This window comes from Anomaloglossus baeobatrachus, chromosome 4, assembly GCF_048569485.1.
Source record: "Anomaloglossus baeobatrachus isolate aAnoBae1 chromosome 4, aAnoBae1.hap1, whole genome shotgun sequence".
Lineage (NCBI taxonomy): Eukaryota > Metazoa > Chordata > Amphibia > Anura > Aromobatidae > Anomaloglossus > Anomaloglossus baeobatrachus.
In genome coordinates this window covers 509,070,633-509,142,721 of record NC_134356.1, presented here as the reverse complement: position 1 = coordinate 509,142,721, position 72,089 = coordinate 509,070,633, and the positions used below count along the sequence as shown (strand labels likewise).

At 44.7% G+C, this 72,089-nt stretch overlaps 1 protein-coding gene across 4 annotated transcripts; it reads left to right on the top strand.

The window, feature by feature from the left end:
- Positions 1-45,504: 45,504 nt before the first annotated feature.
- Positions 45,505-70,720, top strand: BNC1 (basonuclin zinc finger protein 1). 4 transcript variants are annotated; one of them, XM_075345849.1, is made up of 8 exons: positions 46,626-47,269; positions 47,356-47,504; positions 51,666-51,732; positions 54,143-54,245; positions 54,382-54,617; positions 63,700-65,588; positions 67,271-67,614; positions 69,032-70,720. In XM_075345849.1, the coding sequence occupies exons 3-8, from the start codon at positions 51,724-51,726 to the stop codon at positions 69,106-69,108; spliced, it is 2,658 nt and encodes an 885-aa protein (XP_075201964.1). In that variant the 5' UTR covers positions 46,626-47,269; positions 47,356-47,504; positions 51,666-51,723; the 3' UTR covers positions 69,109-70,720. The 4 variants fall into 4 exon arrangements, with proteins under 4 accessions (XP_075201962.1, XP_075201965.1, XP_075201964.1 ...); XM_075345847.1 differs by lacking the exons at positions 46,626-47,269; positions 47,356-47,504 and adding an exon at positions 45,505-45,749; XM_075345850.1 differs by lacking the exons at positions 46,626-47,269; positions 47,356-47,504 and adding an exon at positions 46,139-46,194.
- Positions 70,721-72,089: the final 1,369 nt, after the last annotated feature.

Here is a 72,089-nt window from a genome sequence, read left to right as displayed (position 1 = left end):
AAAACACAGGATCTTACAGGTCCAGTAAAGTGGATGGAATTTATAGCAATTGCATGCCTATTGAGCTTCTTCTTTTTCTGCGGGTAGTTTTATTTGCAGAGTTTTATTTGCAGATTTTGCCCATAGAATTGCATTAAATGTGGAGAATAAGCAGGTAAAAAACCGCATAGAATCTGGACATGACTGTATCAATAGTGTTTTGTGAAAGCCAAATACCAGGAAGTATAAAAAACTAAGCAGCTTTAGTTAAAAATGACATACCAAAAGCAGACAAAAAAGCAGAGTCAAAAATGAGATAAAAATGTGAAATATGAAAAATAATTGGGGCCCCAGTCATCCATGCCACATAATGTACTACACACACAGCCCTCAATACAGAATAATGGGCCCCACATAGTCCTCCATACAATATAATGTACTACACACAGCTCTTCAACAGAATAATGGCTGACTCGCCCACCCCAGGGCTATGGGACACCCGGTGCCGGGCCGGACTAGTCCGGTGGTAGTCAGTGGTGGCTGGGCCCGGCTCCGTGGCCCTGGTGGGTGTCAGTAGAATATGTGGCTTGCTTGTTAATGTTTGTGTTCGTGACGCCACCTGTGGTATGCGGCTACTAAGCCGCCGCTGCTGTGTGAGGCCTCCGGGATGATGTTGTGGCAGCAATGATAGTACTGCTCCCCACAGGTGGAGCAATGCCCGGGGCACAGTTGGTGCTCGTGAGTGTCTATGCAGATGAAATAACTGAGGCAACTTCAGAGGTGCAGTTCAAGTTCTTTTACTCACAGTTCTTGTCAGGGCAGGCAGAACCCTTGGACTGCTGGGACCGCTGTCAGGGACCTCCGTCTTCTGGGTGATTCAGAGTGCGAAATCCGGTACCCTCTCTCTCTTAGTGTCTCTTTCTCTGCTGTCTTCACTAGCCTTGCCTTAGTTTGATGGACTTGGCTTGGCCTCCATTACAGCCTCCAGGCTGGGGGGTCACCTGTCGGCTGATTACCCCTTTTCTGAAGGTCTGCTCTGGGTTCTGGCCCTGGGAGCTTGCAATTCCCTGGGCCTCGGTTTTTACTGTCTGGAGATTGTCTTTTCACTCCTCCAGTTTCTAGGGACCGTCCCCTGTCGCAGCTAATCACTCCACCGATGTCACCGTGGAACGGGCCACCGCAGCCTGCAGCTACCCGTAGCGCCTCTGGGCCCTCGGCAGCGGTACCCAACAAGGACTGCTCGTGGTACCTTACAGGACTACCCGCGGCCCTGCGACCCTTTCTTCTCTTCTCGTCCTACATGCTCACTCCTCACTCTCCCACTCCCTGAGCGAACTGACTAAACTTGACCTTTCCCATCTGTGTCGGCTTTCTGTGGCTCCTCCCACCTCCCCAGTTGCTAAGCTACCACCCTATGGGAGCAGGGATGGGTCTTACAGCCCCTCTCAGCATGCAGCATGGGAGGGTTGCCTGCCACTTTCCCTGGTCCTGTGTGTCCCTAGCAATGGGTGTAGTGTGAATTTACCAGGGGACCGGAGTTCACTCTCTTCCTCCCCCAGAATGGGGCATCACACCGCAGATGGGGTGCAATGACCTGTGGCGACGGAAGCCTCAGGGGCGCCACATGGCCACACATAGTCCTCCATGTAGAATAATGGGCCCCACATATACCTCCATATAGAATATTGCATCTAAAGTTTAGCGAGTACCTAACTATTTGTATCTCTATACTCATAACGATTACTGTCTAATACTTGTTTATTTGTTCCGAATGTAATGCAAGTCAATGGAGAAAAACTAGCAGTGTAACGAGTAACCCGAATGCCGTACTTTTTGTGCGACTAGCGAATTGTACGGCATTCTGGTTACTCGTTACATTGTGATTTTTTTTCCCCATTAACTTGCATTCTAAATGCTATTCAGAATGAATACGCGAGTATTAGACAGTATTCATTACGAGTATAGCGAGTATGAATAGTTAGGTATTCGCTCAACTCTAATCACATCGCGTTTCGATGCATTTTGTTTGCAAGAAAATGCAGATTTGGTGCACGAATTTGGTGTTGAAATTCCAGCACCAAATCTGTATCTCCTAGCAGAAAACTGCACAAAAAAAACAGTTTTGATGCAGTTTCTTGCTGTGTTGTTTTTTTTGTGAAGTTTTCTGCTAGAAGATGCAGATTTGGTGCTGGAATTTATACACCAAATTCCTGCACCAAATCAGCATCTCCTGGCAAAAATACAATGCATCAAAACCATATCGCGTTTTGATGCATTTTTTTGGCAGGAGATGAAGTATTAGTGCAGGACTCTGTGAATAATTCCAGCACCAAATCTGCATTCCTTGGGAAAATTTCTGCCAGGAGATGTAGGTCTCATTGAGTTCTATACGTGCACCTGTGGTGAGTTTACCTGCGGTCAAAGGTGGGGTACCGTTGCAACCTCCAGCTGTGACCGTAGGTAAACTCAGTGAAGTGACATCACCGCTGTGGCTCAGTCGGTGTCTGCTTAAAGCCGCAGTGGGCGGTCATGTTCTCTGATGTGCCCGCGTGCTGCGACTTCATTATGTAGCAGAGCCAAGATTGTCGTGGGACGTCGTGGTGTGGATTACATCTCACCTGAGTGTTTTGGGGATGACGTTTTTTCTTTTTTTTTTCTTAAATAAATAAAATTAAAATAAAGGATTTTTTTTGTGTTTTATTACTTACAGGGTTAGTAATGGGGGGTCCTATAGACAGTCCCCATTACTAATCCAGGGCTTAATGCTTAATGGCAGCTGTGAATTTTGACAAATCACAGCTGTCATTAGCTCCTTATATTAGCCCAATTGCCACCGCAACAGGGCAATGTGGATTAGCCGGGTAAAGCACCGGAATTGTCGCATCTAAGGCCCGTTTCACACGTCAGTGAAAAACAGTGACTTTTTTCACTGGCGTGTAAAACACGCACATGTCCCTGCGTGTGCCATGAATCACGGCACACGTGGGTTGTCTAAGTGCAATCCGGGCTCCGTTATCCTTGGCCCGTGATTGCACTTAGAAATCAACTCACCTGCGCCCGCTCCCACTGTCCATGGTGCTGATCGCTCCCGCGACGCAGCATCCGGCCGGCGGTGACCCCTGCAGCAGCTGCTTCCGGGTCGGCTGTGTCGCGCATAATGAATATGTGCGACAGTAATCAGCCGGCTTAGAAGCAGCCGGCAGAACAGGCTGCAGAGGACATCGCTGGACGCCGGGTGAGTTAAAATGTTTATTTTAAATGCACGTTTTTTTTCTGGCACGTGTTTCACGGACCACACCACTGCGTGGTCCGTGGAACATCAGTGATGCCAGAAAAAAATGGACATGTCTCCGTGCAGCAATCACGCACACGTGTGAACGCTGCACGGAGACACGTGCAGTGAAAAATCACTGACGTGTGAGCAGACCCATTCATTATAATGGGTCTGCGTATGTCAGTGATTCTGGTACGTTTGTGCTTTTTTTTAAACGTACCAGAATCACTGACGTGTGAAAGGGGCTTTATGGATGTGAGAATTCTGAGTGGCTGCTGGCTGCTATTTTTAGGCTGGGGATGCGCAATAACCATGGGTCTCCCCAGCTTGAAAAAAACAGCCCCTAGCTGTCCGCCTTTTCTTGGCTAGGTATCAGAATTGGGGGGGACCGTACTTCATTTTTTATTTAGATTAGTTTTAAAAAGCCACATGGGGTCCCTTGTATTTTGATACACAGCCAAATTAATGCACACTGCTGATGACTGCAGCCTCTAGCTGTCTGATTTATCTGCACTGGGTATCAATATATGGGGGACCCTACTTTATTTTAAAATATATTTATTTTTACACCACTATAATACAGGTAAAATATATCTTTTTGTACCGTGTTAGCCAGTAGAGATAAAAAAAATTGTTTAAAAGAATGGAATTCCTCAGTGGTTGATACCTTTTTAATGGCTAACTGAAAAGATGGTAATAATAGCAAGCTTTCGAGACTACTCAGGTCTTTTCATCAGGCTCAGTATAACACAAAATCAGATCACATTTTGTGTTATACTGAGCCTGATGAAGACACCTGCGTAGTCTCGAAAGCTTACTATTATTACCATCTTTTCAGTTAGCCATTAAAAGGTATCAACCACTGAGCACTTCAATTCTTTTAAACAAACAATTTTTTTACACCACTATAGGGACCAGACAGCGTGTGTGATTCAAACCAATCACAAACGATGTCACAGAGGGTAGGAGTGCCGTCTGACTGAAACCAAAAACAGACGGCGGGACTGAGGGTGGGCGGGGAAAGCAGTGAATATGTATGAGAGCTAATGAGCAGACCTGAAAACTGAGGAATTTTTTTTTGCAGATTTGATGCAGTTTACTGTGTAGTTTGTTGCCCAAATCTGAATGTCTATCCTTATGCCAGCAAAGTCAATGAGAATTCTGAAGTGCTGTGTGCAAGTTGCTTCTTTCTTCCTTGCAGTTTTGAGTACATAAAACATCTGCAGCCTGTCAATTTTTGGTACATATTTTTCCTGCGGTTTTTAAGCTCTTCCAGGCATTGATTTAACAAAAAAAACGCACAAAATATGCGTTTTTCTGCCACAAGGTGCATTTTTTTTTTTTGGGTGCAGAAAATTTCTGCACCTAATCTGCAGTGTACGCAAATACCCTTACAGCTGCAGAAAAGGTGGGTAAGTATAACTGGCCTGCTTTATTCCTTATTTTTGTTTTGCAGCTCCCCTAGCCCTTACTAGCACTATTTTATAAAACATAAGTTTGGGTTCCTCCGACTAAGGCCCCTTTCAGATGTCCCATGTTTCAGGTACGTGTGACATCCGTTTTTAACACTGATGCCACACGTACCTATGTCATTCTATGGTGTAACTCACACGGCCATATTTTCACATGGACCGTGTGGCCAGGCACGTACACACGTACACACGAATACATGTCTGTTTTTTTTTTCTCTGGCAGCACAGATGTCACACAGATAGCACACTGATGTGATCTGTGTGACACGTACCAGAGAAAACACGTGTCTTTGATATAAAATTATTTTCTATACTCAACTGTCTCCAGCCTTGCTGTCTTCGGCGCTGCTGTAACTTGCTTCTGACCCCTGCTCATTATGCTTATTTTGCATATGCACTGCACCACGGATCTGGAAGCAGCATCATCACCGGAGACCTGAGCATCAGGGACAGCATCACCGGGGACAGGTGAGTATCCAGCAGTGTGTGTGTAGCGACGTCAAGAGGTCAATGTATCCAATGAACTCTTGCTACAGTGGGTGTTGCGACAGTGACTTCACAGGTTCATCAGAGTTCATTGTGGACTCCGATTAACCCATGACGTTATTGCCGTAACACCTATGGTAGCATGGGTGTTGCCAGGAGGTCATCTCAGTTCAATGGATACTCTGATGAACCTGTGACGTAACTGCTGCGTCTGCACACACACTGCTGTGGGCGCCCCTGCGGTGACCTGGGCAGACCTTATGCCTGCAGGGGCTGCTCTCACAATCAATGGGTAACGTTCAGGTCTCCATTGAATGTGCTAGAGAGTATGGCATCGAGTGCCCCCCCCCCCCCCCCAATTGGATTACGGCGGACTAGGATTAGGATTATTACTCTTTGTCCTACAACCAATGTGTCCCACCTGTGCTGCTGCCTCGCTGACCTGCAAGATGGCGGCCCTGGCTGCACTGCTGGTGGGGCCTCTGAAGTCAGTGAAGTGGACACGCTGCAGGAGCAGCTGGCGGCGGTCTGGTGGCTGGAGCGGTTAGGCCTGCTGCTTCTGCTCCCGGGCCGGCGCTGTGCGCTCGGCGGGCGCGACCGCCGGAGCGCTACTCCCCTGGCGGGGGGAGGAGGAATAGATCTGGGAGCCCCCCCCCTTGGGGACCCTCCGGGGCAGCGGAGCTCTCCTCACCTGTCTGGAGAGTCACCAGCCGCCGGGAGGAATCCTCGCCGGAGATCCCGTAGGCCGGAAGTGGGCGGAGCTTTGCCAAGGCCTACTTCCGGTTTGCGGCCTGCACGGCCCCGGACCGGAGCGACGGCAGCCCCCAGTGAAGAGCTGGCTGGGGGTGGTGCCCAGCGTGGTGGAGCGGGAGCGGAGAGCTCCTGCAGGCGGCAGGGCAGCGATCGTTGCGTGACGGGCGGCGCGGATCAGAGCGGCAGCCGGAGAGGACCGGGAGCAGGGCCCTGCAGTCCACAGGGCCGGATGCTCCGGTCAGTAATAACGGTCCCCCCCAGCAAGGATCCGGCTGGGGGGAGTTCCCTGCGTACGTCGGAGTGACACGGCCTCCCTGCAGTCGGCAGGGAGGGAGACCCATACAAATGACTGAAAGGGGGGATGGCGCAGCAGGCAGGAGTGGAGGCAGCGAAGAAGAACGGCGGCAGGACGCCGCGTAGCATAAAGACAGAGGCCCAGCGGGAGACGCCCGGAGGAGCAGGGTGAGGTGACCGTGGGGGTTGACGGCCGCTGGAGGCAGGCTGTCCCCTCGCTGGTCCCCCCTGTGGAATTCAGCGGCGTTTCTGAAGCCGGCGAGGAAGAAGGATTGGAGGAGGCGGCTGAATGGATGGAGCGGCAGCAGGACGTTTCGTGTTACGGCTGCTCGGTTCAGAGGCAGCTCGGTAAGAGGACGACCACTATTGTTTGATGTTGTGGGTAGCGGGGATGGGGGTTCCTCTGCGGGGGGTAGTATGCTGGGGGCGGTCAGGCGGTCGGTGTTACCCGGGGCGGAATTTTTGGGCTTAGCTGTTGGGGGGTATTGCAGGGGTTGTTGGTGGAACGGTTAGGTCAGAGTGGGCCTGGGTCCGACGGGGGGGCTTTGGGTGTGTTGCCAGTGGTGCCGGTGCGCGAGGTAGAGGCTCAGGAAATTGTGCTGGGTCAGGCGGACGGCGTGGCGGCTGAGGCGGTGGTTAGCAAGGACATGGAACAGACAAAAGGAAAGAAGGACGAGGTTGCGCGTTTGGGCGATAGGGCACGGAGGGCAGTAGCAGTATACGTGGGTGTTGGAAGTCCGTTGGGGGTACAGTAAAAAAAAAAAAAAAAAAAAAAAAAGAGGTAAGGGAGAAGATACGAAAAGGGGAGTATGTGAAAAAATTTTCCCTGCTTCCCTTGGAAAAGTTTAACGTGGACAAAGGAAGTGAGTGATTCCAAGAAGGAAAAGGAGGAGGAGGAGAAAAGGAAGTATAGGTTGCTCATTGTTACTAACGGGCTACAGTCCTTTGTGGCCCTAGCCAGGGTGATTGAGAAAAAGGAGCCGGAGCGTTCCACCCCCCCCCCCCCTTTTTCCGGTTACATGGACTCGATCGGCGAGGCTAACGGAGGGTATGGGGGTTTAGGCTGGCTGTGATATGATGCGCAGTTCCGGCAACGGAAGGCTCTGCGGCCTGGCATCCGGTGGGACCGCAAAGATATTTCTTTGTGGATGCGGTTAATGACGGCCTCGGCCCAGCCCTTTCGAGGGGGTGCCGGGAGCTCGGGGGGCGAGCGGCGAGTCCCCGGCTGGTCAGAAATAGGTCCAGGCTGGCAATTTAATGAGGGGCAAGTGAGTTTGGGGGCGTCGTGTCGGTTACAATACGAGTGTTCCGGGTGTGGAGGCTCCCGCTCTTTGGCCAGGTGTTTCGACCAAGGTTAAGGAGAAGTTGGGGGAGGGGTCTGGAAAGGGAGGCCGCCAGTGAGGGTAGAGGCGATGCGCCCCTATTTAAATAGATATCCGTATGTTCGGGCGGTGGAGCTGTTGGCGACAGGTTTTAGGGAGGGTTTACGGATTCCGTTTGAATCCGAGGCGTCGGTGTTTCGCCCGGGTAATTTGAGGTCCGCTAAAAAACATCTGGAGGTGGTAGGGGGAAAAGCTGCAGAAGGGGGTGGAGTTGTGGATGATGGCGGGCCTGTTCAAGGACCCGCCATTCTACAGCTTGAGGATTTCGTTACTTGGGATGGTGCCCGGGAAGGAGCCGAACACCTTTTGGCTCATTCATCATTATCCTATCCGGCAGAGTTGTCAGTGAACGATGGGTTTTCACCTGAGTTGTCTGTGGTCTGCATGTCTCATTTGACACGGCATGGGAGTCACTGCGGGTAGCCCGGCAGGGGGGCCCTGATGGCCAAGGCGGATGTGGAAGCAGTTTTGGTTAATTCCGGCATCTGGAGAATTTTCAGCTTTCAGGGTGCATGTGGGATGGTGAATACTATGTGGATCGGTGCCTGCCCATGGGGTTGTTCCAGTTCATGTGTTTATTTTGCAGCGTTAGTTCTTTTGTGGAATTGGTATTCAGGGATGTGGCAGTAGTCCATGCAGTGATTCACTATTTGGTTGATTTCTTTACGTTGGCCCGGTGGGCTCCTTAGTTTGTTCCTTGTTGATATTTACGTTAGAGCGGATAGCGGGAAGCCTAGGTATTCCGTTTGCAAAGAAAAAGCGGGAGGGCCAGTGATGGCTCAGGGTTTTCGGGCAACGGAATGGATACGGTGGCTATGGAACGCCGATTGCCGGTGGGGCAAGCTGCGTGATTTGAAGGCGTCAGTGCAGTTTTGTCTTAGGCTGGGAAGGTGCGGTTGCGGGATTTGCAGTCAGTGCGTAATAAATTGAATTTTGCTTGTCGCATTATGCCGATGGGGCAAATAGTTAATAGGCGATTGGCAAGCGCAGCTACAAGGGTGACTGCTTCGGATCATTTTTGTCAGAGTGACGAAGGGATGAAAGGAGATCTGCTGGTGTGGGATGCATTTCTTGACCAATACAATGGAAAGATGTTATGGATGGGCAATGGCATTGTCAAATAAACAGCTGGAATTCTTTACGGACGCGGGGGGGCGTCGGGTTTGGGGCAATTTTTCAAACACATTGGTGCGTTGAAAATGGCCACGGCTTTGAGTAAAAAAAAAAGGGGGCTTGTAAAGAATCTTGCGCTGCTGGAATTGTTTCCCATCTTAGTGGCTTTGGAGTGGGGCCCCGAATTTGGAGGCAAGAAGCTTGGCATGTATGGTGATAACATGGCGGTGGTGCATTCTAGCAATTCACTGTCGGCTAAATCACCTCCAGTAGTGGGGTACTTGAGGCAGCTATTGTTGCGTTGCTAGGCGCTTAACATTGGGGTGGTGGCGCGGTATGTGCCGGGGTTCAAAATGAAGTGGGTGATGCGCTATCTCGTTTGCAGTAGCACAGGTTCCGGTGACTGTGACGGGAGCAGACGAGGATGGAGTGCTATGCCCGTAATGGCTGTGGTACCTGGTGTCGGTGTAGCATTTGAGGGAATTAGGAGATCGGTGTCCGAGGCTACTGGTTGCCGGTATCAGTCGGTGTGGCAGAAATGGGTAGAGTTGGTGAAGGCGGATGGGATGGAGCCTGGTTACACGGGAGGAACGTTGGGGTTTTTTTTGTCGTTGATTAGTGGGGAATTTTCTGCAGGTCGGTATGTTCGGCCATAGGTTACAAGTTGGAGGCGTGGGCTTTCTTGTTTGAAATGCAAGGGGTCGGGACGCGACAAAGGTTTTTCTGGGACGGCAGGCGATGAAGGGGTGTTCGAAAGGGGGCGCGGTCGCGGGTCACAAGGCGGCCTATAGCGTTCCCATTGTTGGTTCGTTTGGTGGGGTGTTTGTGGGGATATATGCTCGTTTCCTTATTAATGAGCCTTGTTCACGGTGGCCTTCGTATTGGCGTTCTTTGGGCCTTTCGCATCGGAGAATTGGTTAGCCCGGCTGGGCAAGCAGGAGGCGGACTGTTGGTGAAGGGTGTGATGCTTGGGATGGATAGAGCGGAATGCTGGCTACGGTTTTCAATGACAGATCAAGTGGGCCGGGGATGCCTGGTGGTGTGTTTGAATTTCCAGGGCACCGGCTATGCCCGGTGGTACAAGTGAAGGAGTTTTTTGAAGGTGGGGTGGTTACCCTGTTGTTTTCCTTAGGCATGGGGATGGATCCGCTTTATAGCGATTCCAGTTTATCGCAGTGCTGCAGACGGCTTTAGTACGGGTGTGGGAGGAGACAAGGGATTGAGGGTCCCACTCCTTCTGGATTGGGGCAGCGACTGAAGCCGTTAGGTGAGGTCTGAGTGAAGAATGGTTTCGGCAGATTGGGAGATGGTGGGAAGCTTTGCGGGCGGATGGTCACCGGGACGGTCGGCAGCTTGGAGTGGCGAAGACGGAAGCCCGTCTGAAATGGCTCGGAAATTGGTCATGACCTGGGGGAGAGTTCGCCTTGAGGTGGTGTTTTATAGCTGTATTGATCAGGAACCGGATGCGTTAATTCAGCATGTGGGAGGGAATGACCTTGGAGTGAGGGTGGCGACAGAGTTGAAGAGGGATATCAAGTTTGACTTGTTTTATTTGTGGAAGGCGTTCCCTGGTATTTTGATTGTAGGGTCCGGTATCATAGCCGGAAGCAGTGGCGTTTCGCGAGGTCGGTGGATCATATTAACAGGGCCCGGGTACAAAAATTGAGCCGGGCATTGGCAGGGTCGGAGCGCGAAATTGAGGATTGGTGGTCCGACAGGGAGAGCTGGAGGAGTCCACCGAGCATTATTTGAGGCGAGATGGGGTTCATCTCACGGGCAGAGGTTTGGATTTGTGGATGTTGGTTTTGAAGGATGGCTTAAAGCAAACAATGGGGGTGTGGAGGGCCCGGGCCAAGTAAGGTGTCACTTGGCCGGTCTGTGGCGGGGTGATAGGTCCGTTCAGAGAGGTTGGAAGTACCGACAGTCGGTTTGTTGGTATGAAGCCACTCAGGGGGAGTGGCTTCGGTTTGGATGGGAACTTGTGGGCGGAGGTCCTGCAGGTTCTGGGGAGGGGTAATTAACGATGGAACGTTATTACCCCACATCTCGGGTCGGTTGGTCACGGCCGAGGTGGTCCTCTGGGCCGGTTGGAGGTTACGGCCGGGGGATAGGAATGATGGTTTGGCCTCTCAGACGGATCTATCAGGTGTGTTTTGTGGAGAATAAGTATATATGTACAGGTTATGTGTTATTAATGGGTGGCATGTGGAGCCACGAGTTTGGGTACATATATACTGTTAAATAAAGCTGTGGCCATTCGTGCAATAAAGTCGTAGTCTGTGTCATTATTTTAGGTACGGTTGGTAAGGGTTGGTAAGGGCAAGTTTTACATTGGAGACCCGCTTATCCCTATAGATACGTCAAGAAGGGCAGTGAGCCCCATAGGGGTGAATAGGCCCCATGACGATCGGGAGGGTTCAGGGTAGGAAAGGGTTAAGGTATATGGCTAGAAGGTTGTATATGGGGCTTTTGGATTGGTGGGAGAAATGGCAAAGGGGATTGGGGGATAGACTGGAAGGGGTGGGGTGTTGCAGGGGGTATAAAAGGGGACGTGCATAGGTCACTGCCTCTTTGTCCTACAACCAATGTGTCCCACCCGCCCGCCCTGCAATAATGTAAAAAAAAAAAAAAAAAAAAAAGAAGAGAATAAATATTTAGTTAAAAAAAAAAAAAAACCCTCAGTTATACGGGGGTGGAAGTATCATAAAAAAAAAAAAAAAAAAAGAAAATAAAGAGTTTTTGTTGTCACAGCGGGGTGATAGGTCCGTTCAGAGAGGTTGGAAGTACCGACAGTCGGTTTGTTGGTATGAAGCCACTCAGGGGGAGTGGCTTCGGTTTGGATGGGAACTTGTGGGCGGAGGTCCTGCAGGTTCTGGGGAGGGGTAATTAACGATGGAACGTTATTACCCCACATCTCGGGTCGGTTGGTCACAGCCGAGGTGGTCCTCTGGGCCGGTTGGAGGTTACGGCCGGGGGATAGGAATGGTGGTTTGGCCTCTCAGACGGATCTATCAGGTGTGTTTTGTGGAGAATAAGTATATATGTACAGGTTATGTGTTATTAATGGGTGGCATGTGGAGCCACGAGTTTGGGTACATATATACTGTTAAATAAAGCTGTGGCCATTCGTGCAATAAAGTCGTAGTCTGTGTCATTATTTTAGGTACGGTTGGTAAGGGTTGGTAAGGGCAAGTTTTACATTGGAGACCCGCTTATCCCTATAGATACGTCAAGAAGGGCAGTGAGCCCCATAGGGGTGAATAGGCCCCATGACGATCGGGAGGGTTCAGGGTAGGAAAGGGTTAAGGTATATGGCTAGAAGGTTGTATATGGGGCTTTTGGATTGGTGGGAGAAATGGCAAAGGGGATTGGGGGATAGACTGGAAGGGGTGGGGTGTTGCAGGGGGTATAAAAGGGGACGTGCATAGGTCACTGCCTCTTTGTCCTACAACCAATGTGTCCCACCCGCCCGCCCTGCAATAATGTAAAAAAAAAAAAAAAAAAAAAAGAAGAGAATAAATATTTAGTTAAAAAAAAAACCCTCAGTTATACGGGGGTGGAAGTATCATAAAAAAAAAAAAAAAAAAAAGAAAATAAAGAGTTTTTGTTGTCACAGCGGGGTGATAGGTCCGTTCAGAGAGGTTGGAAGTACCGACAGTCGGTTTGTTGGTATGAAGCCACTCAGGGGGAGTGGCTTCGGTTTGGATGGGAACTTGTGGGCGGAGGTCCTGCAGGTTCTGGGGAGGGGTAATTAACGATGGAACGTTATTACCCCACATCTCGGGTCGGTTGGTCACAGCCGAGGTGGTCCTCTGGGCCGGTTGGAGGTTACGGCCGGGGGATAGGAATGGTGGTTTGGCCTCTCGGACGGATCTATCAGGTGTGTTTTGTGGAGAATAAGTATATATGTACAGGTTATGTGTTATTAATGGGTGGCATGTGGAGCCACGAGTTTGGGTACATATATACTGTTAAATAAAGCTGTGGCCATTCGTGCAATAAAGTCGTAGTCTGTGTCATTATTTTAGGTACGGTTGGTAAGGGTTGGTAAGGGCAAGTTTTACATTGGAGACCCGCTTATCCCTATAGATACGTCATGCTTATTTTGCATATGCACTGCACCACGGATCTGGAAGCAGCATCATCACCGGAGACCTGAGCATCAGGGACAGCATCACCGGGGACAGGTGAGTATCCAGCAGTGTGTGTGTAGTGACGTCAAGAGGTCAATGTATCCAATGAACTCTTGCTACAGTGGGTGTTGCGACAGTGACTTCACAGGTTCATCAGAGTTCATTGTGGACTCCGATTAACCCATGACGTTATTGCCGTAACACCTATGGTAGCATGGGTGTTGCCAGGAGGTCATCTCGGTTCAATGGATACTCTGATGAACCTGTGACGTAACTGCTGCGTCTGCACACACACTGCTGTGGGCGCCCCTGCGGTGACCTGGGCAGACCTTATGCCTGCAGGGGCTGCTCTCACAATCAATGGGTAACGTTCAGGTCTCCATTGAATGTGCTAGAGAGTATGGCATCGAGTGCCCCCCCCCCCCCAATTGGATTACGGCGGACTAGGATTAGGGCTTTGACAGGGAAATAAATTGGAAACGAGGGTGTCTTGTCCTTATTTATTGAATAATTTTCTTTTTATGTCTTTTCAGGTTTTTTTGGGGGGAATGTCGTGGGACCTCACAATGGATTACGGCAGACCTTTTTTTTTTTTAAAAAAAAAAAAAAAACAAATTGGTGAACAAGACTGGAGTCGTGGGGGGGGTTCTGTTCAAATAAACTTTTTTTTTTTTTTTTAATTCTCCTTTCAAATACTGGATTAGTAATGGTGGTGTTAGACGCCACCCATTAATAATACCAGGGCTTGATGCCAGCTGGACCTGGCATCAACCCCACAAATATTACCCCATTTGTCAACGCACTAGGGCAATGGGAAGAGCCGGGTCCAGCACCAGAATTGGCGCATATAATGGATACACCACTTCTGGGTCGGCTGCGGGCTGCTATTGTTATGCTGGAAAGGGCCAAATAATCATGGCCCTTACCACCCTAATAATATCAGACCCCCATTGTCTGCTGTACCTTGGCTGGTTGTAGTAAAATAGATTGGACCCCATGTCATTTTTATTATTTATTTATTTAGGTTTTTTTCAAATCAAAAAAAGTTTAAAAATAAGCATGGGATCCCCTCTATTTTTTACAACCAGCCAAGGTTCAGCAGAGAGCTGAGGGTTTCAGCTGCTGCTGTTCCTGTGCTGGTTTTAAAAATTGGGGGGGACCCCACATAATTTTTTAATTAAAAAATAAAAATGCTGTAAACAGCTGGTCAAGCTAACTATCTCCATATCTATTGAGCTATTCTATCTGTTCTTTTTTTTCTGTTTATTTTATATGTTCTTTCCTATTTTCTTTCTTTATATCGCTCGATCTTATCTGTTCTATTATCTATCGATCTATCCATCTTATCTATTCTATCTTTCTATTTTATCTATTTGATCTATCTTTCTATATCTATAATTGTCCAGGCTTTTTACATCTTTTACACATTAAATAAACATTCATTTTCAGTACCATGCATTTTTTACCGGTACCAGTCACACGTATGCAAACATGGACGTCACACGGCTGACCATACTGGTACGTGTAGCTTGTATCTGTTTAAACACGGACGTCTGAAAGGGACCTTTTATAGGGTTTGGCCTCCGGTGTCAAGTTCGGCTGCCGAACGCGATTTTATTTATTTTTTTAGTCGGTGCTGGCTCAGGGAACCTGAATGTCCACTGGTTCAGTCATCACTAGTGATCAGTATATGGATTTCATTTCTTAAATTGCAATTTTAAAAATAGATTGCTATCATTATACTGCCCCTGAAAAGGTTAATGATGTAGGGGGTTCAGGGGAGAAGTGAGCCTTGCTTTCTTTGTGACAATTCGGAATGCTGCAGCTACAGTAGTTTATTTTCTGTTCCTCTGAAGACGGCGCTGGCATGGTTAGTGCATCTTCCTGTTTTCTACCTATTCCACGCTGCTATCTGCACTTCTGAAAACATCACTGAAGTTGAAACATGACTTCAGGAATGTTCTGTTTATGTGTACTCTTGGCCTATAGGCTTCTTTTAATTGGATGCAACAGAAGAGGGATCACCAAGTAGATGGATATCTTTGCAAAGCAGAGTGGCGCTTTTGCTCACATACATCTCTCATAAACCATTAGGAAAAAAGAGACTTTTTTGTTAATTACTAAACTCCTGGTGACAGACCAGACTTGCCTGTTATAACTTGTGTGGCAATTTATGGATTAAAAGCCACACCTCTAGGGAACATCCGTACCAGAACTGTTTTTTTGTTGTTGGAGACGGTGCTTGTTTAAAATCGGTGATCTTCTGTTCCAGTATTATACACTGAATGTGACACAAAATGAACCCTGCAATGTGTCATCAGGGAAATTTCTACAAGCTAGGCTCACACATGGGGAGGGGGAAGATAGTGGAGCATCGGAGACCTGCACCACGGTAGCAGATGTCTGAAAGAGAGAGGTGTCAGAAATTATACACTTCTCCAAGAGCTTAACCTGCAATCGCGCAGGAAATTTTTGTGGAGGTTCTTGATGCAGGTTTTTGAGCCAAACACAAGGGTGTATACGGAAAGGATACATATGGATTTGGGTTTAAGTCTGGTGACTAAAACTCCAGTCTTGATCAATTTATAGTGTTTTGTTTGAATCTATTAGAAGATGCATATACAGTAGTAACAGTGGTAGAAACTAGTAGGAAGGCTTTTTAGCTCATTCAGACAATTCTTGGCTAAATAAATGAGTTTAGTACTCTATAATTTGGCTGGTTATTCTAAAATTGTATCATGCCTCCAGGAAAACTGGCAGCATTTGTACAGAACTGCCGACCGATCGGCCCCGGTGTTTGCACTAGACTGGCGACTGATCGGCCCCGGCGTTTGCACTAGACTGGCAACCGGTCAGCCCTGGCATTTGCAATAGACTGGCGACCGATTGACCCCGGCGTTTGCACTAGACTGGTGACCGATCAGCCCCAGCGTTTGCACCGATTGGCAAATTTAGTGTGGACTGGTAGCATGTACCCTTTAGTGGGATCAAGTAAACTTTCCGCAACAGTGTTCCTGAGTCCTGGTTGCAAAGATGGTCTCGTTGCCCAACTTGAGGACTCCCGGTGAGGAGTCCTATCCTGGCTGTCCCACTTACACAAAAAGCATGAGTACTCTGTGTATCCTCCTTGCTACATAGGATAACTTTCAGATCACCACATATTGATCATCCTTGATCCTCATAGTTACGTTTCTTGAAATAGTCTTAATTCTCATAGCTTTCCTTCAAGTGCACAGAATGCCCTACAGGCAATGAAGCATACTTGCTGCCATTGTGCAGTAGCAGCTTTCAGACTTTTGGATGACTCAATAAAGTCTCCACTCACTCACATTGTACTCGATGTTACATTTTTCCATCACCCCAGGAACATTACTGCAATACACAGTTTTGAGAAAAGTATAGAAGAAATTCCTTTTCTCTGCTTCTGTACCATGAAAAACTGGTACCAGGAGCTAGCAGGTTCTTTTCCTTTAGTCTAGTGCGTAAAAATTCTGCAGAATGTTTAGGAAGGTCCAAGTCCCTGACTAATCGTCTCTGCCCTCAGCAGCCAATGACAGCACAGCGTCCATTAATTTCTAAACAATCTAAACACCCCAAAATTATCCACCAAATGTCACACAACAGAGGCAAATCATGGTGCAAGAAAAAGCCTATGGAGTCGGTTTTTATGAAAAACTGTACATGGTGGAATTTTTTCTAATATTTTTACTTAGTTCAGCAATTGAAAATAAAAGGTGATCTTTATGTACTTTCGAACAATTTCACCTTTGCAAACTTGTGTAATAGAAAAAAAAATTTAAAAAATGCTTAGTTTAAAAGTGTAGCCAAAATGTGCATGAAGCCTTAGGGTACGTGCTCATAATGAGGACCCTCTGCTTCCTGGACACGTCGGGGCCTGACCTGCGGGGCTGCGAGTCTCCTCCATAGAAGACCGCAGCTGCTTGTGCCCACAATCGGGGTTCGGGGCGCTGTGGTCTCTCGCTTCTGTTCTCCCTACGGAGGAAGTTTGTGACTCCGCAGCAAAGAATTGACATGCTGCGGCTCAGGAAAGTCGCACTAGAGGTCAGTTTTCGCTGCGGGCCGTACATAAACAGTGGGCATGGCATTTCTACAAATCTCATCCACTGCGCATGAAGTGTACAAGTGTACATCGCAGCGTTTTGGACACAGTGAATACATGCTGCATTCAGAAAGCTGCAAACACTGATCGTGGGCACACACCCTTAGAGCCTCAAAACTGTGATCAGGCTTTTGTGTCTGCCTCAAAAAGGTGGACACTGCAGAATTGGACGCTACACAGAGGACCATGTGTATTCATCTGCCTCATTAAAGTGAATGGCCCCATGAGGCTTTCTGCACAAATTCCATTTTTCAGGACTTTAGAAAGAATCCATGACAGAGTTGAAGAGGGGAGCAACCTTCAGGCTGAAGATCCTCCACACTCCTGCCCCATTAAAGCTATGTGTCTGTGACATGCCCCGACCGGGGTGTGTAGCACTTAATTCAGACTCCATCACCCCGCTGCCGATCCCTGTTGTAAACGTAGCAGGACCACGCACAACACAGTCTTTCTTGTAAAATGGTCAATAGGAACAACTTTATTCTTGGTACAGATTCATCAGTACAGACATGGCCTTTAACGTTCTGCTCCTGCTGCTGCTATTTCCTGGAGGTACTCTTGCTTCTAGCCTTCACTCTGGGTATTGTCCTCCAGCAGCCAAGACTACTCTGTAATTCTTCCCTGTTACTTATCTTTACAGCAATCACATCCCAAACAGCTATTTAGTCTTGACCAGTACAAGGATTTGCTGCTGGCGCTTTACCCCCATGGCCTACTGATCCTGGTACGCGCTCTAGTCCGATCCTCGAGGCGAGCCTTAGGGGTACTTTGCACACTACGACATCACAAGCCGATGGTAGCGATGCCGAGCGCGATAGTCCCCGCACCCCATCACAGCTGTGATATCTTGTGATAGCTGCCATAGGGAACATTATCGTAACGGCAGCTTCACAGGCACTTACCTGCCCTGCGACGTCGCTCTGGCCGGCGAACCGCCTCCTTCCTAAGGGGGCGGGTCGTGCGGCGTCACAGCAACATCACACGGCAGGCGGCCAATAGAACCAGGGGGGCGGAGATGAGCGGGACGTAAACATCCCGCCCACCTCCTTCATTCCTCATTGCAGCCGGGACGCAGGTAAGGTGATGTTCCTCGCTCCTGCAGCTTCATACACAGCGATGTGTGCTGCCGCAGGAACGAGGAACAACATCGTAACATCGGTCCTTCCGAAATTATGGAAATGACCGACGCTACACCGCTCATACGACTTCGACGCTTTTGCGCTCGTTAATCTAGTAAAAACGATTCACACACTACGATGTCGACAGCGACGCCGGATGTGCGTCACTTTCGATTTGACCCCACCGACATCGCACCTGCGATGTCGTAGTGCGCAAAGTACCCCTTAGTCTCTGGACACAAGGGAGGCTTCCTCCCGCTTCCTGGACAGGCTCAAGCTACTAGGCCCGTCCTTACTCCTGGAACCACGCTGGAGAACTTCAGTCACTTCCTGGCCTGTCTGCCTAACCAATCCTCTGCTCCTCCCTCTGTCTCTAGGTCTCCTAGATTTCCAAAGTATCTATCTCTGGGCCTGCTGCACCTAAGGCTGCTTTCACACTACGTTTTTTTAACATGCGTCATGAACGTTTTTTTGCTGCAAAAGCGGATCCTGCTTTTACATCAAAAAAACGCATGCAAACGCATGTTATTTTGCAGGATCCTGTCACTTTAAGTTTATGGGCGGGCATTGGAGTCATGTGATCGGGAGTGAGGGGAACTGAACGTGAAAGACTGGGAGCCGACATCTAACAGCTGTGGAGGCTTGTAACCAAGGTAAACATCGGGTAACTTGCTTGGATACCCGATATTTACATTGGTTACGAGCGTCTGCAGCTGCTAGGAGCAGGGCTGCTGCTCTCTGCACACGTAACCAAGATAAACATCGGGTAACTAAGACCGCGGTCTGCAGCTCTCAGGCGGAGGAGGGGGGAGAGAGGGAGAGAGGGGGAAGGAGAGAGAGGGAGGTGGAGAGAGAGACTGATCATGCGAGGCTGGTTTCTGGGCATGCTCAGTAGAGCAAGCAGGATCCTGTCTATCAGCATACCAGCGTTCACATGCGTTTGCGTGCTGTTTATTCAGGATCCAGTGACTTGTAGCGTTTTTGAGCTGTGTCCAAATACTGCAAGTAGCGTTTTTGAAAAAAGTTAAACTGCAAATCGCTGGATCCTCACTATAACGCACGCAAACGCATGTGAACGCATTTTGACGCGAGTCCATTGCAAATGCATTGAAATGAAAACGCATTTGCACTGGATCCGTTTTTGCGTTAAAAAAACGTTCATGACGGATGTTAAAAAAACGTAGTGTGAAAGCAGCCTTACACTCTTTTTATTGCTAACAAATTATAAAGTGTTTCCCCGAAAATAAGACCTAGTCGCAGTTCAATAATGAAGTTAAATGTGACAATACCATTAAGTTTACATTCCGACTATGAGGTTTTGGTGAGTTTTTGATATGGCAGCATTTCTGCACTTAAGTAAATAGAGTTACTTATGATTTTCATTGCATTTTTAAAGAGGTTATCCGCTACTTTCATACTGATGGACTCTCATCAATGTCTGATCTGCCTTTGTCCGACACCCGGCACCCCCGCCGATTAGCTGGCAACAGTAGGCAGCCGGAAATGCTAAGTGTCTTCTCCAGTCTGTCAATCCGTGAAAATCAAACCATACTCTGGTTTCGTTTTTGTTGTTTTTTTTACGGACCCATTGAGTTGAAATTAAGGAGGCAACTCGGGCATGCAGAGAATTTTTATTTATTTTTGTCCTTGGACAGACTGTCTGAGGAAAATATCAGACTTATGTATGGCCCCATAGACTAAGATTGGTCTGAGTGTGATCTGACAAAACATCGGATCCCACTTGGTCCAATGTTAGTCTTTGTGGTCATGCACAAGTGTGATTTTTATTTTTTCCATGGACACAGTCTGTCCAAGTAAGGCTGCTTTCACACTTGCATTGAACGGCATCCGTTGATATCCGCTGCCTTGAGGAATTACAGTAATTGTTGCAGGAAACAGTTTTCTTTCTCATAGACTTCTGTTAGCTACAGATAGCAACGGATGGCCTTGCGTTGCATCCGTCAGCCGATGCTGCGTTGCATCCGACTTGCGGATGGAACGCTGCATGTAGCGTTTTTCTGCGCTTGGCGGAGCGTCAAAAAAACCTGCAGGACTCAGTCGGCGCCCGCTGTTTTTATAATGGACGCCTATGGTGACAGATTCCGTTAGAATCCGTCCTTTGACGGATTCCGTTAACGCATTTGTCTTTACACAACTGCACATGCCCAGATGTGTAAAGTCAAGGAAAAAAAACTAACGGATTGCGTTATTTTGTACGATCCGTTGCATCCGTTGTGCCACTATATGCAATGTATCCGTTGCATCCGTCATACAATGCAATGCAACGGATGCCGTTCAACGCAGGTGTGAAAGCGCCCTAAAAAAACAGGACCTCAAATACAGTTGTCTGCATGTGGACTTACAGTCAGAAAACCTGTGCTGCAATGTTCTGCTCACAAAAGTAGAGTAGCCGTGTAAACGATATGATCAGGTTTTCCAGTGTCAATTCACTGACAGCAAACACAGGTACTGCACACACTAAGAGAAGTATAAAGAGAAAAGTAAAGTACATTATAATGAAAAAACCCACTATACACATAAGAAGTACATTCACGTTGCTTTCTGAAGTGATGGGTGGAATGTCCTGCTGCCTCGGGATTGAATGCAGTATTTTTTTTCTTGGCGACTTCCTCCATGTGACTGTGCTGACCAAATGATGTCCTTTTTAAATTGAAGGAATGTTTGAAAGCTTTCTGTTCACCTTTTCAAAGGTACAAGTATATGTGTCCTTAGGTTGTAATCTGACTCTCACTTGTACCCTTCAATTTTCATAGCCTTCAGCAACACTAAAGTGCCCCATAAATCCCTCGGATGGCTCACAATACTAGGATGACTGTCTGATGTTAGAGCAGCACTACCAGCGTACAAGACACGCAACCCTGCCATGACCTTATCCTGAAGGGTATTAAGTGGGGCTTTCTGCTGCTCTCCTGGGCTATTATCAGCTCACTCAAAGTAAAGATTTTTGTCTCTGTTTACCTTTCCTAAAAGAGACTGTTTACCACCTTCTGATGCCTGTCCTGAGTTCATGGCTACGTTCGTTTTAGGAGCGATGGGTGACTGTGGGATGTGTAAAGCCAAGGTCAAAGGAGAATTGTTTTGTTCTTTTTTCTTGCATATTTGTGTTTTTTCATTATATCTAAACTAATGGATATATGGGAGACTTTTCATATTTACAGTTATAAGAATCTGATTCCATCGTCAGTTTCATGTTCCTGCTTCTTGGTATGCACAAGACTACCGGCAGGGTGCACGTTGATCTTATGAAATATTGGCCCTGATTTTATCTTTTTTTTCTGAGTTTTCCGTTCACATTTATTGAGCCAAATTAAGCAAAATGGCAGAAAGTAAAAAAAAGTGTTCCCGTCATTAACCTTTTCTGCGACTTTCTGACAAACATTCAGAAAACTACACCTGAAGACAACTAGTGTATCATTGCGCCAAACTTTCCAGTTTTGGAAAAGTCGCAATTGATGAATCAGCCAAAAAAATCTGTAATTAAGCTCCACTCTCGAAGCGGAAAACAACAAAAAAAAAACCAGGTGAGCACATGTAAAATAGACTATATAAAGGTGCAAAGAGAATAATGAATTGGGTGCAAACAAAAAAAGCTGAAAAAGAGACAAAAAAGAACGCAAAGGCAATGATGAATCCAGACCTCAGTGCATATATTTTAATTATTTCTTTTTAAAGGTTTACTCCAGTTGATTTAGGCTGTCTGTCTGGAGGGAGACTGTATCCATTCTTGTGTATGAACTAGAGCACAGAAAATTGATTTGCTTTCAACGTTTCGGCTTTCTAAGCAACAATCTGAAATCGGAGGAAGGTTGGGTTTCCAGAGCGCATTTTCTTGGAATGTTGGACAGTCTACTATGAAATTAATTTGTTCTCACAGGTGCTTTATATTTTTCATGTGGAACCCTTTTACGCTCCCTGTGATGAGGTTTCAGTATATGTACTTTACAAATCTTGCTTCTTTTCAGAATAAATGTGAACATTATGGAAAGAAATTGGCATATACCTTCATCGGAAATCACCTAATTGTTGACTTTTTCTAAACATTTATAGAGCAAAACTGATGATCACCTTGCTAATTATTACTAGTAGACCTACTTCTTACTTTTAGGGCGGCGTCACACGCTACGATATATTGGGCGATATGTCGTCGGGGTCACGTCGTTAGTGACGCACATCCGGCATCGTTTGACATATCGTAGCGTGTGACAGCTAAAAGCGACTGTTAACGAGCAAAAATACTCACCTTATCGTTGCTCGTTGACACGTCGCTCATTTTCATAAAAATCGTTCCTCCTTCTGCGCGGCAGTTGTTCATCGTTCCCGACCAACACACGTCGCTCCGTGTGACACCTCGGGAACGACGAACTGCAGCTTACCTGCGGCCGCCAGCAATGCAGAAGGAAGGAGGAGGGCGGGATGTTACGTCCCGCTCATCTCCGCCACTCCGCTTCTATTAGGCGGCCGCTGTGTGACGTCGCTGTGACACCGAACGTCCCTCCCCCTTCAGGAAGTGGATGTTCGCCGCCCACAGCGAGGTCGTTCGGGAGGTAAGTACGTGTGACTGGGGTTTAACAACTTTGTACGCCACGGGCAATAAATTGCCCGTGACGCACAAACGACGGGGGCGGGTGCGATTGCTCATGCGATCGCACAATATATCGTCCCGTGTGACGCCGCCCTTATTCTTAAGCTGGCTGGCTCGAAGAAGATTATTTATATATATTGAAATAAAGCACATTTCTGTTTTAAAGCCTGTGATCTGCTGCAGCAGTCAGGTGACCAAGGAACTGGATGTCATTGTTCCTGTCCAATTGGAGACCACTGAAACAGGCTGCACAGGAGCAAGGTGGGTTAGAGCAGGTACGTATGTCATTTTATTTATTTATTTTAAATCATGCCTTCTTACTATAAATGAAGCTATTGGGTTACTTTTGCTGTGTGTTTTTCTAGTTATTCATCTGTGCTATGAACACAGTCCTATGTGTTTGGCAGCAGTTGCCTAAGGCCCCCTTTCACACATTCATGTCTCCGGTACGTGTGACATCTGTTTTCACACGTAGTGGAGACACTAACACACGTAGACCCATTAAAATCAATGGGTCTGCGCACATGTGTGTGTTTTTACATAAACAGTGTGTCTGTGTGGTGCATACGTATGTCCATGTGCTTCACACGTAGACATGTCTGTTTTTCTCCAGCAGCACGGGTGTCACATAAACCACACAGATGTGCTCCGTGTGACATCAGTGTGTCACGCAATGGAGAAAACCACGTTTCTGTGAAATAAAATTAATTTCTGCACTCACCTTCTTCAGCACTGCTGTCCTGCTGCTGCTGACACTTACTTTCGACCCCCGCTCATTATGCTCATCGCATATTCACTGCACCAAGTACCAGAAGCAGCAGCAGCGGGGAGTCAGTAGCGCCAGAGACTGCAGAGCGGAAGACATCAGCACCGCGGTCAGCAGCGCCAGAGACAGGTGAGCATAAAGTTTCTGTTCTCCGTGTAGTATCACGGATAGCACACGGAAAAAACTCAAGTGTCAAAATCACGGCACACGGAGGGCCATACGCACCCTTTACACGTCTGTGCAAAACGTGTGGTTTTTCACAGACGTGAGAAAGAGGCCTAAGGCTCTGTGCCAATGATGACTTATTAGTGTGTTTCTGAAGCTGCATATTTTCACTGCCTCAAAACGCAGCAGTTTAACCCCTTAACGACCTTTGACGTACTGGGTACGTCACGGTGACATGGTGCTAAACGACCCATGACGTACCCAGTACGTCATGGCGAAATCGCGGTCCCGGAGCCCCGGGGAGTCCAATTTCTTTAATTAAGCGGTAGATTCGGGAAGGAGGGGACTTCTGCCTGACCTCAGGAGGGGTGATGCCTCCTCCCCGAACCTACAGAGGCTGTGATTGGCTGACAAACGCCGCTCAGCCAATTACAGTCACTGTAATGTTCCAGCCATTGAAAATGGCTGGAACATTGAAATCCAGCCCTGATCAGTGCTGCTGTAGCACTGGCCATTGGCTGGAGCTGGGTGATCGGTGCTTCACCTGCCCCCAGCTCTGATTGGAGAGACCGGTCTTGTGACCGGTCTCTCCAATCCATGTGGATCTGGGGCCTGTGACCGTCCCTGGAAGCCGAAGCTCTGCGGGTGCCCATCGGTAAGTTGCTGCCCCCGCTGCTCGCCCCTGTCCCCGCTCGCCCTGCCAGCCCCGCCGCTTGCCCCTGTCCCCGATCGCCCTGCCAGCCCCGCCGCTCGCCCCTGTCCCCGATCGCCCTGCCAGCCCCGCCGCTCGCCCCTGTCCCCGATTGCCCTGCCAGCCCCGCCGCTCGCCCCTGTCCCCGATCGCCCTGCCCGCCACCGCCGCTGTCTCCGATCGCCCCGCCCGCCACCGCCAGCCCCGCCGCGGGTCCGATCGCCACCGCCAGCCCCGCCGCTGTCTCCGATAGCCCCGCCGCGGGTCCGATCGCCACCGCCAGCCCCGCCGCTGTCTCCGATCGCCCCGCCAGCCCCGCCGCTGCTCCCGATCCACCGCTGTCCCCGCCGCCACGCTCGATTTACCGCTGTCCCCGCCGCCGCTCCCGCCACTGTCCCCGCCGCCGCTCCCGATCCACCGCTGTCCCCGCCGCCACGCTGCCACGCTCGATCCACCGCTGTCCCCGCCGCCACGCTCGCCACTGTCCCCGCCGCCGCTCCCGATCCACCGCTGTCCCCGCCGCCACGCTCGCCACTGTCCCCGCCGCCGCTCCCGATCCACCGCTGTCCCCGCCGCCACGCTCGATCCACCGCTGTCCCCGCCGCCACGCTCGCCGCTGTCCCCGCCGCTGCTCCCGATTCACCGGTGTCCCCGCCGCCACGCTCTCCACTGTCCCCGCCGCCACGCTCGCCACTGTCCCCGCCGCTGCTCCCGATCCACCGCTGTCCCAGACGCCACGCTCACCACTGTCCCCGCCGCCGTCGCACCCACCTTTTTCAGCCGCTGCCGCCCCCGAATCGGCCGCCGCCTCCTTCATCGCCACTACACCTCCTATCCCTCCATGTGCTGCAAGCCACCCTCCCCTCACATGTGGGGGGAGGGTGGCTTGCATCACATGTGGGGGGAGGGTGGCTTGCAGTGCTCCACATGTGGGGGGAGGGTGGCTTGCAGCACATGTGGGGGGAGGGTGGCTTGCAGTGCTCCACATGTGGGGGGAGGGTGGCTTGCAGCACATGTGGGGTTAGGGTGGCTTGCAGTGCTCCACATGTGGGGGGAGGGTGGCTTGCAGCACATGTGGGGGGAGGGTGGCTTGCAGTGCTGCAAGCCACCCTCCCCCCACATGTGCTGCAAGCCACCCTCCCCCCTCCATGTTCTGGGGGCCACCCTCCTCCATGTGCCATCTCTCTCTCCCATCAGACTCTGCCCCCCTCCCCGATCTGCTGCCTGCTCTCTCCCATCCTCTTCATCTACTGCCCCCTCTCACCCTCCTCAATCTGTTGCCTCCTTCATCTGCTGCCTCTTCTGTCTGCTGTGATCCTGCTGCCTAGATCCATCCTGTAAGGTAGGTATCCCCATCTCACCTCCCTCCCCCCCCATCCTCTGCCGCTCCTCCACCCGCTGCGCCCTTTCCCATCCTCTGCCGCTCCTCCATCCGCTGCGCCATTTCCCATCATCCATCCGCTGCGCCCTTTCCCATCCTCTGCCGCTCCTCCATCCGCTGCGCCATTTTCCATCTTCCATCCGCTGCGCCCTTTCTCATCTGCCGCCCCGCCCTCTCGCATCGCATTATCCAGCGCAGTTGCTCACTTCCAGACTGCAGTGGATGATGCGATGCGAGACTCGTGCATCGCTCTCACGTTTGGCACTGGTCTTAGTGGCAGGCGCTCACAATTTTTTTTTTTTTTATTCATTTTTTTTTTTTTTACTGATGTCTGTATTTTTTATTTCGCCAAACTAATTTTTTTGTATGGGGGGGTCTAGTTTCCAAAATGGGATCACATGTGGGGGAGCTCCATTGTTTAGGCACCTCAGGGGGTCTCCAAATGCAACATGGCGTCTGCTAATAATTCCAATCAATTTTACTGTGAAATGGCGCTCCTTCTCTTCTGAGCCCCGCCGTACGCCCAAACAATTGATTTCCACCACATATGAGGTACCTGTGTACTCAGGAGAAATTGCACAATACATTTTATGGTGCATTTTTTCCTGGTACCCTTGTGAAAAAAAAGCTACCTGTTTTAAAAAACAATTTTGTGGTAAAAAAAATAATAAAATATTTTCACGGCTGAACATTACAAACGTTTGTGAAGCCTCCAGGGGTTCAAAGTGCTCACTAAATAGCTAGATAAATTCCATGAGGGGTCTAGTTTCCAAAATGGGATCACATGTGGGGGAGCTCCATTGTTTAGGCACTTCAGGGGGGTCTCCAAACGCAACATGGCGTCCGCTAATAATTCCAACCAATTTTGCTGTGAAATGGCGCTCCTTGCCTTCCGAGTTTTGCTGTGTGCCCAAACATTTGATTTTCCACCACATATGAGGTATCTGCGTACTCAGGAGAAAATGCACAATACATTTTATGGTGCATTTTTTCCTGATACCGTTGTGATAAAAAAAGCTACCTGGTTGAAGTAACAGTTTTGTGGTAAAAAAAATTGTTTTTCTTTTCATGGCTCAACGTTATAAACTTCTGTGAAGCCCCCAGAGGTTCAAAGTGCACATCAAACATCTAGAAAAAATATTTGAGGGCTCTAGTTTCCAAAATGGGGTCACTTGTGGGGGAGCTCCATTGTTTAGGCACCTCAGGGAGTCTTCAAACCCGACATGGCGTCCGCTAATGAGTGCAGCTAATTTTGCACTCAAAAATTCAAATGGCGCTCCTTGCCTTCCGAGTCCTGCTGTGTGCCCAAACATTTGACTTCCACCACATATGAGGTATCTGCGTACTCAGGAGAAAATGCACGATACATTTTATGGTGCGTTTTTCCTGATACCCTTGTGAAAATACTAATTTTTATGGCTAAAGTAACATTTTTGTGTTAAAAAAGTAAAATTTTCATGTTTTCGTCTACATTGCTTTGGTTGCTGTGAAGCTCCTAAAGGGTTAATAAACTTCTTGGATGTGGTTTTGAGCAGAGTGAGGGGTGCAGATTTTAGAATGGGGTCACTTTTGGGTATTTTCTGTCGCCTAGGTTTCTCAAATCACTCCAAATGTGATGTGGTACCTAAAAAAAATTTTTATGTAAATTTTGTTGGAAAAATGAGAAATTGCTGATGAACTTTGAACCCTTCTAACTTCCTAACGGAATTTTTTTTTTTTTTCAAAAATTGCGCTGGTGTAAAGCAGACAAGTGGGAAATGTTATTTAGTAACTATTTTGTGTGACATATCTCTCAGATTTATGAGCATAAAATTTCAAATTTTGAAAATTGCGAAATTTTCAAAATTTTCGCCAAATTTCCGAAATTTTCACAAATTAACGCAAAACATATCGGCCTAAATTTACCACTGACATGAAGTACAATATGTCACGAAAAAACAATCTCAGAATCGCCAGGATCCGTTGAAGTGTTCCAGAGTTATAACCCGTCAAAGTGACACTGGTCAAAATTGCAAAAAATGGCCGGGTCTTTAAGATGAAAACAGGCTGGGGGCTGAAGGGGTTAAAGTTCAAGCAAAGTAGATGGGATTTATAAAAATCTCCTGTTCACTGCGCTTCTTTTTTACTCCGCGTAAATTCACCTGCGGTGTGTGTTGCACAATTGCAACATGTCAGTTTCTCTTGCGGTATGCAGAGTTTTATGTGTGTATTTTTCTCATAGACTTGTGTTTTATGTGGAAAATATGCTGCAACACCAGCAAAGATCAAAAACTAACAGCTTTGTTTAAAACATGAAATATAAATGTGACAAAAAACGCAGTGTCAGAAATTAATGTAAAAAAACCCCACAAAAACGCATGTAGCCTAATTTACATAATGCTGCAAAAGTGCTGCAACATGAAAAATTTAACAAAAGCTCATTGTGGGAACAGAGTCTAAGGGTCCATTTACAGGAGTATCCTGAATAGGCCAGGTTCACACAACAGTATGTTGAAAAAAGGTCGGATTTTCATCCTGAAAAGTGGAATGATTTTTTTTTTTCTAACTTGTCATCTTTCAATCTTTTTTTTTTTTTTTTTACAGTACCAGTTATTAATCATTTATAGGGCCATTTACAGTTTGTTAGAGTTGACATGTACCCTTAAACATCAGATACCATACTATGGCATCCGATTTTATTTTATTTTTTCTTGCACTCTGTCTTCAGAGTGGAGTTGCAGCGTGCTGCGATTTTTTTTTTTTTCTACACCTATTAGATGTGAATAAAAGTATGTAATCGCACTCTTCCAGTTTATACACTCATGTGCACGAGCCTTTAGCATTCCTAATCATCTTGCAGTCTAAACAGCCTGATGATCGCCTATTGATGAAAGCGTAAAGGTCCAGTCACACTAAGCAACTTACCAGCGATCCCAACAACGATAGGGATCGCTGGTAAGTTGCTAGGAGGTTGCTGGTGAGATGTCACACTGCGACGCTCCAGCGATCCCACCAGCAACCTGACCTGGCGGGGATCGCTGGAGCGTCGCTACACGAGTTGCTGGTGAGCTCACCAGCAACCAGTGACCAGCCCCCAGCGCCACGTGGAAGATGCTGCCTTGGTAACTAAGGTAAATATCGGGTAACCAACCCGATATTTACCTTGGTTACCACCGCACGGAGCTAAACGTGCAGAGAGCAGGGAGCAGCGCACACTGAGCGCTGGCTCCCTGCTCTCCTAGTTACAGCACACATCGGGTTAATTACCCGATGTGTGCTGCAGCTAAATGTGCACAGAGCAGGGAGCAGCGCACAATGCTTAGCGCTGGCTCCCTGCTCTCCTAGTTACAGCACACATCGGGTTAATTAACCCGATGTGTGCTGCAGCTAAATGTGCACAGAGCAGGGAGCAGCGCACAATGCTTAGCGCTGGCTCCTTGCTCTCCTAGTTACAGCACACATCGGGTTAATTAACCCGATGTGTGCTGCAGCTAAATGTGCACAGAGCAGGGAGCAGCGCACAATGCTTAGCGCTGGCTCCCTGCTCTCCTAGTTACAGCACACATCGGGTTAATTAACCCGATGTGTGCTGCAGCTACATGTGCACAGAGCAGGAGCCAGCACTGACAGAGCAGAGGAGGCTGATAACAAAGGTAAATATCGGGTAACCAAGGACAGGGCTTCTTGGTTACCCGATGTTTACATTGGTTACCAGCCTCCGCAGAAGCCGGCTCCTGCTGCCTGCACATTTAGTTGTTGCTGTCTCGCTGTCACACACAGCGATCTGTGCTTCACAGCGGGACAGCAACAACTAAAAAATGGCCCAGGACATTCAGCAACAACCAACGACCTCACAGCAGGGGCCAGGTTGTTGCTGGATGTCACACACAGCGACATCGCTAGCAACGTCACAAAAGTTGTTCGTTAACAGCGATGTTGCTAGCGATGTTGCTTAGTGTGACGGGGCCTTAAAACGTTCATTTATTGTATGACATGATCTTTTGTGTTGCACAAAAGATTATTGTGCTCGGCAGCGCATCGTCCACTGTAAACAGGACTCCAGAAACCATTGTTCCCAGCAGCACATCTATCATCTATTATAAATCATTCATTGTTTATCATTAAGTGCAGTCTGTCTAAACGAGCTATTAAATTACTCCGACTGGTAAATGTTTACTGTTTGGTTATCATTTAATACCAGCTTTTCCATGGCCCCCCTGGGCAGATTACCTGGGACCACAGTGCTCGAGTAGCAGCCACATCTTGCTGGCTTCTGGCCCTTTAAAGCCCCATGTGCTCTGCGAGTTTAGTACTGAACGCTGCACGTGCATACACCAAAGGTTTAGGTCCTCACGTTTGCTAGTGCCAGCGTGTTGAGGACGCTCTTTGTGGATGTGGTTAGCGCACAATGCTCTCCCAACCCACAGAACTTAGAACCAGAGCAGCAGCTCCATCCCATTACTGTATATGTCTCCCAGTGCTGTATGTGCCACCCACTGATGTATATACCCCTCAGCTGCCTACTGATGTATGTGCCTAACCAATGCTGTATGTACCCTCCCAGTGATGTATATAACCACGAGTTCTATTTGTGCCTCCCAGTGTTGTCTGTGCCCCCATTGATATATATATATATATATATATATATATATATACCCCCCAAAGCTGTCTTCCCCAAAGTGATGTCTATGTCCCCAGTAATCACAAAACAGACTGTTTGCAGCACCTCAGATGGAATCCTTCATCAAGGATAGGGGACTGTAAGTCCAAGGGATCCTCTTGGTTACCATATCACAGATAAAAAGCATAGTAAATTGATTGACCAAATATTTTAAGGTAATTTACAAGTTGATCATTTTGTGCGGCCCCCGAATGATGGTAGATATTTGCAATGGCCCTGGGCAGAAGAGAGGTTTCCCACCTCTGGTGTAGATGGACCTTAAATGTGGGCAGAATTCATAGCTTGATACAATTTAGAAATGATCCTTCTACTTCTATTTGCAGTCATAACATCAGTAAAAGTAGAAGAAAGCCGTAAGAAAAGGAAATAGAGAAATAAGTGCTAGGGTGAGTATGTCAATGGATATTGGAATAAAATAATGGGAAAAATATATAACATAACAATTTATAGTATATAACAACTATGGACAATAAAGTTGATTTTTTTTCCAATCATATCAGAATCCTCAGACATTGGTAGCCAACCTAGCTGACTTCTAATGGCTTGAAAAAGGTGACCTAGATCCCCAAATCACGTTGTCTATTTGTAAGTTATTATTTAAATTTTTTTATATCCTCCTTTTTTTTTTACCATATTTCCATCATAATTTGGAACTTTTCACTTTTATTTACATTGTAATAAACCTATTTATGTTGCATATGAAGGACCAATGGGTTAATTCGTGCTGTAATATTTTTTTACCTTTTTGGGGGCTTTTCTGATTCCCCTCGGTTTTGCACGTATCTTTTGAATCAACAGTAAAATGAAGTGACCTAGTTCCACTGGTATCCAGTAATTATGGCCGGCTCTCCAGGTCCAAAGTAAGGCCCCTTTCAGACGTCCGTGTTTAAACAGGTGCAAGCCACACGTACCGGTATGGTCATCCGTGTGACATCAGTGTGTCGTCCGTGTGATGTCCGTGTTTGCATATATGTGACATCCATGTGACTGGTGCCAGTAAAAAATCCATGATGCTGAAATTGAAGATTTTAAATGTGTAAAAGATGGGCAAAGCCAGAAAAGATAAATAAATATAGAAAGATAAATAAATAGAGCAGATAAAATAGATGGCTAAAATAGATAAGATAGAACAGATAAGATGGATATAAAAGAAAATAAGAGAGAACATAAAATAGATAGAAAACAACCCATAGAACAACGATAGAGATAGCTAGCTTGGCCAGCTGTTTTGCAGCATTTTTATTTTTTTATTTAAAAAAAAAAATGTGGGGTTCCCCCCAATTTTCATATTCAGCACAGGAACATCAGCAGCTGTGGGCTACAACCCTTAGCTCTCTGCTGTACCTTGGCTAGTTATTAAAAATAGAGGGGACCCCACGCTTATTTTTTAAAATTTTTAGATTAGAATAAAAAAAGAAAAATTGACGTGGGGTCTCCTCCATTTTACTAGAACCAGCCATGGTGCAGCTGACAACTTGAGGCTCATATTATTAGGGTGGGAAGGGCCATGGTTATTTGGCCCTTTCCAGCCTAACAATAGCAGCCCATAGCCGCCCCAGAAATGACGCATCCATTAGATGCGCCAATTCTGGTGTTGGATCCACCCCTTACCGTTGCCCTGGTGCAGTGGCAAACAGTGTAAGGCTATGTGCGCACGTTGCGTACAGTCACTGCAGAAATTTCTGCAGCGATCTGAAGAGCACACGTGCACTTCAAATTGCTGCAGAAAATGTCCGTAGTGAAAAAAAAAAGCCGATTCCATGCGCACTGCCTGCAGCTCCTTCCATAGACAGAGCAGGGGCTGCAGGCAAAGCGCATGGAAGAAGTGACATGTTACTTCTTAGAACGCGCGCTTCAGGCAGCAGCCGAAGCGCTGCGCTCTAAGACGCCACGTGCGCACGGCTCCTGCATAATCTCCATAGATTATGCAGGGGACGCAGGACGCATGCAGTTACGCTGCGCTACAAAGTGCAGCGTAACTGCATGTAATTACGCAACGTGCGCACATAGCCTAATACTTGTGGGGTCGATGCCAGCTCCAGCTGCCATCAAGTCCTGGTACACCGCAATTACTAATTCAGTAGTTGAAAGGAGAAACAAAGTTTATTTGAACAGAAACTCCCGACTCCAGCCCTCGTTCACCAATTTATTTGATTTTTATAATAAAAAAAAAAAAAAAAGACAGGTGAGTATGGAAGATCATTTTATTTCAGACACATGTATTTTCTCTGGTACGTGTCACACTGATGTCACACTGATCACATCAGTGTGTGGTATGTGTGACACCCATTCTGCCGAGAAAAACGGACATGTCTGTGTGTTGTGACGTAGCGACCACCAACGTGGTAAATGGTCGCTATATGTCACAGTGGAGAAGGTATCTACGATATCTAGATGAAAAAGGTTGCTATGGGACTTGTAGTCCACAAAGGCTTCTTGCTACACATAAGGGTCAGGTTCCCTTTAATAATCCCAAGGTGCTCTGCAGGGCTGAGATTCACAGACCTCCACCTGTGGGTGTGGCTCGAGGGGTTAAAGCAATCCAGTCTCAGAACCTGGGTGGAGTGTGTCTAGGGCAGTCTAGATAGAGACTAGCTCTAGACTTCCAGCGTGTGTGCTGGGAGAGAGTGAGAGCAGAGCCGAGAGCTCTGCATGGAGCAACCTGTGTGGAGGCTGAGCACAGGACTCCGTTATTAAGACTGAGGTGAGTGCAGCCAGACGAGGGCTGTAAGGCCGAGCCTCTCCTGGAGGAGACACAGACCCGTGGTCTGCAGAGGGCCCTGGGGCCGCGAGGGAACCTCAGCTAGAGGTGTCTGCTGGCAGGGGCCAGAGAGTGGGGAAGTGGTTAACTTCCACTATGAACTTGTAATAGAGTCTGCTCTGTAAGCTGCAGAGCCGGAAGCCTGGAAAAGCTCCAGGCCGGCGTGGAGCGCTTATAAGTTTGTGGACCCTCCTGGAACAGCCGAACGGGGCATCGTAAGACAGTCTCCTACGGCAAGGGGTGCCTGTGTGACGGGGACCCGCATGGACGGTGCATAACCCGGCTGTGTTCCGGGTGAATTTACATGTACAGCGAGGACAATAAAGCTGTTTGGATCGGACTATTTGAGTCACGGCGTCTTTGTAGTCCTGGGGGACCCCCACCCCGCTACAGTGTGTGCGTGCATGCGGGAAAAAGCGGGGCCACACGGTCCGTGTGAAAACACGGATGTGTGAGGAACACCATAGAGTAACATGGGTACGTGTGGCATTCGTGTAAAAAACTGTTTTCACACATACCTGAAACATGGACATCTGAAACCAGCCTAAAATGGTGCTCATAAAAATGGGAGGAATTCACAACCACTTCCACGGGCAGCTATACATGCCAAATCCTGAACCACATTACACAGATGATGCGGTGTACTTTATATTTTGAGTCCTTTCTTGCTTTTTTTCATACTATATTTATTTATTTATTTATTTTTTTTTCTTTCCTCCATTCTAGTACTATAAATCGGGGTATTGCCTAGATAACTAGCGTCGTGGGTTCTAAATATAAAATAGTTCACTTTTACAGATTTCTTTTTAAAAAAATTATTTTATACTTCTGAAACCTCCCCTTCCAATTAACTTATCTGTATTTACCTTTCGCTGCTACTGGCCCCACCCTATAGTAATTCCTTGCTTAACAGTTTAAGATTTTCTTTTTTTTTTCCTGCTTGGGGCATTTTTACTATACAAGTTGACTGTGCCATGCGCTTTTGTTAAAAACCTCATATTGGACTTCCGGGAGGCGGAGCTACGAGGTAGCTGCTTTTATCATGAGCTCCTGCAGCAGCCTAGGCCAAAAACGTTATCCAGGTCCATCCTAACATCTCAAGGCTGCAGGGATAAGGCCAGGACAAGGGGCGCACATCAGGCCCGGCTCTCCTGATACTCCGGAGGTGAAAGGTGTATGCTGCACCACAAAGAAAGGAGTGCTCTGACACAAAGCACCAGGCTGCAGGCTGTGGGCTGTGCTGCACAGAGGAACGCTGCCCATCCTCCCTGCTCCCCCTGCAGCTGTGCCACTGCAAACGGAAAGCACCCGGGACCTGGTAAGAGAGGGGTTAAATATCGGGCACTAACATCCAGAAGGAGACACGGAAGGGGACTGAAGTGCTTCCAGCGGCAGCCATAGTTTTCAGTGAACTCTCACACACTCCCCTCCCTGCCACAGAAGAAATAGTGAAACACCGAGCAGCAGCAAGCTCAGCAAACAGGACTGCACGCTGTGTTTACCTGTCACACAGAGCTCCGTGGACAGGCCCACCGTCTGAGATACTGTGAGTGAGGGGGGAGCTGAGAGCCCCTGGAGACACTCGGCTGTGAGAGCAGGTCAGGAGATAAACAGGGGGCTGTGAAGGGAGCAGATACATCCCTGCAGGTCTCATCTTAAATGGCTGCTGCACAAGGCCTGTAATCTGCAACAGTAAACAGAGGCAGATAAGCCTGAAGTGCATCACAGCTCAACTTGATTAACCCCTACTTCACCACTTCACCAGCACTGACAGTATAGAAGAGGGTGAAAAACAAAAAGAAGTGGGATCGGTCATCTGGCCTGCCTCCTGCCCTTCTGACTGGTCTTTTTCAAGTAACATCTATACACTCTCATACACAGCGTGGAAATAATTCTGAAACAGCCAAGTTTACCACACAGATGTAATTAAGCTTATGTTATTGTGACGTCACCACAGTCTCTAAAGAAGCTCCATATTTACAGTTCTTACTATGGATAAATTTGTGGGTAAGAGCAATGCCACACAACCAAGTAAAGGAATTAGACCGCAAAGACGAAACCAAAATGCACCCCCATCACCAGGAGCTTCCCCTGAGGCAACTGTCGCGGGCGGGGAGGAGGGTGTCGGCACACCGCGCTCACCCCCTCTGCTCGGGTCCGGCAGCTGCTGCTCAGTGGTGGCTCGAGCGGTGGGCCGGATCCCGGGGGTTCTCTCGAGCGACACTCCTCGCCGGTGAGTGAAAGGGGTTTTTGTGGTTGGGTGTGGGGGATTGTTATAGTTCGTGACGCCACCCACGGTTGTGGTGATTTCACCACCGCTGCTCAATTCGGGGATCCCGGGGATGGTGATGCGGAGCAGCCAGGTGTTGTGTTGCCCCTCCGTGGGTAGGGGTTGGTGATCCCGGTGGTGGAGACGGAGGTGCGGGGCCTGGTGGGCGCAGGGACGCGGGGGCGCAGCGCTGTGCCTTGCGGCACTGTGGTAGTCACTCAGCCTGAGACACGGACACAGTTTGTACGGTAAACCAAACTGCTGGTAGGACGGTCCCACAGACGGCTGCACCTGCACTCCCGGTAGGTGACGGTGATGTCCCTCTTCCTTGCACCTATGTTTGACTGATGGTAGCGGTGGATTCCCTCTGGTTACCCGCTCCCTGAATGCAATCTGGGCCGGAGGAGCTCTACACTTTGCCCGCAGGCGCTGGCCCTGAGAAACGGGTGCCGTGGCGGTGGCGGTGTCTCTCTGCTTCAGGTTGGGCTGTTGCCTTCAATCGGGACTTGGCTGTTGGGAGATCTACGTCCCCTTCACTGACGGATTCGGCAAATTTGGCGACTCCAAGCCTTGCCGGGGTCCGAGAGGCCCCTGCCCTGGTGCTGACTGTCCTTCGGAACACTGCTCCAGACCACCGGGCACACAGCCAACGGGGTCCTTCCAGGAACTTCCAAACGGTCCCCCTCCAGACAGTCACCGCCGTCGCTGACCTTGCTGTTCTGGCCCTACACAAAGCTGGACCCTTCAGGCTTTCCTTCCTTCTTGTCACCTCACTTGCTTTCCTCCTTTACCACTTTTACTTTCCTCACTTTCACTTGGTGTTTACTCTTGCCCTGCCTGGGCTTAACTGCCTGGTTTCTCCCGCCTCCAGAACTGTGATCTCCTTGGTGGGCGGAGCCAACCGCCTGGCCCACCCCCTGGTGTGAATCATCAGCCTCTGGAGGAAGGCAACAAGGATTTCTGGTTAGCTGTGATGTGCCTACCTGGAGTGTGGGGTGTGGTGGTGTTGTGACCTGTGACCCCTGGCTTGCCCAGGGCGACACACAACTACAGACCCACCCCAGGACACTGCTAAGGCCATCACGGATCTCTTGATGCCGGTGATTGATGGGCGGCTGGCAGCCTTCCAGTCTTCATTAGACATTATAGTCACCCAAGTTAATGCCCAGGGTTCAAGGCTAACAGATGTGGAGCAGAGGGTCTCTGACATGGAGGACTCTGTAAAGGAAATTTCAGAGATGCTGGAGAGCAGAAATAAGGACATTGCTGTATTGCTGGACAAGGTAGATGATCTTGAGAACAGGTCCAGACGCAATAATTTAAGGTTGGTGGGCGTCCCTGAATCGGTTCGGCAAGCTGATCTACTGAAACTCACTTCAGAATGGCTACCAGGAGCTTTGAAATTGGATCTAAAGTCGGGGCCAATTGCTATTGAAAGGGCCCACAGAGTGGGCCCACCTCGAAATGATGGAGAGGTCAGACCCAGACAAGTAATTTTTAAGGTCCTGAACTTCCAAGACAAGATCAGATTGCTGACAGCATTTAGAAAAAATCGCTCACTTACCTACAATAACTCTAAACTGCTTTTTTTCCAAGATTACTCAGCAGCCTTGACAACAAGACGCAAAGCCTTCAATCCAGCATGCAAACTATTGGCGGAAAAAAATATTCGCTTCAGTCTACTGTATCCTGCTGTTCTACGCTTCACTACAGGGGGAAAGAATTGGACTTTTGAAGATCCTAAGTTGGCTTTAAATTACCTTCTTCAGGAAAATGGAGCTTCGCCAGCAGTCACACAGACACTTAAATCGGAGACGTCACTGTGCTACAGTTCTGATATTCATTCTGTTTTTCCTTTTTTTTTTTTCAGTGTCAGGACTGCTAGAGAGGCAGGTGACATTGCCATTAGATTAAGGTTTTTGTTTAGATGGGAAGGGGTTAGGGGGCTCTGCGTGCGTACCTTTTAGTTTAGCTCTCATATGGGTTGTCGCGTTTACTCGCTGGGATGGACGAGGGAACCCAAATAGGTTGTTTATAATTTTACAATTAATTCCTCCTTCTGGAATAGGATAAATGACTAACACAGAGAGCACAAATGTGTCCACGATTAAATCGCTGTATTGGTGCTCCTGGAATGTTAACGGGTTAAACTCTCCTATTAAGAGGAAAAAAGTTTTAAATTATCTGCATCGTTTAAATTGCCATATTGTCTTCTTACAGGAAACACACTGGATGAAGGGCAATCACCCATTTCTTCACAGCAGAAAATATGCCGTATGCGCAGAAGCGTCATTTACGAGAAAACAAAGAGGGGTAGCTATATTGATCAATAAGCATATTAGTCATGAAGTTCTGGAGGTTTCAGAGGACCCTATGGGGAGATTATTATCGGTGAAAGTGAAGATAAAGGGCACTATCTATAACTTGGCAAACATATATGCACCAAATATTCCTGATCCACAGTTCAGAGCCAGATTGATCGAAAGTATCACAGGTTGGGATATGACTAATTTAATTGTAGGCGGAGATTTCAATGAGGCTCATGATGGAATTTTAGACAGGTCAAGTCCCCAGCCATCTCCTCTATTGGCGCTCCATAGTGGTTTGCAATATCTCGTCAATCAATTGGGACTAATAGACACATGGCGCATGCAGCACCCAATAGATAAAGATTATACATTTTATTCACACGTCCATGACTTACATACACGGATTGACTATTGGCTACTAAGCCCAGCACTGACGCCACATTTACTTTCCTCCAACATCCTAGACATCTGTATTTCGGATCATGCACCGGTTACTTTTAATTTGTTATTATCTACCACAATACTACGGGAAAGAAGGTGGAGGTTTCCTTCATATTTATATCAATCTGAGGATTTCAAAGCTTCTTTACAAAACTACTGGAGCTTTTATGAGAAGGATAATCACGAGCATAGTGGGGACGCTGGTTTGTATTGGGCTGCCTCCAAGGCAGTAGTAAGAGGTCAGATAATATCATATGTCAGCCATAAGAGAAAAAAAGCTCCTGGAACAAACTATATCAGCACAAAAACTTCTCACGCAGGCATATAAAGATTTTAAAAATAACAACACGGATGCGACAAAACAACATTTCTTAGAGGCCAAGGAGGCGGCGGACACCTTGGCCCATGAGATGGCACTTCGTAATCTGGACTACCAGAAACATAAATACTTTAAATGGGGCAACAAACCTGGGAAATTACTAGCTTCCTTAACCAAACCCTTTAGAACCACCACTAGAATCCACAAAATTAAAAAGAAAGATGGTACCATGGTAACAAAAGATGAGGAAATAGTGGAGGAGTTCAGGGCATTCTTTGGCTCGCTGTATGAGGCGGAACCGAGGGAGGTTGACGGGGAAGCTGATTTTATCCATGGTACCGTAGCGCCCATCTTGACAGAGGAACAAAGAGTAGTACTAAACGCCCCTATAAATATTTCAGAAATAGTAAAAACTATTGCCACTCTTAAACTAGCCAAAAGCCCAGGGCCCGACTGATTTAGTAACGAATATTAGAAGATCTTGGGAGCCTCTATCGGTCCTCATCTATGTGCAGTGTATAATAAGATAGTCACAGAATAATTCCCGACAGGTTCAATGAGGCAAACATTATAGTATTACCTAAGCCAGGAAAAGACCCACTACAGGTGGAGGGATACAGACCTATCTCATTACTCAACTCTGATTTTAAAATCTTTACTAAAATACTAGCTGGTAGATTACAACAAGTGATTCCAGATCTTATTCTGCCCTTCCAACCGGGATTCGTGCACGGGAAATCCATCACCTATAACATCAGGACGGCTATTGGGGCTATCTCTTATAGCAGGAAGCATAGATGTACCAAACATATAGTAGTTAGCCTTGATGCGGACAAGGCCTTTGACAGGGTCTCTTGGGCCTATTTACATAATCTTTTGGCATGTCGCCAGGTGGGATCCTGGTTTTGCGAAGCAGTCAAGATGATATACACAGAACCCAAATCCAGACTATCTATAAATAATACATTCTCTGAGCCATTTGAGGTACAGAGGGGAACGAGGCAGGGGTGTCCCTTGTCACCTTTATTGTTTAATTTGGCTCTGGACCCAATGTTGAGGACCCTACATAATTTAGCAATATTTCAGGGCATGAGAGTCGGTGGGACAACAATTAAACTTTTGGCTTTTGCCGATGATATTTTATTGTTTATTGCCAATCCCTCTCAAGCGATTCCAGAGATAATGAACACATTGAATAATTTTGGAAAGGCCTCAGGCTTCAGGGTAAATTACAAAAAAACTGAGGCATTGGCAATGTACAAATCGGGTAAAATTGATAACAACTTATTTCCCTTCCAGTGGTGTACCAGGTCCATTAAATATTTGGGGATTCAGCTCCCAGCAAACCCCTTGTTACTATATCAAATTAATTATAAGCCTCTTATAACTTCATTAATACATCTACTCCAATCTTGGAAACATCTGAAAATATCCTTTTCGGGCCGATGTCACTTAATTAAAATGGTAGCATTCCCCAAAATAATGTTCTTATTTCAGACTCTCCCGTTGCTTCTACGCAAATGAGATATTAAGCTACTAAATTCATCCTTTGGAAAATTCATTTGGGGGCACAAGGGGCATACTAGGATCAGCATAATCAAGCTTCAATTATCAAAAGGGGCAGGGGGCATTAATCTTCCAGATCTGGGCAGATATAATCTAGCAGCAAATTTTAGATATGTGGTGGACTGGGTGCGAAGAGTATCTCACTTTGCCAATGTACAATTGGAACAACAGCTATGTTCACAAGTCTCGTTAACAGCATTGCTGCATTTAGGGAACGAGGAAATACCGAGTGAGGTTAGGGATCATCCAACACTATGGCATACTATACAAACGTGGAGGAAGGTGAGGAAACTTGGTAAAATTAACACTTCAAGTTCCCCATTTCAACCCTTTGTTGGAAATCCCAGATTCCTCCAGGGTCGCCCTCCGAGGATTTATGAAACATTGTCAATGCAGGGTTGTGCTTATGCTGCAGATCTAATGGAGCCGGATTGGTCGTTGCTTTCTTACGAGAAGGCGGCACACCGATTTCCAGCTTTTGTGGGTCAGCCTTTTCTTTTTCTTCAGGCGCGTAGCTTGGCACAAAAATATCTTGTTGACAAGCCAAAGGGAGATCTTGGAGGAAGTGTGGATAACTTTCTTAGGAGGGCAAGAAGCCAGGCGTCCTCGACTAGTCAGGTTTATTCAATGTTGCGTACAGTTTGGACATGGGAGGGGAAAACAACAGGTCCAGCAAAATGGAAGGTAGACATGCCAGAGTTCGAGGTAAAGGATTTTTTACAAGCCACGCTGTTGCAACGTAAATTTCTGTCGTCCAGTAGCTACACAGATATGGCCTTGATGATTCTACATAGAGCATATATTACTCCAAAAATTCAATCAAAAATGGACACAAATGCCTTATACTCTTGTTCTAAATGTGGCATAAGAGACACAGAGTTTCACCACTTATGGGACTGTTCAGATACAGGGAGTATGGAGAAGGGTTCACTCAGTCTTACAAAATACATACAATATTCAGTTTGCTCTGACACCCCAGTGGGCGATTTTTAACATGTTGGAGGAGGCTCAACAAAGTCTTCCGAGAGGTACCAGGGCAATGTTAACTATTTGGGCCTCGGCCACTAGGAAAAGTATCCTACATCTCTGGGTAAATCCTGAAGCACCCTCTCTAGCGTTTATCCAAACAAAACTAATGTTCATATTCAAAATGGACTGGCTGGATGCACTGTCGAATAAGGAGAAGTTGACTAAGCGTTTCTTTGAAACATGGTCTTTATTTATACCTAACTTGGCTACAGTGCTTAAGGATAGACTTAAATCTCAGTTTGGACAGACCTCTTGGTACCTTCTTGAACTGCTCAATGGACACATACCAATTACATAAGTTACCATTTTAAGTTGCTTCTGGTCGCACGCAGAGCGGGGGGAGGGGTGGGCGGGACTGTTTTGATTATAATGTCATCAATGAAATGCTCTTTGTATAAGAGCAGATTGTAAAAGAAATTCGGTTAAAATTCAATTAAAAGATGTTTAAAAAAAAACGAATTTCATATTGTGTGAGAACCCCTTACCAACATTTGATGTGCATTTGTAATATGCTGTATCCGTAATTTGATGCAGGCTCGCAAGCAAAACACGCATCTTTCCCGGCAGATGATGGCTGTAATATTCAGTTATCATTTGCCTTCTACAGCTGGGCATAGACTGTTGCTACATCCACGACTAATAATCTGTTAAATGCCGCTATCCATCTCTGACAACAGCAAGTACTGCACGTCAGCAGGTGGCACATCATTCCATGGGTCCACCAGCGCCCCTTGACTTAATCATAGAGCGTTAATGAATTGCTATGATGGCCGGGTGGGGCTGCACAGGGGCCCAAGAGGTTGAAGGGCCCATTTCTACCTCCAAAGCAGGTGGAATTGTGCTTTTTGATGAGCTCTTGGGCTGCAAAGGACCCTAATATTGTTCTTGCACAGGGGCCCTTTTTTGTCTGTGTCCGCAAGAGGGTCGGATTATTGCAGGTTCAAGTCCTTTAAAGGTACTAATAAATATAGCAAAAAGTCCTAGATTCTCCCTTTTTGTCGGCGCTGGGTAAAATTAAAATTGGCATAAGAATACCCAGCCTCACGTTGAGCCAAATTTTGCAATATTTTTATTTATTTATTTTTTTAAACAAAGCTTGTTACTCCAGGTTTCTGGCATAAAGTTTTTGGTGAAATTCAATTCATCTGAATGTGACATGAAATAATAAGGTAAAAGCTCACACTGGACCACAAAATGGTTTATCAGCCACTTGTGAATTTACTTTAAATATTATGAAAATGGAGGTACAACTTAATGTGTATTTAATTCCTAAATGGTTAATGCAATTGTTGTAAAAACACCTGTAATTAAAGCCTAGTGTGTATACTTCAATCACATCTTGATGACTTTGATACATTGTCTAAATAATAAATTCTAAAACTGTCAAAAATCCACCTTGACCCCACTGCTTGTGTATACTATATTTTTTGTTTTATAAGATGCACAAGATTATCAGACTCAACACTTATTTAGAGGAAAATAAAGGTAAAAAAAAAAAACCATGGGGTAAGTCTTTTATAATTCGGTGTTGTCTTACCGGAGCGGTGGTGGAGCAGGGTCACAGGAGGCAAGGGCGGTGGTGGAGTAGGGTGATGCTGCAGCAGGTGTCATGAATGCTCACTGCGGGCGCTGAGGCAAAAGGAACATCCAGAAACTGTCAGCATTCGGGCTTCAAAGAAATGGTGCCCGGAGTCGGCGCGTGTGTGGATTGAACTATCAGCTCAATGACAAGCCGAGATCTCATCTGCGCACGTGTCAGTTACGGGTGCGCTATCTCCTTAAGTCCGCTGCAGGGAGATCAGCGGGCCGGAGGCGGCGCATGCGCAGATGAGATCTTGAGGCCAGAGTTCCATCTGCGCACGCGCCAACTTCAGGCCCCATTATTTGAAGCCAGCACCACCAACATTTTCAGAATGGTGGCCCCTGCCACACCACCCACAGCACAGCACACCTCCTGCAGCATCAACCCTGCCTCGTGTGACCCCGATCCACACCCCCCCAGTAAGCTACATTCGGATTATAACATACACCCATGGGCGTACCCAGGATCAAAACTAGGGGGGGGCAAGCCATGGTCGTTCAGGTTGTAAAATATTAAAACGGAAAAGGTGAATGAAATGAAAATTTTAAGAGAATTAAATGTAATAATAGCACGATTAATGACTTCGCGCTCCTCCCCACACACACACACACACACACTAATGCACCCCCATTACACACACACACACAAAATACCATGCACGCTCCATTACTCCCCCCCACACAAAATACAATGCACGCTCCATTACTCCCCCCCACCCCACCCCACACACAATACAATACATCCCCACGCATCACCCACTACACACACACACACACACCATGCACCCCCATTACCATCTCCCCACACACACAATAAATCACCCCCCCAAACGTGCGCACACACACACAATACACCCCCCATCAACCCCTACACACACACACAAAAAAAACAATGCACCCCTACACACACACAATGCACCCCCCCATCACCCCCTACACACAATGCACCCTCCCATCGCCCCCTACACACACACACACACACACACACAATGTACCCCTCATTACCCCTCCCCCCACACACACACACACACACACACACACACACACACAGAAACACAATACAGTGCACCCTCCATTTTCCCTCCCCCCACACACAATACAATGCACCCTCCATTACCTCCTCCACAGACATAATACATTGCACCCCCCATCACCCCCTGCAGACACTCCTGCTCTCCCCTTTCCCTCGGAATACAGTGCTCCTCCTCTGCCTGTCACAAAGCTGTGTTCCTTCACAAGTGTTCCCCGTTAGGTGTCATCAGCCCCTCCCCACACATCTCCATTTATTACACCTGTCTCTTCGGCTCCTCCATGGAGTGCTTACCGCTTCCTGATCCTGATGTCTCCTGTGTCCCGGCGCCCGCAGCACTGTGCTGATCTCCTCACGTTGCTGCACGTCAGGGGCGGGGCCCAGTCCCAGGACGGCTGTTCAAATGTATTTACGTCTGAATTTGAATAGGAAGAAGGAGGAAGCTGCAGTCACCGGCATGCTCCTCTGCACTGTGTGCATGCCGGGCACACAGCAGGGCCGGCACAGCACGCTGCCTCCTGCTGCAGCTAGTGTGCCCTGCATACACACAGTGCTGAGCAGCGCGCCGGTGGCTGCAGATACAGCGGCCCACTACAACGTGCCCCTGCTTCTACCTCGCTGGGTACGCCCATGCATACACCCCTTTGCCTCCCAAATTTTCTTATAATCTGAAAAATACAGTATAATAATTAAATCCTGTATTTAAAATTATTTACTCGCGTATTTTCGTGCTGATTTACTACACATTTATTTAGCATGTTCAGCTCATGAGAACCTTGTGTGGTGCTTTTTTTTCTTTTCTTTATGCCCAGCTGTGCGTGCTTTGCATTTCTTGGGTGCTCTGGTGACAGGTAAGTTAATAGACTATTGAAATGTCATATGGGTAAAGACCCGAGTCACAGGAGGAGAAGAAATCTTAACCAATTGTATGCTGTTGCCTTTATAGAACACCTATATGTTTTTGAGCGTCTTATATGTAAAGTATAGTAATTGGATTTGACAGGTGCAGAAATCTGACTGACATGTACGTTTCAGATGAAGGTTTAACATAAGTAGCATTAGTAGCTTTAAAATAAAGATTACAAATGTATATAACTTATGATAATGTGATATCATGTGGACTTGTTACACCTCCTCCCTTATCCTGTTTTAATTTTCTCTCTGTTCTCCCCCTAATTTTTATATTTCTCCTATATTTCAATAACTAGGTATAGTGACTCTAGAATTATTACAAACGTGATCATCATTTCTAAGCCCCCTGCACAGGGATTGATAATATTTCATGTGTATTGCTTGTTACATATCATTTACAATAAAACTTTGCTGAAACTACAATAAATATTGCAATATTTGCGATTGATCAGAGACTTAATCGTATTCTTCGTAGCATTTATAAATTCGGGTTTCTATTCTTTATCTTCTTTATAAGGTTTTAGGAAACTTCGGAATAAATTTCAGTCTGGGGAGTTAGTTTAGGAGGGGGTTAGGTCACAAGCAATTCCGATCTGAAATAAGCCGGTGGTTTATACACAGATAGTTCTGTTTTCAGGGAAAAAAACTGGTAAGTGGCCTTAGGTCAGCTGCATTGATTTAATGCATTACTTAGGCTGCCAGAACTGAGGTAGAATCTCCTTAGACTGCATCAGGAGTGCCTCAAGCCTCTGTGATTCCTTTTGATCAAATCTCTGTGAAAGATGAGTGTCATGCCCTCTTCAAGCCAGCTGTGCGGGGACTGCCCTGTGACTCTGAGAGCATGCTGGAACAGAGCACAGCAGGGCACTGAGGTGAGAGCATGCTGCAGAGGTGAGCCAGGCAGACACCAACGTGGAGGCCCACAGATCACCAAGTGGGAGGATCTCCCTCCACTCCCCTGTGCACAGCCTTAGTATTCATCAGACCTTGAGGTGCTCATATTCAGACAAGGCTAAGAAGGCGTGTGATGTTCTGGTGTAGTACTTGTACAGACAGGAGTGCGCTTAAAGTACATAGCTGGAGTACGCATTGAGGGAATGAGGAACTGCCTGGGACATGATATCTCTCTAGCAATGGACAAAGTAAGCAAACTTTTTTTTTTATTTGAATCTTACAAAATGGTTTTGGTTTTTTTTTTTTTTGTTTTTTTTTAAAAATAGGTATATACTTGTCATCACTAACTGTCATGCAACTTTATTTTATTTTGCCTGAATTCCTTTCCCCCACGTCCGCTTATGCCGCCATGTAACTTTTAAAGGAGTCCAGGATAAAGTGCTTTAAGCAAGTGCATTAATGTCCTTATTATGATGCAGAAATGCTCTTTGGAGCAGGCAGTAAAACCAATTTTCCTATAGTCGTTCTTAGTGTTATTAGTGGCTGGTGATGTGTTTGTAAATTATGCATACAATCTTATCCTTTTATTGAAGAGTGCTATTGTCCTTCCTCAGAGCACATTAGTCCTGAAGTCCTTTGCAATGAAAGCATTGATGAGGATGAGGATCATCATGATGATGAGGATGATATAAGGTTGGGCGCTCCGTTCGATTTAGTACTAATTCTACGGAATGTTCTCTATAATCTCCAATATCGTAACACTTAATAATCTAAATATATGTGTCTCACAAGTGCACTTTATACATTTTTAAAACATTGCATTTTTTTTTATTAGACTGCTGAAATTCTTCTTTCTCCTCTTCTTCTTTTTTTTTTTTTTTTTTAATGTTTAGCTTTTCCAGTAGTTGTAGATAGGAAACCAATCTTTCCACTGAACTTGGTACAGAACAATCAATACACTGATAGATGGCTTTAACTATGCAGTATCCATTAAGATAGGTGTGCCCAGCCCATATTCTTCATTTGACGTAATGCTGGAGATGGAAAGTGCAATCTAAAGACAAACTGTCCTGTTCGCCTGCATGAAGGTGTCTTGCTGCTCCTATGTTAATCTGTGATTAGCTCCTTTTACAATGCTCTCCTGCACAGCCCGGACTCATGTAGCTGCTTTGGCTTCTTGAACTGGAAAGCTTATTGTTGTTTGTGTCTTTTGGGTGAGCTAACATCTATGTTGCAAGGACCTCCAGGCATCTTGTGCTGCTTTGTGTTTCTGCAGTCTACAAGTGAAGTCAGCTTCATTAGTTTCATGATGGCACATCAGTACAGGACTGGTGTTACCGCTTCCTTCTAGCAAGTCCTGGAGCATGATCTGGGCTGCCTAGGTTTGGATAAGCTTGTAAGGATTTGTCAGCCAGATGTGACACGATTGTCAAGAGGCAAGTAAAGGAGGAGATCTGATATTAATCAGTGCATAGCTGGAAGCCAAACTTTCTCAAAGGCAGTGTAGAAACATGTTCTTCTCTACTGCTCCTCTCTTCTTACCATTTGAGCTGCCACTGTCTCAACTTCTGGGCTTATTACAGGCTAGAATGGATAAGTGTTTTTTCTGTACTGTTAATGTCTGCCCGCTCTGTATCCTATATTTTTATCACCGTTCCTAAACATGCATAATGTATCTCTGCTGTTAGATCCTTCTGATATATTTTTTTTTTTTTCTCGAGAGGCCCTGGCAAGTATGTAATTCTTTGATGTCTGATCCGTTGCACAGGTCAGTTCATCCTAATTAGCGCCTCTGTTCATTAATCCCACAAGTTTGTGTGTCTGATCTTATTTTTTTTTGTGTGGATTTATTAGTTCTGCAACTGTGATGCTAAAGGGATCATTACTTTTTTGGAAAATAAGGGGGTGTCTTGGAAGACACCCATGATTTTCTTCCTTTTTGGGAAACCTGACAGCTAAGTCTGTCTGGACAAGTGCTAAATTCTCTAGAAGATTTTCAACAGGTAATGTTTTATGGCTCCTCTGCAGACATTAAGACATATTGCGTAACTATTTTACCTGTATATTCCACTGTGTTTGCAATTTTTAGATTGTTGATCCTGAAATTATGTAGATAGTTTGATACCTAAGGCATGACTTGTGGATCTTTACTCTACTCTTCGCGCCTTTCTAAATTGGAGCATTAGATCTGTGTGGATATTGACATTCTTAAAGGATTTAACGATGCATGGAGCTAATTGTCTAGTGTTCAGACACCAGGTAACACAATGGTCCAACGAGCCATCGTCATGTGATGGATGAGCAGTTAACTGTACAGGCATCAACAAGAAATGCAGCTTTGCTAATTGACAGCTTCTGTCAATTGTTCTGTATGTGGCCTGAAATCTGTGTGTGACCAAGCATCTTTCCTGGTATTTGAATTGTCCTGTTTTTATATGTAGGGGGTTGAAAAAAAAATCTTTTAAAATTTTACTGTTGAGGTCCAATTAAGTGTTGATTAACCCTTGAAGTTACTTATCTAGAGGTGTCATTTTTGGGAGACGGCTAATTTATTGACTTTTATCATGTCTAATAGCTTCAGTGCCAACTTATTACAAAAAGATTATTTTTGTTCTTTATACACCTCAAACACTCAGATAAAGGAGCTGTTTTACAGAATAATATATGCACAGGTGCAACAATACATGTTCATCATTCTAACACCATTCATGGTGATATCTGAGTGCTTGAAGTTCTTGAAAAACACCATACCTAGAGTGGCGCAACTATGGGTTTTAGGAATCTCCTTTTTATACTGCAATGCCTAAATAAAATGGATGTACTGCTAGTGTGCCAGTTACCTGTATTGTGAGTGGGGTGGCTTGTCATTACTGCAATGTGTGACTATCAGTGATGAGTGAGCACTGCCATGCTTGGGTACTCATTAAGAACAGGTGGATGCTCGGAGGGGGGCGACTTGAGTACCCGAGTATAATGGAGGTCAATCGGGAACTCAATTGCACCCATCCGAGCATCCTCGTTACGAGTACAGAGCATGGTAATGCTCACTTATTAGTTGTGACAACACTTGGGGACATGGTTAGTTTCAAATAAATGATCATGGCTGCTGCTTGATGATTCTGAGATTATGAATTGTTCTGATAACCTGTAAGTAGAATTACTGAAAGTTTTACTGAATGCATGTGTAGCAGTAGCACAGTAAACTTCCTAAGTAGTTGTGTACTGCCATGAAAACACCTCAGTGAAGAAGCAGCTTCCATAACACATTGCATTGGCCTTTTTTCCTATATTTTGGCTTTTCTCAAAGATGATTAAATCCACATCCTTGAATAAGTGTAAGCAGATATGACCTATTTTATCCCATAATGGTTAATAAATGTTGTGTATAATACAGCATTGCTCCAGTGCACTTCACCATACCTCAGTTGTTTGGGGCTCACCTCATACCAAGAATGTCCGTTATACAATTATTAGCAATGGGGACAGGCAGATGTCCATCATGTACAACTTTGTAGACGTATATGGAGCAGTTACATAAGCACCCTCTACTTGGGTCTTAGATACGTGCTGGGCTATGTGGAAGGTGTTCTGATACTTTTGTACTTACATTATCTCCAGCTGAGGACAAACATCACATATGACTGACATCCTTGTCTATTTGTACTGGATATGCCTATGATACATTGGATGTTCCCTATATGGGAAGTACTGGTAGATTAAAAAAAAACACCTTAGTTCTGCAGAGACTGAACTACTTAGGGTTTTGCTAATGTGGCAGATTGGTTGCAGAAATGTCATCAACCATATTATATATTCTAGTAAGGTTTATAAAAATACATGCACGTGCTGAAGAATCAGGAGCAGTCAGATGGATATCAGGCCCAGGAATGTTTGCTGCACCGTGAGTGAACATGCCTTCATAGTATGCTGAAATTTCACTAATCGTTTTACAGGTTAGATAGATTTCACATTTGATTACATGTAGTATACAATAAAATACCAAGATGTGAACTTGAAATGTAACCATACTATTTAGTAGTAAATCTACAATTGAATTTATTGTACTTGCGCTAATATATATACATATATATTAAAAAGGCATTAGATTGATAAGAGGTGCATGTATTATCGTCTGTGTATATGTACTCAAGATTGCTACATGACCCTGCAAGAGTTCTAGTGGAAATGATTCAGGCCCTAATGATGAGCTCATCCTTTCCTGTATGAGTTGCGTCTTACGGCTGCCTTATAACGTCTATTGTGTCATTATTTTGTCTGCACCAGTGTTTTGGGGTTACCTGACTACAGCCAAACGTTGTCACTTGAGATTTGTAAGCGAGACTTATTTGCTTATGGTCTCAGATCAAGTTGATTGTCTGCTCATTAGTCATCCATGACAGCGAATCTTTTTGTCTAGTATTCAGCTGGTGTGCGGTGTCTGAAAATGAGTCCTATAAATATATTTGTGATTATGAGATTACCTCTGTATATTTGTCAATATACTACAGTACTAAAATGTGGAGCAATGCGCACCATACAAGTTGACGCAAGAACAATGTGGTTAAACACTTGAGGACGAATATCATTGCATTTGCGTTTTTTTACTGTCTATTTAAAAGCATCCTATATTTTACACCACCTATATTACCCAACTAACAGCAGGTTTAATAACACAGCACAACCTGTCCCTACCACAATATTGGGAATCTGACCCTGTAGTAGTGCCCGTCTGCCTGTAGTGTACCAGGATTGCCTATTTTCTTGCTGTAGGTTACAGACAGATGTATGTGCCCATGCTTTATCCTCATTTGAGGACCTTTGAATCCTATTATTCTGGGGCATCTTATGCTGAGCGCTCATTCAGGCTTCTGGTTTTTTTTTTTCTTTCTCCAGTCATCGTTTCATCTAAGTGTCATCAGAGTGACATCAATTTTTCTCCTATGTGAAAAACAATTCACTAATTTTCAAATCTAGCAGTGTGTGAATATTGGGCCGCACTCGGCTGGTATTTGGGTGCAGTCCATAGACTTGCATTGCCAATTTTGATTCGACACCTGGCTCAAAATCAGACCGGTCTCCGCGATTTTGCACAGAGCACTAGGTACGCAGAAAATCACGGACATGTGAATGACCCCATTCAGTATTGTAGGTATGAGAACTATCCCTGAAAACATGGATAGCACTTGTACGTGAAAAAGTGATGTGTGAGTGAGCCCTAATATGCAAGCGTTACATGTTGAGTTTGCTACTGACACACTACAATTCCTTTTGATGCCAGAGAAGTAAAATGTTGCATGAACGCTATCAGGAGCGGCAACATCATTGGTTCAGCCACACAGGGGCCCAAGAGGTAAGGAGACTGGTTAGGACTGTGAGGAAGGCGGATAAGGCCGCCGAAACGCGTTGTCCCATCTGCGGTTTCTCTTCTGACTAACCTTTTGTTCCTGAGCCTTGTGGGTCGTTGTATTTTTAGGAATTGCCAATAAAGGATTTTTTACTACAGCACCTGTGTCCATCAAAGTCTTTGCTGGCTGTCCGCCCTTTTCTTTGCTAATATTGGATATACTCCTATCTGTATCCATACAGGACTTTGTTATCGGGTGAGCTGTGACCCAGTCGGCTTGAATGCTGGAGCTGGATTCCATTGCATCTGTGTGTGATAATCTAAATTTATATATAAGGGGGAATTTACAATAAGGGTGAAAAAAAATATGGGGAATTCTGGATTGTGTCTGATTCTTTGTACCCCTGGGTAAGACGCATCGTCTGAGGTGCCTGGCAGTGGCGTTCACCCCTCTCGTTAAAATAAACATGCACGTTTGGCAGATCCACACATGAATGTTTATGGGGGAGTCAGAGGAGAGAGCTGTTGGCTGTGTGTGGCCACCTTAAGGTGGAGACAAGTAACGACCTATTAAACAATGCTGGGTGAAGATGGCCTTGCCGTTTCATGGGCTATGAAAAGGCTCCAGCATCATATCATGAGTGTGTCCCTATTGTACAGAAGGGCTGCACGGTGCGCATGGCTTTGGGCTTATTGATACTGAACAGAAGTCATTAGTTGTAGCAGAGTGAATATCTGTAATGAGGGTGGTAGCTGGTTTGCGAAACCTTGCCAAGAAGTGTTTTCAGAAAGTAACTTGACCTTCTGTTTTGTGTGTTAGTGAGTGCATTCCAGGGAATGAGATTCAGCTGTTTGTGGGGACTGAACCAAAGCACAAAATGAATGAGGTAAGTTTTTACTTTTTCTCATATTAACACTTTACCTTCAGCTGCTTTATACTGATGAATTCATAGATTTATTTTGCACTTTGTTTGCATCATACTAGGAATGGGTAAAACATAATCTGAAAAAATTAAAGCCCCATTTATATCATTGACCCATATAGTAGTTTAAGAATACAGTTTTTAAATGGCAAGTGGAGTAGGTCTTACATCTTAAGTCGTGTGGCCAGGCTCTTTAAAGGGTCGATATTGACTGTAATGATTGCTGCTTTCCATAGGGGGCACTAGAGAACCTGGCCTTTGTGAACAAGAGATATGTATATTTAATTTCATGGAACATAGCATGGTCTATAGCTGTCCCTACGCCAGCTTAGTGGTTTCCTTTTTAAAGAGAAACTTTGCCCGTTTTAATCTCCATCAAAGGCCTCTCCTCCAGCCAAGTAGTCACCTACTTGGCACTGAAGAGGGGCAAGAAACCCAAAACAGTTCCTTGCAAATATAGATTTTGGTTTGGCTTGCTATCCCAAGTCATTTGGTAAGACTCTTTTGAAGGGTTGATACTGACTTGTACCACCTGTTGGAAGTAGCAGTCGTATGAGAGCCTACTGTCTTCCTCTGAAGAGGCTATCTGCGTATGGCAAAAGCCACTTGATGTCATGAACTGCACCACTCGCAAGCTGCCTGTTACATTCCAAGAGATGACAACTTGTCATGTCTCATCAATAACGTAACATTGACTTGGTCTTGTTTAATTATTCTAAAATAATCATTAACTTAATTGAGAATATAGGATAGATATCTGCCACATGAAACTTTTGGTTGAAATCCGTGGAAATTCTGAACAGCCTAGTATCACTTTAGGACAGGGGCTAAAGTGACTTGTCTAAATGTTCTCCAAAGAAAAGCAGATTCCACTGCTGAGACCACATCAGACACTTGTAATCTGTGAGGGAACCTGGTAGTTAATTTTAATATGGTACACCCATTGGGAGAGGAATAATTAAACCTAGAGACTTTCGGAAAAACATTTTGACAGTGAGGGCAGTTAGAGATTGGAACAGGTTACCGCGGGAGGTAGTGAGCTCTCATTCAATGGGAATCTTCAAGTGGAAACTGGATAAACATACAGCTTGGATGATTTAGGAAAACCTGCACTCGCAGGGAGTTGGACCTGATGGCCCTTGAGGTCCCTTCCAATTCTTCCATTCTATGATTCTACTGAAATCAATAGGCAGTCCGCATAGAGCATATTTGGCCTTGGTCCATGGGGTCTGAACAAAATTTTGGCTCTGTATCCCTTAATTGGGTATTGTGGTTTCTAAACCAATCCTCCCTTTTAAATTGTATGTCACCTGCTGGAAATTTTTTGCCATGTGTATATTCACATTGGCAGGAGGTAATCATCTTTTGGAATACTATAAATGGAATGAGACGTAATTTTCCATGAAATCACTTGATATTTTTGGTTGTTGAGTAGTCCTCCTTTATTGCAATAAAATGTCAAGTCGAAGTCCAAGAATTCTGCTTTGCTGCCACATTTCATGTATTGATCTTGTTGTTGCACACAAAGTTTCCGCAGATGTCCCAAAACCCTGTAGGAAATGCTGCTGATGAAATGCTAATAGGGGTAACTTGAGACAGGTTTTTTTAGACTGCCATAATCTGTTTTCCACTCTGTACAGGAATGGTTTCCCCAGAGAGTTAATATACATCCCAAGCCTTGGCTCTCTGTTACATACAGCTGGGTGCAGTGCCCACCAATACAGAATTTGTAGAAATGTTATGTTCCTAGACACAGTCAGTGATTGACTCTCTCACTGGTTCCATCTGTCACCACCTTTTAGACACATGTATCCCAAACTCATTCATCCAAATTTAAGCAAAGTTGTGTGAATGTATCTGCCTTCCCTGGCCCCAAAGTGTTCATAAATCAACAATCCAAGAATGATGTCGGAGAATTTTGTGTTTTAGGAAATGGTTTACCACCTTTTCATCTTTTATTATATAGGCACATCCCTGAGAACATATGTTTTTACCCCCTATAACTTCTAGAATTCTAGGCTATATCTGTACAACTGACTTCGAAGCCCCACTTTCTTACAGATTTATTTATGACATTCATACGGCATGCAGATGGATAAGATGTGCTACGACAATGTAAAACGATCATTGTAGTCCCCTTGGAAGCTATAAAAGTATGAACATGTGCTGTATATAATCTCCCTGCTGTCCATAGTACAGTGTGTCTGGCTTTGATAGCAGTACCACCAGTTTACCCCCATTGTTGTCCATTTACTGGTAATTGGGAACAACTAATATGGCTGTAAGATGAGTATAAAAAAAAAAAAAGTGTGAATTCTAATTTCGCCTTTATTTTGTGGTGTTAAATACTAATATTCAGTATTTTTCTTTTTAGGCAATACGATGTACACTGGTAAACTGCATCTGTTTGGGATTTAAACCTGGCAAAATAAATCCCCGTCAGTGTGAGCAGTGCAGACATGGCTGGGTGGCACATGGTAAATGTTTGCCTACGTTATGATCACGATGACCATTTTCTAATGCATCTGTTCAATTATTATATTACTAACACATGTACCTTTTTTTTTTTTTTTTTTTTTTTTTTTTTTTTTAAATTTTATTTTTTGAATACAGCACTGAGTAAACTACGGATCCCACATTTTTACCCCACTGGTCAAGTGGAAATTGTTCAGTCCAGCGTAGTCTTTGATATTAGCAGCCTTATGCTTTATGGAACTCAAGCCATTCCTATTCGACTGAAAATTCTGCTTGATCGACTTTTTAGTGTTTTAAAGCAAGAAGAGGTCATTCAGATACTTCATTCACTTGACTGGACGCTCCAGGACTACATCCGTGGCTATGTGCTTCAGGTATTTCTGCAGTATTCCTAGGCAAAGTTTTATCCATCCATTATCTCTGTACTGTCCAGATACATGGATCTCGCTAAAGGTCCAATTCTATGAGTACAAGTCAACCTTATAATAAGTCAAGTGCCACTTGTTTGACTGTTTTTTTTCAATCAACTAATGCTTGCAGTTAATTGGCCTTACATTTTCCACACACACACTATAATACACCTTTTTACGGTACCAGTAGAAGCGCACCTTTTTGGTCCAAATTTTACAAATTCATTTCAATGGGTTCCATAAGACTGTATACACGTTGTGTGTGTGGTTTTTGTTTTTTTGTTTTATTAAAGCGTTTTTCAGTGCAAATTTGTCACAAAACCTGAAAGAAATCCTGATGTCAGCAAAGTCAATGAGAATCCTAATATCTCGTGCAGACGTTGAGTATTTTCTTCTTGCAGATTTGGTGCAGATTGTAAATCTGCAGCCTGTCAATTCTTGCAGCGTGCTTCTTGCAGAGTTCACCCATACAGATAAATGTGAAAAACCTGTACCATAAACGCACTGAAAATGCATGTTTTTCCTCACCGTTTTTCCTGCCAAGACATGTAAAAACGGTGCAAAACTTTGTGCACTAAATTCTAAAATATTTGCACAAAAAATTAAACAGTCATGAATAAATGCAGAAAATATCCCTGAATGTTTGCACAGAAATGTAGCGCATTTCAGTTTGAAGTCCTGGAAAACTGGATTCAGTCATGTGCACAGACTGGGTCATTGATTGTAATGATAAACGAAGTCACTGTGTGCTCTGTTGGACATCATTATCCACCTCTTTTGAGGCGTCCTCAAAGACTGGGTTGGACCCATTCCCTCATACACTCTAAAGGGCGCTTTACACGCTGCGGCATCGCTAGCGATTGCTAGCAATGTTGCGAGCGATAGCACCCGCCCCCGTCGTTCGTGCGACATTTGGGGATCACTGCCGTAGCGAACAAAATCGCTACAGCAGCGTCACATGCACATACCTGTTCAGCGACGTTGCTGTGACTGCCGAACAATCCCTCCTTCAAGGGGGAGGTGTGTTTGGCGTCACTAAGCAGCCGCCCAATAGCAGAGGAGGGGCGGAGATGAGCGGCCGGAACATGCCACCCACCTCCTTCCTTCCTCATTGCCAGTGGACGCAAGTAAGGAGATGTTCGTCGTTCCTGTGGTGTCACACAGCGATGTGTGATGCCGCAGGAACGACTAACAACCAGCGGCATGCACCACCAACGATATTATGAAAAGGAGCGACGTGTCAACGATCAACGTTTTTTGACGTTTTTGCGATCGTTGATCGTCGCTCCTAGCTGTCACACGCTGCGATGTTGCTAACGACGCCGGATGTGCGTCACAAACACCGTGACCCCGACGATATATCGTTAGCGATGTCGCAGCGTGTAAAACACCCTTAAGCCCATTTTCCAAGACTTTAGATGGAGCCACTGATGAACATTATACGAACATGGCTTTTGAAGCACTAAGCTAAAGAATTAATTCAAAATGATTACCTGCAGTATCTCGTCCAGATCTCATGCACCATTGGGGAAATTTTGTGCTTCTCATAAAAATAAAAAGCACAAAGATCCAGAGAATCTGAGGCATGAAAGCAATACTTATGTAGAAAAACATATCACTTTTTTCCCCAATACTTAAAATAACATGGCAACAAAAAAAAGCAATGTTTCGGTCAAATTTAGCCTTTTTCAAACTAGAGTAACAATGATAAAAATACAGATACAATAATAGTGTAACATTAAAGCTTTATATGCATCATGTGAAATGGGCTCCATCTCTTCCTCCACCCCTGGGTTGTAATGGCAGCCGTCTAACGATCAAGTAAATAAAGCATTAATGGTGCTATAAAATCATATATACATTCTTGCTGTACAAATGGGAAATAGTTTCGTTCATACCCAAAATATTTACCCAATTTGATAGAATGGTAGAGTTTGAAGGGACCTCAAGAGCTATCGGGTCCAACCCCCTGTGAGTGTAGGTTTTCTGAAATCATCCCAGCTATATGTTTATCCAGCTTCCGATTTTACATTGATGGAAATCTCACTACCTCCCGTGGTCGCCTGTTCCACTCTAACTGCTCTCACGGTCAGAAAGTTTTTCCTAATGTCTAATCTGAATCTCCTTCCTTTTAGTTTCATCTCATTGCTTCTTGTCCTTCCTTGTACTAATGAGAATAGGGTAGTTCCCTCTGCACTGTGACTTCCTTCAGATATTTGTAGACCGCTATTAAGTCTCCTCTCAGCCTTCTCTATTGCAAACTAAACATTCCTTGTTCCTTTAGCCAGTCTTCATAGGACATGGTTTGCAGACCTTCTACCATCTCGGTTGCTCTTATCTGGACTTGCTCCAATATATCGATAACTTTCTTGAATTGGGGCGCCCAGAACTGTACACAGTATTCCAGATGGGGTCTGACCAGGTCAGAGTATAGGGGAATAATTACCTCTCTTGATTTAGATTCAATGATTGTCTTGATACATCCCAGACTTTTGTAAGTTGTTAGCCTTTGTAGCTGCATCTACACTGTTGGCTCATGTAGAAGTGTGTGTGTGTGTGTGTATATTCCATAATATAAAGTATTCATATTAATTAGAATGGGATATGCAAATGGGACAATCGCCAAATGAATACCTAGTCTCTGATATTTCCTAATATCTTCAAGATGTGCTACTCACAAAAAGTTAGGGATATTTGGCTTTTGGGTGAAATTTCAGGATGATCCTAAATGCACTCTAACCTTTTCAGGTGAACTTAATGTGACCTTCTCTAAATGTCTGAATGCACATGTCCAACTGTTCAGTGTTCAATACTTTTTGCACAACTTGCTGTTGTCTAACAAGGAGCTTAATGGCAAAATTCAGAACAGATTATTGCTATCTATTCCTGGCCTTCTTCCCCCTGTCGCTGTCATAGACGTTAATTCCGGCGCAGATGGACCGGATGCGGGAATAGATAGCAAGACCTGACCCACATATTTCCATCCCTGTTGCACCTGTCAATCAAATAGCAGGTCATTGCTGTAACTTTACTTGCACATATTTCTGAAATAAAACCTCCAATATCTGAACAATTGGTATGCTTATATTCCGCATCCTAGCACCAGTATAGCACTGGCTTTACTTTATATATAAAACTTCTGCTGGTTAGTTCCCTTTAAACCGAAGTTCACATGTCCAGTAATCATCCGTTAGGACAGATACCGCAGTAATCCGTTGGCAAAAAAGTTCTGCAGAAAACTTTTTTTTTTTTTTTTTTTTTGTCTGCCTGTAAAAAAAAAAAAACCTGATTTCAACCCTGATGAGATCAGAGATGCACAAAGAGGTGGAGCCCAATGCAAATAGTGTATATAAAGCCTCAATGTGACCACCATTTATTATATCTAATTTTTATCATTGTTACTGTTTTGAAAAAGGTCAAATATGGCCGAAATGTTTTTTTTTTTTTTTTTTTTTTTTTGCTGCAATTAAATTTTAAGGATGGAATAAGTTACGTTATTCCACACTAAGGGCTCATGCGCACGTTGCGTAATTGCATGCATTTACGCTGCGTATAGTACTGCAGCGTAAATGCATGCGTCCTGCGTCCCCTGCACAATCTAAGAAGATTGTGCATGACACGTGCGCACGATTCTTTTATGAACGCAGCGATTTGGGTGCTAAAATTTTGACCCAAATCCGTGCGCTCATAAAATGAGCATGTCAATTAATTTGTGCGCTATGGATGCAGCTCCCACTCTGTCTATGGTGGGGGCAGCAGCCAGAGCGCATAAAATTTGTTTTTTTTTTTTCTTCAAAAAAACTGCATACATTATGCAGTGTTTCTGCAGCGATTTGAAGCGCACATGTGCTGTCAAATCGCTGCAGAATATTCAGCAGTTACGTGCGCATGAGCCCTAAGGATAGCTTGGGTGCTTTCTTTGTATCTTTACTGCACCTGCAGAAAATCTCACAGCCACCATTATGATTGATTGCTTTCAATGGTGAAAAATGCTGAAAGACTTGACATGCTGCAGATTATTTTCTGCACCAAATCTGCAAGGAAAAAGAAACTCCATGTGCACTACACTTTAGATTTCTCATTGACTTTGCTAACAAAAGGATTTGCTTGCAGTTTTGTGATCAAACTGCACAAAAAAACCCATCTAAAAACACAATGTATGTGTAGCGCCCCTGAAGCCATCAGGGTTCTACAAGGTACTGCATCCCCACCAGGAGGCAGGGCCTACACCCTAGGGACCCAGAAGACCAGTGCCAGTAACACCCAAACACTCCAGATAATCCCTGTTTTTCCCAAAATCCCCCATAGAATGGTCCGACCCTAGCCTTGTACCAATGGATGGCCGCCTAGAGGTGGAGCCAATCCAGTCCACTAGACGACCATGTGGGAGGAGCAGAGAGTGGACAGAGACAGAGCAGTGAGAGGAGTCGAGGAGTGACAGTGAAAGAGAGAGGATGCACTGCCAAGAGTGTAACAGTGACCTGAGGGACCTGGTGGTTAGTTAACAGTGGAGTACTCCCGGAACTACGCACCAACAGGGTACAGAATCCTAGGTCAGGCATACACTCCAGGCAGACCTGATAAAATCTGCACAGTGAGGGGACCATCAAGGACCTCAGTGACTGTAAAAGTTCGGGACACCGTAGCAATGGCAGAACCGGGGACAGGACCGGAGACTCCAACCCCACAGGGTTCATGCTACCATCATACGGACTGCTGTAAGAGACGACCAGGAGGTGACCCCCAGCCGCTCCAAGCCACTGGGACCCACCAACCAAAGATGTGTGCAGAGGAAAGAAGCCACCAGGTCACTAAACCAGCACTGGGACTAAGGGGGACCTGCAGTTGAGACCAGGCGGCATCGGGTGACCAGTACCAGCTTGCAGTGAGTAAAAGAATCCGTTACACTGAAAACCCCTTGTGTGACCTACCTTCTTTCAACACCCATCTGCATCACCTATCCTCTGGGGCCTGGCCCTGCTTGCGGAGGGCCTAACATCCAGGCTGCAACTAACACCAGCCCCAGTAGTGAAAACTGTGCAGTGGCTGCTCCATCCACATAGCCGGAACACCGCAAGTGGCGTCACGTGTGAACATTATTCAAATCCCCTGTAAACATTCCCCCTTTTAAAAAGCACCCAGGGAACGGGAACGGGCAACGGCCACCAAAGTGACATTCCCCAGTTGTACGCCGCCCGGGACTGAGTACCCCATAACCCTGGGCGACACATATGCACACAGCCTTAAGTTGTCATTTGCTTTTTTTTATAAACTCCAGTAAGAACAGTGAATCTGTTAGATCTTTAGTTTGCAGTCCATTATGGTCATCTTGTACTCCTTTGTACCTGCTCGGAGCACAGTGGACCGCAGTAAGCTATGCTAATTAAACAGCCTCCGAGATCCTTTCACTTCCTGCTGCTTGCTACAATTATGTTTTTTATGCAAAGCTCCATTATGGTCTTATATCATGACACAGTTCAATATTTAATGATCTGGATAATCTTGCGTTTTAGTGTTGGGATTAAAAATATGGAATCAATTATCTCTCAAAGCCTCCACAGTATGAAAAAAATATGATGATACATTCTTCATCAACCTGGAAAGTCTTTCATGGCCTGTGAAAAATCTCAGTAGGCTATCAAATACATGTCCTGTGATAAAATATTTATTGTAGTTATTGGGAAAAGTTAGACAAGGCCAGAGTTTGATATAACTCCAACACTCAAGTGTAATTACAGCTGTGCTTTGTGGACGCTGGCTATAGATCAATACGCCTTCATTTATTCCACGATCCTTAGTTGCCTGGAAGATTATTAAACTTACAGTGGGGGAAAAAATTGGACTTGACAAAAATGAAAAGCTAATCTGAAACTTGAATTGCATGGCCCTTTATCCTTCTATTAATTGATCCATTTAAATTTTGATGAGAAATCCTCTTTATATGTTATTTATTTTTCTAAGTCTTAAAAGTAGTATGCTCAGTTTGCATTCTTAAAATCAAGCAAAATTAAAGTTTTATATATCAAACCCTGAAAAGAAATGGCAAAGATGTAAAAAATGCAGATTTTTAAAGGGACCTGGTCAACAAAAACTGGTATTTGCCTGCAAACATAGTGTTAGTTTGCAGCTATGTAGCATTTTAAACATGTGCAGAAATACTGCTACAGGGAGAAAATGAAGTTATATTTCTCCCTGCAGCTGTTCACTTTGAGTCAAATGGGTGTCGCAGTTGGCTGTGAACAGTAAGTGGTTGCTATACAGTGAGTACAATATAATCACTCGCCCTGATCTTTGATGATTCTGCTCTGCTCACACGCTGGGATTCGGGGAGTGATTAGTGTGCTTGTTCTGTTGTGAATATAGACTGTTCACTCCCTCACTGCCGCCCTGATGACTGTAAGTGAGCGGCTGCAAAGACAATCTAACATTGGTATTCTACTTGGAAATGCAGACTGTACATATTTTAAAATGGTATTTTCTTACAGATTACCACAATGGTTGCACTTGCCATATTTTTCGCACTATATGACGAACATTACTGGAAAATGGACTTCTGTTTTTGTTTGTTTTTTTTTTTTTTTACAGAAATTAGGAAAAGCACATTTCTTATTAAACATTTTCTTTACCTGGTATAGAGAAGTGGAGGGGTTAATACCAATCATTTTAATGGACTAGGGTAGAATAGGGTGGTGATGGATACTTTTTCTCTGCCATATGGGTACTATACACATGTAGCGTTACAACACACGTGCACTCTCTGCAGTGCCCACATATATACAACACAGGTGCATGTACAGTGCATCAACTCAGCTCTGCTACATGACATTAGTGCACACAACTCAGCTACAACACACTAGGCTCAGATACAGCACCGGAACACACACGCACACACTCTATATCTATATATAGATAGCTATATATATCTCACACCTCAGCTACTACTCACTGGGCTCAGATACAGCATCTAACCACAGCTCCGCTACAACTCACTAGGCTCAGATACAGCTTCAAAACGCTGAGCTGCAATACACTAGGCTCCAATACGGCATCAATTTATACACACACACAGCTACAACACACTAGTGATGTCGGTTGAGATCGATCTGACACAAAGATCCAGGTCCCTGCTGTGACTGCCAGGAGCCAGCACCCCAGTGAGATCTACTAAATTCTCTTAACTACTCACTGGGATTAAAGTTGGGTGTTTGGGTGAAACCCTGCCTGCCTAAACAAAACCCCACCCACTCAAGATTTTATTTGGCAAGCTGCAAGTGGGCAGGGTTTCATCAGTGGGTGGGTGGGGTTTTGAGCTAATTTAAAAAACATTTTAAATGTGTTCACCTGGGGTGAAAATATATTTAATAGGGATCCATTTAGAATCCGAAATAGCCCGCTCTTTTTGGTGAGCGGAGCCGTGGGAACCGGATCACCAAAAAGAGCTGGACTGCCCATCACTACAACACACAAGGCTCTGACACAGCATCAAAACGCCCACACTCTGTATGCTTTTCCACATTGTGATTCTACAATCTTTTTATTGAAAATGTTAAAGGTTTTTTATATTAAACACTGCTGCAATCGAAATACAAACCTACAAAGATAAAACAGGATCAGAAAAGTGCCTAGAAACATTAAAGATGCTGCATGTTCATAACCATAGTCCATCACAGGAAACAAACAATTATGCCAATTTGGCCTAGATTGAATTCAAGGAACATTAAACTAACTGCCACAAAGGCAACAAAGATTAACCACTTTAGTCGGAGTGGTCAGCGTAAACTAGAGAGGAAAGGAAAATGAGAAGGGGGGGTATATGAAAAAAAAAAAAAAAAATACTAAAGGGGAAGTGGATCCTGAGGAAGGGCAGGGGAAGCTCAGGACCAAATGGTGAAGGGAGTCCATGGCGAGTCCCAACTCGCCGTGATGAGGGACCGGAAGTCTGGAGAATCCAAAAATAGGACCCAAGGAGTCCAGATATTAAGGACTTTTTTGGTAGAATCCTGAATTTTGGCACTCTCTCCATTCTGTAAAGGAAGGTCATCTCCCTAAGCCACTCATCCAAGGTGGAGACCCGGGGGGACCTCCAGTATCTCGTTATAAGTGCTCGGGCAGCCGCTAGGCAAAACCTCAACAGACCCATTTTCTACAGTCCCATTTTCTGAGACCTGACAGACCTTGGTAGGCTAGATAACAGAGCAATTTGTGGAGAACCAGCGAAGGTGTTCCCACTGATACTGTTATGAGTAGAGAAGACACGACTCCAAAATGGCTTAATGAGGCCGCAGCCCCACCATATATGCAACATGACTCCCCTCTCCCGATTACACCTCCGACACCTCTCGGACACAGAGGAGTAGATTGCATGAAGGACGTCAGGACAACGGTACCAGCGAAGCGCACACTTTAACATGAATAATCTTGTGAAAAGTGTCTTATATTCCAAAAAATAGTTACGTTTTTTTGGGGGTTTTTTTGTTAGGGCTTAATTTGCAATTTTCCAAATTATGAAGAAACTTGTTAGCGCTATTGTTTCTAGATTGCTTGCTTATATAAAAGTGTATTATTACTATTAATCAACTTTTTGCTTGTGTCTCTGTTTTTGGGCTCACTCGGACATAAGTTGTTTTCTCATACTTACTTCTCATACGTAATTCTACCTGTTTCACAAATATAACTTGTACATATGTGTAGTCTGTGGAGGTGTCCATGTGATTTGTTGAGGACCACTGTCCGCTAAGGTCCATGTGATGACTCTCATAGTAAAGGCTGAGACTGACACAATTCTGCTTAAAAACCAAACCAAAAACGGACAGTATTTTGTTGCATGCAAAAAATGACTTCTTTCTGAATGACCCCTTTTAAAAGCTTTTGGTAAAATGGTCTCAAATTCTTGCAACTTTCGGTAAGCATTTTAGCTTGGTTAGTATTCATGTGTTTGTTTATATTCTATACAATAAAGAAATATTTATGGGTATTAACATGCTTTTCCCCCTTTTTTTTTCTCCCCCTCCCCCTCCTCTTTTTAATCATACAACACTGACTTTAGGATGCATCTGGAAAAGTATTGGATCACTGGTCAATAATGACTGTAGAAGAAGAATTGGCTACATTGCAGCAGTTTCTTCGATTTGGAGAGACCAAATCAATTGTAGAACTGATGGCAATCCATGAGAAGGAAGGGTACTCTGTACTTGTTCCCAGCACTCGAGCAAATTCTGACATCAGAACGTTTATTGAAAACAGCAACCCCAGAAACAGTCCTATTATAGTACCTAACCCACTGGAGAAAGTGTCTCCATCTTCTATACATCCATTTGAGAACATGATCAATAACATGGCCTTCACTTTACCATTTCAATTTTTCAGCCCCGTGCCTCCCCCTCTCATAGGCTCACCACCTGAAAGGCCATTTACTGAAAGAAGCCAGGATAGAGGGAATGATGGCAAACAAGATGCCCATATATCATTCTCTGAAAGCAGCTTCTTGACTTCTAGTTCTGCATCATTTAATTTAGAAAATGAGTCCAGCATAAGTGCTCAGGATGTCGTCACCAAAGCAGAAGATGATAGCCCATTAAGCGATTCCAGTTCACACAACACCTTGACGAACTATGAGATGACTTCAGTCTCTCCTGAAAATAAACTGAGTACTGCTGAACGAAATGGCACTGGACCCAGAAAGGGCCGTGTCTTCTGCACTGCTTGTGAAAAGACCTTTTATGACAAGGGAACATTAAAGATACACTACAATGCAGTGCATCTGAAGATCAAGCATAGGTGTACCATAGAAGGCTGCAATATGGTATTTAGTTCACTACGCAGCCGAAATCGCCACAGTTCTAATCCAAACCCACGTCTTCATATGCCAATGAATAGGAATAATAGAGATAAAGATCTCCGGAACGGACTCATTATTTCTGTATCAGAGGACCACAAAAGGCTAGGACTAAAAAGTCCGTGCCTAGAAAACAGATCTCCTAATAACTATGTAACGCATAGCACTGACTCAAAGATGCCAACTGGTTTGCCTAATGTTGGACAATCTTGTGTTCTCATTCCTAACTTGAAAACTGTTCAACCAGTTTTACCTTTCTACCGAAGCCCTGTTACTCCAGCTGAAATTGCCAATACTCCTGGCATGCTTCCTTCCCTGCCAGGCATCTCTTCATCAGTCAGCGATAAGATGGCTTCTCCAGATCTTCTTTTGGACAATATGCCAAAAAAGAAATCTCGAAAATCCAGCATGCCCATCAAGATCCAGAAAGAATCTGTGGATACCCCAACAGAAAGCACAGAAAACATGAGCTCTGAAGAAGACCTCTCGCCAAATAAAGATGATTGCTCAGTATTTGATAACTCAGACAGAAATGAAGGGACCTCTGTTGAAAGTCCAGGTGGCCATGAGCAGGATAACGTGTGTTCTTCAGTTCCTTTCTATTCCCAAAATGGAGAAGAACAAAATTCTCACAGTACAAGAGATAAAAGTTATGACAATGAATCTTCTGACTCTGAGAACGAATATCATCCCTTCACTCAAGTGCCGGCATTGAAAGTAGATTCCAGTGAAAATAAATATGATCATTTAAACCACTTTAATGTTGTGAGGCAGCTGGCTGACGCCTCCCTCTATATTAAAGAGCAGCCAAAACAAGCGGATTCTGAGGACCGGATTGAATTTCGGCATTATCCTTTTAATGGGGGCATTTTTGGTGCAATATCGAATAAAGGCCCTGGCTTGAGTGACTCTGTAGACATAGAGCAGCACTTAGATATATCCAAGGATGAAAACCGTTTCCACTGTGAGATTTGTAAAAAGGCATTTAAAAACCCATACAGTGTTAAAATGCATTACAAAAATGTGCATCCAAAAGAAATGCATTTATGTACAATTGATGGCTGCAATGCGGCTTTTCCTTCTCGGAGGAGTAGAGACAGGTAAAGCCCTATTTAATAAATATTTTAAAGTTTTTATTTTAGATGTGTTTTTGCCATATTTAGTTTACTGCAATGTTGCGAAAGTGCACTTATAGCATGTACACATTTGTTTCATTAGATAGATTGGGGCTAAATATCTGTATTGAGTAAATCATGGCAATACAATTTTATTCTTCATGGTGATATTCACAGCTAAAAAAACAACCAAAGCCACAGCTAATATGAACAAGGATACCAATTTCCAGAAAACCATAAGAAAATTCCCATAAAAATTAACCTTTTTGATTCAAAATTTAAAGTATAGAATTTACCAACACCAAACACTCTCAAATAGTGAAAGGGCAAAATGTAGGTAAATTACTATTTTTAAGGAGGGAACGGGGGTGGGGCACTGTCCCTAATGTATCCCTACCTGTCAATGGAGGGGATGATGCCCTAGGGTTGTGGTGCCCCCATTCACCGACTGGAGGCCCTAATAACTCTCTAATGTGCCCTACACTATTTGTGTAGTGTAGGGCACATTAGGGAGTTTTTAAGGTCTCTCATATGTATATCTGTATAATATATATATAAATATAAATATGTGTATATGTATGTATAAAAGTGTGTGTGCATATATTTTACACACACCATATATGCAAACTACATATATACACACTATAATATATTGTGTGTGTACATATAGTTTGCATATATGGGGTGTGTGTGTGTGTGTGTGTATATAGATATCTATCTGTCTATCTATTATAATATAAATATTTCAGAGATATTCATTCACCCCAGTGTAGCAAACAGAGTGCTAGGTATGAAACATTGATCTGTATAGCTTTGGTGTCTGTCTTTTTTTTAGCCGAATACAATAGCCTGGTGTACTTCATAGAGACATGCTTAGCTAAACATATGAAATATATCTCCTGTTATACATTTTAAATTATTTATTCACAAAACAGGCAATAGTTCGTCAATTTAAGGAATTACCAATGTATTATTTAATTTCTGAAATAAAAAAACATAAGGAAATCTGTGATATATCCATTAAAAATGGCTTTTTCTCCTTCTGCAATTATCACTATTTAGTGTAGACATATTTTCACTGAGGGAACAGATTACAGCTCCTTCTTATAAAAGGGGGGAGCTAGAGACCAAAGTGGGCAGACATGTGGCAGCAATTTTACTTTTAAGAGGTAGAAAATTTGTTATTATTGTCACTTATTAATATAAGTAATACAGATGAAGGGCCTTCCACACATTAGCGCAACTCTTCTTAAAGACCGCTCACCTTTTTTTCTTATTATTATTTATTTATTTTTTGTCTCAAAGTTGCAGATAATATAGGAGCTTTTGACCAGACCCGCCATTCCACCTCTTCCAGTTGAGAAACCCTAGCGATGTGAATTGGAGGAGGCTGATGGATGGGTCTGGTTGGTTAGTCCTCCAAGTTCCATTTTGATAACATGTAGAAGAATGTTGCATTCTACAGTGAATTTCCTAGTAAAAATAACTTAATCATTGTTCTCTTGGTCACTTTGGAGCCTTACCATTAATGAAGTTAGTTTTCTGTTCCTACAGAAAAAAAATCACTTTTGTGGTCGGGGTTACACTTTTTCAGAACACATTTAACAATAGTAAGTTGCCTTCTGTTTTTTTTGGATTGCCATCTTACTTCTCCTTTTCCCTTTCAGGCACAGTTCTAATCTGAACCTTCATCATAAGCTTCTAACCAGAGATGCTTTGGAACTACAGAACAACCCTTACAATTTTCCTTATCTTTTGAAAGACATGGTCAACAATCACTACCAGGAATCCCCACTAAAAAACCCAGGACAGACATCTGTGATCTTCAAAGGAATGAACCGGACAGGGAGTCTGGTTTATCCCATGAGTAAGATCAGAGAGCCTTGTTTGGACAGCTTTGGTACAGATCCTGTGAATGACAGTGTTGTGTTGGATTTGAGCACAACCTCAAGCGTCAAGTCAGCAAGCAGTTCACATTCCTCTTGGGACTCGGATGGCGGTAGTGAAGAAGGTAACCTACCAGTGGAAGATAGTGATGAAAACTTTGAAGGCTTGAACTTTGTACCACATGAAGAGCTTTACCACAATTTGAATTTGGTCAGTAGAGCTGACCAAAGTTTCTCAAATATACCATCTGGTATACCAATAACTTGCCATATGTGCCAAAAAACATACAGTAATAAGGGGACATTTAGGGCCCATTACAAAACAGTACATCTAAGGCAACTCCATAAATGTAAGGTGGCTGGTTGCAACATTATGTTCTCTTCTGTGCGTAGTAGAAACAGACATAGCCAAAATCCTAACTTGCACAGAAGCATATCTGAGTCCCCTAGTATTGTTTAGTAGCAGTGATGCAAAGTTAAAGAAAATTGGACATCTGTACTTTAAAGGGCCAGGTTTATGTTATTGCGTCCTTTTTTAATTTAAAATTTTGAAAGCACTTGACATTTTCATACAATTCATCTTAGGCTATGTGCGCACGTTGCGTACAGTTAACTGCAGAAATTTCTGCAGCGATCTGAAGAGCACATATGCGCTTTAAATTGCTGCAGAAAGAGTCCGTAGTGAAGCCGATTCTATGCGCTCTGCCTGCAGCTCCTGCCATAGACCGAGCAGGGGCTGCCGGCAAAGCACACGGAAGAAGTGACATGTCACTTCTTAGAACGCAGCGCTTCGGCATTAGCCGAAGCGCTGCGCTCTAAAATGCCACGTGCGCACGGCCCCTGCACAATCTCCATAGACTGTGCAGGGGACGCAGGACGCATGCAGTTACGCTGCGCTACAAAGCGCAGCATAACTGCATGTATTTGCGCAACGTGCGCACATAGCCTTTTAATGTGATTATTCATCCTTGAGCACACTTTGTTTTTTAATTGTTTTTAGTAGGATAAAATTTTTACAAAATGAAAGTCTTTGTTTTAGATACTGGAGCTTCATTTTTGTGCTAAAGACCTAAAAATCACAGAAATGTAATTTTAAAAGGCAGCACCACTAGGGGGATTCTAAGAGCAAACTGTGTATAGGATTGAACTAAATAATAGAACAATATGCAGTAAGCTCTTTGGCTCCCCCCAGTGGTGACTAGATCTGTTAAAAACGTCATGCAGAGGATTTGAAATTCTGTATCAAGAAAGCAGGAGAAGAGAAAGCCTTGGCCACGTTGCATACCTATATATATATTTTGATCTGTCTGTGTATTATTTCTCTTTAAAAACTTGTTGAAAGGCTGCGATTTACAACTGTTTCCTTGTAAGAGCATATTTTCTAGAATGGGTGTGACTCTTAACAAAAGCTATTTGTGGTATAAGAATGATAACTAATGTACAGAGCATATGTTATATGACATAGAGATGGCTTCCCGCTCTTAAGACAGTAAGGAACATGTCGCTCGCTGCTTTCTTTTTAATGCATCTTTTTCATTCTAGGAAAAAGCATGGTCTTGAAAGAACGAAACAATGATGCATTTCAAAGTAGAGGATGTGCAAACAACTCCCTTTATTGAATACAAAAACACAAAAAATGGTCAAACCACTACTGTTATTGATGCCAGCTGAACAAAATAAGTGTTCACGTTTTTGTAGACATTAATGAGCTGTGTAAGTAGTAACGTCATTCTCTGATTTGTACAGTTTGATACCGTGTTACTTCAGCCTTGTCACTGTATATGTTTTTGTTATTCTGTATGCTATGCACTTGTTCCAGGCATTTTGTATTAAAATGCTGTCTGTTCACTTTTGTTATAAATATTATATCTTATTATTATTATTATTATTATTAATCTGTTTTTATTTTTCCTTTTTTATTTAAATTGGAAAAGGCAGATGTTTTCCAGAAGCATTGTATCAATTGGTGTGTAAATAGTAAAAAAGACTTTCTTTCCTTCATTCCATGTATTCCAGTAACACTGGAGTTGTGTAGTTGCTATCATGTACCTGTAAATATAACAGAAGAAATCCTAATTTCATTTGTCGCTGTTTGTAGCTGTATGTCCGTTTTGTTGGTATTTAACTTATTGGGAATGAACCCAGTTGCTATGTAAGTTCTTGCTATGTAGCTGTAGTGGAAATCTTTGTAAAATACATCCCAACTGGAAAAAAGCAGTGTATCCTCCCCAGGAACCACTCAGTTTTATGAGAGAACGTCAAACTTAAGGTTCATTAAATGCTATAGTGTATGCAGTCTTCTACACACTGGGGTCGTCTGCCAACCTGAAGCTTGGTATACATGGGCTTACTCTTCTATGCACTTCATGAGGGACCCATTCTTGGTCATGGTCGGTATTGCAGCTCTGTTGCATTTGATTGAACAGGCTACATAGTAAATGCCAAAATCCATGACTCTCCCTGATCCGAAAAATCAGAAGACACTTTTTTTTTTTTTTTTTATCTTAGAGATTTCCTTTTTATTACTGTGGGCTATGATTTTGAGACAGATTAGATGCTGTAGATACACTGCCTGTGATACATGTTGCAACCAGACTGCCTAGGATTATCAGGTTTTTGAACTCAAGACATTCCGGTTTTCCCGTGACATTTAATAACAATCTCTCTAAGGTCTTATTCAGACATTTGAGTTTTTACAAATAGGACATGTACTTATGATTTATTGGGCTGTTCACATGCCCATGCTTTTTGTGGACCAAGGGTTTTCATTCTAGTTATGGATTGAATGAACCCCAGTCTATGGCTCAGTGAAGAATTCCAAAAGGACACTGATGGCACCCAGTGCTCTTCTTCTTTTTTTTTTTTTTTTTTTTCTTTCTTCATTAATTGGTAGAAGATACTTGAGGAATCTTTTCATCATTGATTATTTTTTTAAACACTGATGGTACAATTTTGACTCATTGACAAAAATGATAATCTGTTGCAAGGCTCTAAAATCCATCAGTTGTTCACATTGACATGAAAATCTAAACTTGTGAGTGAGGCCCTGGAAGCAGTAGACCTAATTTGGAGAAGGCAAGAGGTATTGGACTGCACCTAAGCAGCATTAAGGACAATCCTGCATACTAGTTACCAACTGGTTGCTAAAATCAACATTTTTTTTGCATTAGTCAGATATATGTATTTATTTTTCTTCAGCACTGAATAAAAAAAGTTTATTCCTGTGGTAAACCTGTCTGCTTTCAAGTTATTGAAAATGAGCCCCAATGTGTGCGCAGCACTGATACCTGCAGATTAGTTCAAGGTGGCAAACCATCTCATCATTTCTCATTCAGAGGAGTTTTGCTGCATGTGGCTGTGTCTTGTTCCAGATATAACCTATGTAAATTACATAGCAATCACTGGCCTTAAGTATAGAAATGTCCTGCTCATCTCATGCTAAATAGACATTAGATACAGGCGAGCATCTAATGTGTTTCTCTACATTCCAAATTTAATCTTTGGGACACACAAAAACATAATGTGGATTCTACATTAAAGAGAACCTGTCGGGTCCAATATGCACCCAGAACCACGAGTAGTTCTGGGTGCATATTGCTTATACCTGCCTAATCATCCCTGTATACACTAGATAAAGAGATCTTTAGAAAACTTATTTCTAAAGATCTTTTATCTTATGCTAATGAGCACAGGGACTAGTACCAAGGATGTTATATCAACTAGTCCACCGTCTTAGCATAGAAGCACGCCCACAGGGGTGTACTAACATGCTATTCAATGCAGCATCACCAGCCGTGACGTGTACCTGTATTCATTGTGACCGCGCTTCTGAATGCCGTGCACTTCTGGTCATGTGCAGAATGAAGCCGGGTGTACGCGTCCCGGCTTCAGAGAGGTCTACTGTGCATGACTAGAAGTTCAACGCGGACACAGGTACGCACATCACCGCTGGTGATGCTGCATTGAATAGCATGTTAGTACACCCCTGTTGGCGTGCCACTATGCTAAGAGAGTGGACAAGTCGGGGATATAACATCCTTGGTACTAGTCCCTGAGCTCATTAGCATAATATAAAGGGGTCTTTATAAATACTTTTTCTAAAGATCTCTCTATCTATGCTAGTGTATACAGGGACAGTTAGGCAGGAATTATCAATATGCACCCAAAACTGCTTGTGGTTCTGGGTGCATAGGGGACCTGACAGGTTCACTTTAAAGGGATTTGTCTTTTTTGTGTTTTCAGGAGTGCACCACCCTTTGCCTTCAGGCTTCCTGATTGCTGGGGTACAGTGCGCTCCTGAAAATGTACATGCCAGTCATGCCAGCAGCCCAGTGCTCTCCACAAGCTGTACAGAAAGTGCAAGCTCACTGGCCAACAAGCTGTAAACTATAACATTTCAAAAAACTCTGTTCTTGAGAATGGAGAGAAGTTTGAATAAGATGGAAATTACAAAGTTGCTTTCATCCAAGCACTTTGCAATTTTAACCATTTATGAATAGGAGATGGCATTTAAAGTGAATCTGTCCCCAGGTTTTTGCTACCTTTTTATCTGAGAGCAGCATAACGTAGAGACAGAGACCCGGAGTCCAGCGATGTGCAG

Bases quoted from the DNA above. Each gene is read 5' to 3' on its own strand.
- BNC1 (XM_075345847.1), top strand. The intron at 54,246-54,381 runs GTAAATGTTTGC...TTTTGAATACAG, and splicing joins ACATGGCTGGGTGGCACATG to CACTGAGTAAACTACGGATC. The intron at 67,615-69,031 runs GTAACCTACCAG...TTTTCATTCTAG, and splicing joins GGATGGCGGTAGTGAAGAAG to GAAAAAGCATGGTCTTGAAA.